This window comes from Hyaena hyaena, unplaced genomic scaffold (assembly GCF_003009895.1).
Source record: "Hyaena hyaena isolate Hyena2069 unplaced genomic scaffold, ASM300989v1 scaffold_667, whole genome shotgun sequence".
Classification (NCBI taxonomy): Eukaryota; Metazoa; Chordata; class Mammalia; order Carnivora; family Hyaenidae; genus Hyaena; species Hyaena hyaena.
The window spans coordinates 797,123-861,468 of NW_024081297.1; the positions used below are offsets into that span (position 1 = coordinate 797,123).

The 64,346-nt window shown below is 39.4% G+C and overlaps 1 protein-coding gene across 2 annotated transcripts; it reads right to left on the bottom strand.

Annotated features, from left to right (window-relative positions):
* Positions 1 to 41,221: 41,221 nt before the first annotated feature.
* Positions 41,222 to 41,566, bottom strand: LOC120220067 (60S acidic ribosomal protein P1-like). 2 transcript variants are annotated; one of them, XM_039217065.1, is made up of 2 exons: positions 41,496 to 41,566; positions 41,222 to 41,420 (listed from the first exon to the last, which is right to left on the bottom strand). In XM_039217065.1, exons 1-2 carry the CDS (start codon positions 41,564 to 41,566, stop codon positions 41,222 to 41,224), a joined length of 270 nt encoding a protein of 89 aa, XP_039072996.1. The 2 variants fall into 2 exon arrangements, with proteins under 2 accessions (XP_039072996.1, XP_039072995.1); XM_039217064.1 differs by having other exon boundaries at positions 41,222 to 41,566.
* Between the last annotated feature and the right edge of the window lie 22,780 nt (positions 41,567 to 64,346).

The following is a 64,346-nucleotide window of genomic DNA, read 5'->3' on the forward strand; positions in this document are numbered from 1 at the left end:
CTCTGTGTTTGTTTTCCTAGGGCTGCTCTAACAGATTACCACAAATCTTGTGGCTTAAAGCAAGAGTTTATTCTCTCACAGTTCTGGAGGCCTGAAGTCTGAAATCAAAGTGTTGATTTCCCTCCAAAGGCTCCAAAGGGAGAATCCTCCCTTGCATCTTTCAGCTTCTGGTAGCTCCAGGTGTCCCTTGCCTTGTGACCGCTTAACTCCATTCTCTGCCTCCATTTTCATATGACCTTCCGTTTTCCATGTGTCTCTCCTTTGTGTGTTTCTTACAAGGACACTTATCCTGGATTTAGAACCTACTCATATAGTTGAGGATGACCGCATGTCCAGATCTTTTAATATAATTACATCTGCAAAGAGCTTTTTTCCGAATAAGGTCACATTCACAGGTTCCAGGATATGAACATATCTCTTGGGGGATATGAACATATCTCTTGAATATATAATTTACTTAAGTCACCTGATGAAAGAGTCATGAAGCCAAAATAATGATAAGATGACAATAATAATGGGGCACATGGGTGGCTCAGTAGGTTAAGCATCTGACTTCAGTGCAGGTCATGATTTCTTGGTTCATGGGTTCGAGCCCCACATCCAGCTCTGCAGTGACAGCTCAGTCTGGAGCCTGCTTCGGATTCTGTGTCTCCCTCTCTCTGCCCATCCCCTGCTGGCACTGTCTCTCTCTCTCCCTCTCCCTCAAAAATAAATATAAAAAATAAATTAAAAATAAAAGATGATAGTAGTGATAGTAAAAGACCTGGTTAATTGAGTGCTCTAGTGGACAGGTTTGATTACTCAAAGCTGCAGCATATCATCTTTTTTATGAACAGGAATCAGGAGTCCTGGGATCTAGCCTCCACTGGCTGTATGGTCTTGCAAGAAACTTTACTTTTATGACCTTTTCTAGGATGAGGATCTTTCCCCTTAGCCTCTCTGTGCAGAGATATCCACTAGAGTAACACTTATGACCTCTCTTTGCTTCCTTACACATTCTCCGTAGTGACTTCAAGAAAAAGAAATGAATGTGCTTGGCCAGGGCCAGGACAGATGTGAGATCACCAGGACTAGGGGTGCACCAGGGGTACAAAACTTAAGACCCTAACTCTTGTTTTGCCTGGGTGATCCCATCAGTTAAGCATCCAACTTCGGCTCCAGTCACGATCTCAAGGTTTGTGAGTTTGAGCCCCACAATGGGCTGTCTGCTGTCAATGCAGAGCCCACTTCGGAACCTCTGTCTCCTTCTCTCTCTGCCCCTACCCCACCCCACAAATAATAAATAAACAAACAAAAAAGAAGACCCTCATTCTCAGGGTCATGAGGCAGACACATTCCAGGGATTACATTATGGGCTTCACTCCAGTGTCACTCTACGAAGCTCTCCCTGCCAAATGATTCAAGATCACATCAATCGTTCTCTACTTTCATGATCTATAGTAGTTGCTTGTACCTCACAGTTCATAGTTTTTATTATCTATTCTCTAATTGTTCTAGTATGCATCATTTAGATTGTAAACACCCTCCTTTCAACGTTGTCTAACCATGTTGGGGCACATGTGAACAATCACTACACATTTACTGATTGACCAAATTAATAGAAACACTTCTTCAAGAAAAACCTATTTAACATGTTTTTCCTCCTTAAAGATCATTTTGTCTCTCTCAGAAATCATTCTTTATTTTAGAACATAGTACATTTTCCATATGGACTATTTTCTTCACAGAAATTATATAGTTCTTAAAACATCAGAATCCATCATGCAATCTTCTGAAAGTTACTTATATTTTTAAAATGTATTCAATTTTTGGTATTAATTTGCTTTCTCAGTTTCTTAATTTGTGAGCCTATTTGTAAGGCTACTGATCTAATTGTGTTATTTTAGACAGGCTAAAATACCAGTTAGGCCAAAAAGACCTTACTTGGGCAACTCTGTATAAACTTTGCCTAAAAGTCCCGCCCCTAAAATTGTAGAGGTGGAATACACAGAGGTCTTGTATCATGTACCTACATATGTAAAAGTTACATATCAAGCTCTTAAACTTTTGGAGAAAAAGTATGTCCTATCTTTCTACTTTGACAGATTTTTTTTCTTTCCAGAATTACACTTTTATATTTTCCGTTTATATTTTGGCTTTAATATGTTCTCATTCTTAATGATCTAAAAGGTTAAAAAACAAATGTAATTACACTCAAAGTATTCAAATTGTGAGCATATTTTTCATTTTAAAAAATAAATATAAAAAACAGAAAAATTACAATTATTTTTGGGTGAAGGTGGTCAAAAGTACAAACTTCCAGTTATAAGATGTATAAGTTCTGGGGATATTAGGTACAGCATGGTGACTATAGTTAATAATACTGTATTGTATATTTTAAAGTTGCTAAGCGAGTACATCTTAAAAGTTCTCACCACAAGAAAAATAAATTTGTAACAATGTGAGGTAATGGATGTTAACGAAACTTATTGTAATAATTTCACTGTATATACATATATCAAATCATTATGTTGTGTATGTTAAACTTGCACAATGTTATATGTCAGTTATATCTCAAACTGGAATAAAATTATAATTATTTTACATGTTTTTTTTTAATGTTTTTATTTATTTCTAGGAGAGAGAGAGAGAGAGACAGTTGTGAGCAAGGGAGGGTCAGAGACAGAGGGAGTCACAGACTCAAACAGGCTCCAGGCTCTGAGCTGGCAGTCAGCACAGAGCCCGACGCGGGGCTCGAACCCATGAACCGCGAGATCGTGACCTAAGCGAAAGTCGGACGCTTAACCGACTAAGCCACCCAGGCGCCCCAATTATTTTACATGTTTAAAAATGACTTCTCTAAAGAATTCAAAGTTCTATCTCAAAATTGAAAAGGAAAAAATAAATTGTAATTATTGAATATCAATTTTTAAAATCAAAATCATAGAAAAAACTTAAAATTTATTTGCATCTATGTAAATATATTAAAAATAAAACTATTCTTTATTCTTTATTGACCATCTGGTAGTCAGAGGGAAGAATTGATATCATGCTTCATGCATGTTATGTCTAGCCTACATATACACACATTCATGAGTAATATGAATTGTTTTATATTGCATATGTTTCTCAGCAATCATGTTTAATTATTACAAATAATATACTAATTCATGAGTACTTCTGGAAACACAAAACGTAAAGAAAAACAAGAAGGGTGCCTGGGTGGTGTGGTGGTTAAGCATCTGACTCTTGATTTTGGCTCAGGTCATGATCTCATATTTTGTGGGTTTGAGCCCCACATTGGGCTCTGCAGTGCCACTGTGGAGCCTGCTTAGAATTCTTTCTCTCTCTCTCTCAAAATAAGTAAATAAACTTAATTTTTTTTTAAATAGATGCTGGATGCAATGGAAAATGATACTGCACTGTGCAAAAATCTTTTGCACTCATGCTGAGAGGAAGGAAATGAAAAGGTAGTCCTTTCTCCTCTCTAGGTACTCCTATTCAAATCCACCCATATCACTGGTGTTCATCTCCAGATTTGGTGGCAGTACAATCCACAAGACCTCACAGCATTTAGACGCAGTTGCCTTTTCACTCAAGGACATAGGACAAGAGAAGTAAAGAAGCATTTCCCTAGGACTGAATGCTGGTAAGCATGAAAGTGGATGCTTAAGGACACATGTGCCAGTGCTGAGCACCAGATCTCAAGTGCCAGAGGTACCCATGTGCTGTTAAATAGATTTATTTTTTGTGTTTGTGATATGTGGGGCCTTCTAAAACACAGAGACTAAGCCAGGGCCGCCTTGTTTGGGTGGCAGGGTTGATTGTATCACAGTGCCAAAAGTCAATCACTGAAGGTCAGAAAGTTCTTTCTAATCCCATATAGGATTCATGGGTTAAAGAATTAAGTTATTTGTAATGATATGGTATAATAGTGAGAACACAGTCTCTGGAGACATAGTGATTGGGTTCATATACCAACTTTGCTATTTAATTGTATAACCTTGGCAAGTTACTTAACCTTTCTATCTACAGTTTCCTCATCTGTAAAATAAGGATGATAATAATGATATTATTTTGAAGGATAATTGCAATGTTTAAAAAGCAGCCATCTCACTGAGTAAAGTGAGTAAATATGTGTGAGAGAAAATGTAGTGAATATATTTTCCATCAAAAATGTAAAATGGGGCATCTGGGTAGCTCAGTTGATTGAGCATCCAACTCGTGATTTAAGCTCAGGTCATTATCTCATGATTCATGAGATACAGCCCTGCTTTGGGCTCGACAGCATGGAGCCTGCTTTGGATTCTCTCTCTCCCTTTCTCCCCCTCCCCAACTTGTGCTCTTTCTTTCTTGCTCTCTCAAAAAAAATTTTTTTAATGTAAAGTAAACATAAAGATATTTTGCAATATAAAATACCTCATATTGGGGCGCCCGGGTGGCGTAGTTGGTTAAGCGTCCGACTTTCGCTCGGGTCATGATCTCGCGGTTCGTGGGTTCGAGCCCCGCGTCGGGCTCTGTGCTGACTGCCAGCTCAGAGCCTGGAGCCTGTTTCAGTCTGTGACTCCCTCTCTCTCTGACCCTCCCCTGCTCACGCTGTCTCTCTCTCTCTCCTAGAAATAAATAAAACATTTAAAAAAAAAAAATTCTAAAAAAAAAAAAAATTCTAAAATAAAATACCTCATATTAGTCTTAAATGTGTGCTATGTAGGCTAGCATATATAAGATAGACAAAGATATGTATCAGTTATGTGCAGGCTCCAAAGCATTGTATAGAACAAATTCACTCTTGGAAAAAGTATAATAGTAACAACAACAACAACCAGCTTTTGGTTGCCTTTTATGGCCAAACACAACATTTACATTCTATCATTTAATCCTCAGAACAATCCTCAGAGATAGGCATTATTTTTAGTTTCTTCTTCTTTAAAGGAAGAAGCTGAAATTAAGAAAGGTTAAGTAATCTGCTCAAGGAAACAAGTAATAAGTGAGGGGCTGAACTTCAAATGGATGTTTTCTGAGTATTAAACCTAAGTTCTTTTCAGTTTGTTCTTGGTGGACCAACCATGTCTCTTAATCACAAATTCTAAATTCTAAGATCATAGAGTACAGTGATAATGTTATTGGTAAGAATGGAAATTATAAATAACTTGCCACCACCAAACTTTGAGCTCTTTGAGGACACAGGTTGTTTTATTTAGCTCTTAGCACAATGCCTGAACACTGTAAATAAATGCTTGTCAAACCAGTAATGATTAATCTGGGGCCAAAAACAGGCTAGAGAAGTTAACATTATATTTTGTTAATTGACAGTGTAAAATAGACCCATTGAGACAACTACAGTACTCCCTCTAGTTCATATAACAAAATTTTATATGATTAATATATTTTTTTAAGTTTAGTCATTTCTGTACCCTTAGATCTTGTTTTGACATTTTTAACCATGGCATATAGAGCTTGACTTTGACTCTTCCATGAATCTTTTTGAAATGAGGACTCATTTTATTCAAATTTATATGGCTGGCACTATTACTCCCTTCATCCTCACTAGAAAATAAATTACAGAAAGTTTGAAGATGTTTTCCTTGTTTAGATTTGAACTGCATGAGGCTTTTTTTCTCCGAAAAGTCTCATGGGCCACACAGGGTTCATACTAGTCTGGAATATGGTCATTTGGCCCACCTACCATTTTCAATAACATTTAAACTTAGGTTTGTATATTTAGGGATACAATGATGATGCTATAGAGTTTTATCCTGAGTTTCAATTCTTTTGAAGTTCCACAAGGAGCAACCTACATCTAATACTGAACAACATCTTCAGATACATTCCACAGCAAATTGTAAGGGGAAAAAATGAACTCCCTCAAGTTTACTTCTCTTCTACTAGACCAGAAGCATCACCTGTTTACTTATGCTTTAGTCCAGATTGGGAAGTAAGAGGATTTCAAGCAAACTCATGCATCCTAAGCCCAAGTGGTTGGCAGTAGTGGTAGAAAGAGGAGACTTGTGTCAGACACAATGCCAAATATCCATTCCCTCATCCTTGCTTGGTGAAGGAAACTTGATCTTAGCTAGGTTTATAGCTACCCCCAAAGAAAACCAAAAACAAATAACCTTCTCTAGCAGTTGGGTATGTCCATGTGACTAAATTCTGACCAGTGAGATGTTAGCTGGATTGTCCTTCAATGTCTTCTTAAAGGGAAATCATGCAGCCTTCTTCATATCTATCTTCTTCATTTGGGCTGAAAAAAAAATGTGATAATTGAAGTTCCAGCAGTAATTTTGGGGCACTAGGGAAGCCAAATACTGAGGGTATGTGGTTAGAAGCCACATACTGAGGGTAACAGAGCAGCAGAGTAAAAGAGAGTCTGTGTCCTTGATGATTATAAATCTGCCCTACCAACCCTGGACTGTTTACTTCCAGACTTCACTTACATAGGAGAGAAATGAATTTATATTTCATTTAAGCCACTGTTATTTGCAGCTTTCTGTCTTTTTCACCTCTACCTAATCCCAACAGAGGCTCTATTAAAGTCCTCATATGTTGTTTTCTCATAGGCAAAGTAAAGAGAAAGATATGACTTCTTCTCCATGATCTTCTTTTTTTACTCCCAGTACCAGATATTATCCTATTTCCATTTGCCCCATAGAAGCCAGACACCTAAACAACTTCTATAAGAAGATGGAACTTGTTAATTAATACTAGCATACGAATAGATAGCAATTTCTCAAATAACATGCTTATATTCTCCAAGTTGGCCTAATACACTGGATTTTGTTCTATGAAATTGATTTAAATGAATCTCCAGCACTTTACAGTTTATTAATTATATACCTTTAAGGGCTCTAGAACCTTTTCCTAGAGTACCAAGAAAGGTAAACTAGCCAAATGTAACTTCTAAGCTCAAAGCTCAACCTGTTTTATATATTACATTGAAAAGTACTGCACAGCTATTTTCCCAGAAAGCCTAGTTTCATTTCAAATCTTCTTTCATTTTTATAATCTAATCTCTAAAATGTTTCAACCTATGATTATATATTGAGTCCTATATTGTAAGGCTTAAATTCATTTATTTTTAAGTTTTCTTTTTATCCTTGAAAAGTATTTTGCATTCTCAATAATGGATAATTACTGTGAAATAAAGAGTAGAAGATGGGAAGAGAAAAGAAATCGAAGATAAAATTAGACTTTAACACAAAAGAAAACTTACCTAGGTGCACATTAAACATTTGGCTAAGTAAATTCTCACAAGAATACCAAAAGATTTTTAGCCAGCAGGCACAAAAGCTTGACAAAACCAAAAGGCATATTTCCTTATGATCTAATAAGATAATTTTGTCTTCATAATTAGCAAATTGATGTTGCTAAAATAGCACATGGAAAAGTATGCTCAAATGTTCCCCCATTGGGAACAATGTGCATGATTCAGACTGTGAGCAAGGACAGCATAGGATGACTTTAGGGAAATGCACACAATTGCCAAATCATATCCTCAGGCACCAGAATGTGTGAGTCCTCTACCCACTACTGATTCCTGTCTCTAAGATAATGTTGACACATTTATTTGTCATGCGTCTTTCTTCAGTCTGTAGTGTGGTGTAATACAAAAAGTTTTGAGTTCAAGATCAGAAGACTTGAGTTCTGGGCCAGGCTCTCACACTTATGGCCCTGTGCATGCCACTTGACCTTCCCCAGTGTTGGTCTCCTCATCTGTAAATTAGGATTAATAATACCTGTAAAGCTTGCCTCACAAGTGTGTTGTGAAAATCAAATGACATGTATGTATTAGTACTTTGTAAACTATAAAAATTAAGCATTTTCTTCCTACAGATTTTTCCACCTATACCTTCTACTTATGATATTTCTTTTCCTGAATCTTTTTTGAAAATTAAGAGCCAGTCCACATCTTCTAGTGGCCTTTCTCAAGAACAAATCTTTTATCCTCTTGAGTCTCTTTCTTTATCTGTAAATAATGAGTCAGATTAGACTGATAGGTAAAAATTTTATTTAGCAGCAGAACATTTTTAAATAGGCTTAATCGGAAGATCAGCATAATGAACAAAAGCAGGGTTGCTCTTAGTTGAGATGGTTGAAGCTGGGATGAAGAGAACTCGGAGTCCTGCCTAATTAGACCTCCCTCCAAATATACATACTATACCCTACTCAGCCAGCCTCTAGGTTCCCTTACAACAAACCCTAGATCCTCCTACTTTAATCTTCTATAATGTTGATGCTACGATTCCAGCCCTTACATTTCTATGATTCTTCAAGCAGAATTCACTCTACTGTAAAAGAGCAGAGAAAAGCTGTAGTATGTTATGGATGGATAGATGTGACATTTGAACTCTTGCTAGCTGACCAACAAATCTGTTGAAATGTAGCCACATCAGTCTAATCATATAAGTACCAAACTACTTGAGATGGAAGATGTCTTTAAGAAGCTATATGAAATATCTCAACAGTCTTCATGGAGCAGAGCACTCTGCCGAACTCTAAAAGTAAATATTGAACGGGCAACTCTCCAATTTGTTCTTCACTAAATATACAGCAACACTGCAGTCTCTTTGAAACCATTTTCAGTAAGAGTGACTCAGAGATTAAGAAGCCACTTATAACAAAGCAAGTAATGCAGCGCCATTTCTCAATGCCCCCAGACAAGTGAGACTGTGTATCGAGGTTGGCTTCAGTGTACACAGATCATGTAATCACAGAATGTCCAACCTGGAAATCATGTTAGAGAACAAACGGTCTATTTTATAAATGACAGATCTGAAATCCAGAAAAACTGTGAGCTGCCCAAGTTTAGGAATTCATTCAAGCTTCATTAAGTAAACATTAGCTGAGCACTAACCATGTGCCAGGTGCTATGAATAGGAAGACAAATAAAACATGATCTTTGTCCAAGTAGTGGAAGAAGTCAGACAAATAAATCCATAATTACAGTTAGATTATTGCGGCACCAGGACTCAAAACTCTGTGTCCAAGTTCTTAACCCAGTGTCTTTCCTGCTAATTCACACTCTCTCAAAATAACATGGAAATTAGTAGAGAGGAACTATGGCCAAATTGACCCAAAGATATATTAATGGAAACTAAGTAAAGGTCTTTGGGGTGCACAAATACTTATTCACATTTCTTGAGGACCTAAGAGTAATAAGAGGGTCTATCCTTGTATGAAAGAAAATGCTTGCAAAAATCTTTCACTAATTCCTGTTAGGACTTCCTAGAACACTGAGGAAATCATGAATGGAAACATCCTACAAACTATGCATTCAGAGCATGGCCTTTGCTCCAACTTTTGAAGAAGTTGCCATCAAGGTCAGATTCATGAAAAAAATTCAGTTACCTACTGGCATACTTTTCAACCTATTTAAGCAAGAAAAGGAGATTTTAATTACCTGTTTTCCTGTCTTCATGTGCTTATTATTTTTATTTAGTATATAAAATATTGAAAAAAATACACAAGATTTCAAAGATCTATGCCACCATCCAGAATGAAAAACAAAACCAAACAAAAAACCATGGGCATACTTTATAAAATTTCATTTATTCATTACTAGTAAGATTCTAGGATGAATTTTTTCAGCCTTCCTGCTCACTATCTTCTCTGTAAACTGCTTTATGGTTTTCAACTACATCAAAGTAAAATCAGCACATATACCTAACAAGAAAACTTCAGGGAACAACACCAATCAACCTACATTTATTTGACCAAAGTTTAGCACTAGTAGACCTGAGGTCAGGCATCTTTACAAAGAATCCATCATCTATTAATCCATTTACCCATTTGTTCATCTAGGATGCATTTATTGACTACCTTCCACATGAATACCATGATACAAAGAGCTATGTAGAATACTAAAAAAATAGAACAGTGTTTCTCAAAGTGTATTTTGAGGACCCACCTCCATCAGAATTACCTGGAGAATTTGCTAAAAATGTAAGTTCCTGGACCCCAGTAGTATAGATTTTCTTTATTAGTTTAGTTCCCCACTGCAAGCAACAGAAACCAATTCTTGCTACTTTAGACAAAGAAGGGAACTTACTGAAAGGATATCAGGGATTCACAGAATTGACCAGAGAGAGATTGGAACTGAGAAAGCTTTAGAGGAACCACAACAGAAATAATAATACAGGAACAATGTGGTCGTCATGCTGACACTAACGATTTCCAGTTTTACTTTGGTGTTGTCTTACTGCTATAGACTGAAATTTCTGAAGTAGAGCCACCAAATAATGGAGTGTCACCAGGCCAGGTGACACTTCTTCAGACTAATCTTCCAAAGGGAGATTCCTCTAAAGGAGATTAAGATGAAAATGAGAAGTGGAGTTAAATTCTGGTTAAAACTGACAAATGCCTGGTTACCTATTAAATTAGAATCTCTGAGGGTGAGGCTGGGGAGGAGGAGAGGGTGTACATTTTTTTAAAAAGCTTTCAGATAATTATGAAGTATTCTAAAATCTGACCAACAATGATGTAAAGGATATGATCTATACCCTAAAACAGATTTAAAGCAAAGACATCTTATTTATGAAACTGAAGAATAATTCTAAGTTTCTAATTAAATGTTGTCTCTCTGTGGATGTTGCCCCCATCTCCATCCCTTGCCCTCATCAGTCATCTAATCAAAAATGAGCATCTTTATAAAAAAGGAATATTATGCTTATTATAATAAAAAATAAGCATACACATATTTTTATGGAAAAAATAGATGCATGAAAAGCAAGTTTGAAAGACTACATATCAAAATGTGAACAACAAAAAAGAAAGAATAATTCCAAAGACAATATAAACAAACTCATGACAGTTCTTATAGATGTACTTGATATACAAGATATAAAAATAAATGTAACTGAAATTCTTTATTTCAAACTCTTATGGATAGTTTCTTTATTTTCTAATTTTCTTGGAATGAGGAAAATAATATCCTAATCCAAATTATTGGGAGTATAATTGATCATTGTTAGTGACTTTCATATGGCTGGATTTCAGATTTTCCAAAAGCACTGCATGTCAGATTTTCTTAAATTATAGAAATTTTGGGGTTGCCTGGGTGGCTCAGTCGGTTAAGTCTCTGACTCTGACTCAGTCATGATCTCACAGTTCGTGGGTTCAAGCCCCACGTCAGGCTATGTGCTAACACGTCAGAGCCTGGAGCCTGCTTTGGATTCTGTGTCTCCTTCTCTCTCTCTGCTCTTCCCCTACTCACACTCTGTCTCTCTCTCTCAAAAATAAACAAACATTAAAAACATTAATTTTCGTCATTCTAGCTTACTGTATGTTAAATGCAATGGTCATCAACGAGCTCCTGTAGTACAGCTAATGAAACAGTATGTTTGTTTATATTTACTGAAGACCTTCCACATATATAGTTTTATCCTAAGAACTATGTTATAGGAAAGAAATGTAAAAAGGCACTAGCTAAAGAAAAAAGATAATTTTAATAGGAAACAACTAAAGAAGTATGTGAAAGCAGCTTATAAACAAATACATGATAGTATAATCTAGATTCTAGATAGTGTCATCTCAAACTAAACAGTAGATGAGACCAAGATAAACTGTCAACATTTTTTATGTTGCATTCATATGAGGTAGGCATAGACCCAAAAAAGAAGACTTATAGACAGTTCTGAAATAAAGTGTCAACCACTGGGGTTGCTGTGGCATAAAGTAACCAAGAACAGTCTGACTTATTTTAACAAGAAAGTGTCAACTGGTTACCAACAATTGCCATGCCTGTAGCTAATCACAGGGCTCAGAGGCAAAACTGAGAACAGGGAACCAACAGAGCAGTTAGTAGCTGTGTTAAGGAATTAGGGTGGTACCTGGCTCCTAGTAGGAGCTCAGTAAATGTTCCTTGTTGAATAGTCATTCATTTGGAAAGAGCCACTGCTGTCACATTGATTATCCAACCTTTCTCCCACCCTTTCCTCCTCATTTTCTCACTCCTCTGGGTCCCTGCCACATACAACACAGGGAGAGAATAATCACCATCCACAATGTCATCTTTGAATGAAGTATTGAATGTATGTCTGGATGCCAAATACTTAAAAATGCATTTCAAAACATAACCTAAAATGTGCATTTAGCTGAAGGCCCATCTAAAAAAAGAAAGAATAAAAAATAATTTAAGTTCAAGCAAGAAGGAATGTTTGTGCTGTCTTTATGCATAATATTTCAAGCTTTGCCTCTAAGAAGCTTAGATTTGCTAAAAGCATATTAAAATGCATCTAGTTGGTTAACCTCACAAGTCAAGTTTTATAAGTGTAGACCGTTATTATTATTATAATTATAACAGTTAATAATATTATAAATATTTATGTAGTGCTATACATTACCAAAGTTCTTAAAATTAGTTAAAGCCAAAAGCAGTATCATCTTTATTCACTAATGAGAATGAAGTTTGACTGTTTTGTGGAACCTACAGAGAAAAAGACAGATGGACTGGAAGTTTAAATATTTGATGTAAATTTCAGTTAAAATACTAAACTGTAATTTAACTAAAAACATAATGAAGCTCCACACATTAAAAAATTAAATTGCTAAAATAATGTTATTTTATTTCAAATTTTGCTTGTAATTACAGAACATGACACTGGTAGTCTATATCAGTGTTTCCATAACTTCTCTGACAATATGAATCACAAGGAATGTTTGTAAAAAATACAATTTCTTGATTCCCAAGACTTGGAGTTTCTGATTCATTGGGTCTGGAATGAGACTAGGGAAATTTTATTTTTAACCAATACCGTAAGAAATTCTTATTAACACAGAAAATTGGGAAACAGTAGTTTCTGTGAACTTGTACCCAACTCCAAGACCCCATGGGAACTTGGAACATAGAAACTTTATAATCAATCAAACTTTACTTGTGTAATCAGTCCATCAGGCACTGGGCTCAAGACTTTCCACATCTCTTTTGATCTTCATGGCATTCCATAAGATATCCATTTCCAGGATCAAACTCTGTAATGCTGAATAACTAGATCAGAAGAAAAAATTGAATACTTAGACCAAAATCACAAAGCCAGGTCTATCTGGCTCCCAAACCTATGCCAAATTAGTGTGTCTTTTCTTCTGCACATTGCCAAATCCTGCATCTTAGAAAAGACAAAAAAGGAGGAGGAGGAAAAAGGAAACAGAATTCCAGTGAGTGCCCATAAGCTTTTTGAGAGATTATTGAACACACAGTAAGTTAAAAAGTTAAATCCAATTAAGTTCCCCCATTGAAATGTAAAATTGTTAGAAATTGTTTAAAAATTGTTTTTAAATTATTTCATATTATTAAAAATCATATTCTCGGGGTGCTTGGGTGGCTCAGTTGATTAAGCATCCAGTTTGGTTTCGGCTCAGATCATGATCCCATGGTCGTGGAATTGGGTCCTGTGGCACACTCCATACTGAGCATGGAGCCTGTTTAGGATTCTCTCTCTCTCTCTCTCTCTCTCTCTCTCTCTCTCTCTCTCTCCCTCCCTCCCTCAAATAAAAATAAAAGTAAAAACAGGGCACCTGGATGGCTCGGTCAGTTGAGCATCTGACTCTTGATTTTGGTTCAGGTCATGATTGCAGACTCATGGGATTGAGCCATGCAGTGGGCTCCATGCTGAGCATGGAGCCTGCTTAAGATTCTCTCTGTCCCTCTGCCCCTCTCCCCACCTTGCACGCATGCACACACACACACTCACTCTCTCTCTCTCTCTCAAAACAAAGTCACTAAATAAATAAACATAAAAATAAAAATAATTTTAAAAATAAAATTACATTCTCCAGTGGAAATATAAAATTGTTAAGAAGAATCATGTCCCGGGGGAAGACCAAAGGGAGTAAATGGTCATAATAAATAAAAAAAAATTATAGTTGATTTCTATATTACTGTTAAGATAGATGTTATTTTGTTAGGAAGTGTAGAGCCCTTTTTGGTTGAGGAAGCAGAGGAAGGAGTAAATAGATCATGATATGTAAGGGGATCTGGTGTATTATTTCTTTGAAGTTGGCAAGTTAAACTATAAGGAGACCATTATTTTATGGTGGGTGAACACTTAATCTTGACTAAAGGACCTAAGGCAAAAGTTATACACAGTCTGTACTTCCAACCTTTATTTTGCATTAGTGCTGCTGAGAAGGGAGATTCTCCAAAGTCTCTCCATAAGCAAGCCTACTTATAAGAGTCAGGTTATCTTTTACAAGTGCAAGAAATAATTGACCCGAGTTGAGCTAACTTTTTCGGAGAACACAAGCTGAGTTGAGCTACTTTTTGTACAGAATACAGCTCTAATGTTACCTTAAAAGGCCCAGCAAACAAAACCCTTGGGCCTTTGATATAGAAATGGGACAGATAGTTCATGACCAGGAACCATAGACTCTGTCAGCAAACTGTTATTGAAATTAATGCCCCTCCCATTTTGGATTTGTGGTAGTGGTCTAAATGTAGACAATGGTGATTACTTTTCAGTTTTGTTATAAGATGTAGCTACTTCCTTGGCTTTCAAAATTCTATTTCCTTGGTTTGTCTCAATATGTCACAGTATTTCTGCTTTAAGTTAGAGGAAATTACCTTGAAAATAGACTTGGGAGGGAGGCATATATAGCTTAAGGAAGAACACAATATAGTAATAAACTTAGCTCAGGGGAGCTTTCATAATAGTAATAGACCCATCAACCAGTAAGAAGACATTTATGGAAAGGAGTCTGTATAATAGGATGGCCATTGTAAAAGAATCTGATAAGCTGAGAGGGCCTGGCATAAAGCAAAATTATAAACCATATTAAGTTCAATCCTTCTCACATAGATGGGACAGGCCAGAAATTAAGAACTTTGTGTTGGAAGAGCTAAATAATATCCCAGTGGAGATGTTTAGACACGAGGGCAAAGCTGGAGTGGGTGGGTGGGAGGTATGGGGAGGTGCCTGAGAGGATGTTTTTCAGTTTCAAAGCACATTTTACATATGAGGAAGCATCCTAGTGATATAAATTATTTTTATGTTTTGTCCATATTGAATTTATTTTATTTGCACTTAAATTTTTAGCTGAAAATAGGTTTTGAAGACTTGTATGTATAAAGTAAGAATGTTGAAGAAAAGGCCTATTTCTCAAAGGCAGTAAGCTCTCTTACAAAAATAGAGTAATGATTGGTGATCAAAAAGAATGAAATCTTACCATTTGCAACAATGTGGATGGAACTAGAGTGTATTATTCTAAGCGAAATGTGTCAGTCAGAGAAAGACAAATATCCTATGATTTCACTCATACGTGGAATTTAAGAAACCAAACAGATGAACATAGGGGAAGAGAAGTAAAAATAAGAAAAAAAACAGAGGGAGACAAACCATAGGAGACTCTCAAATACAGAGAACAAACTGAGGGTTGCAGGTGGGGTGTTGGGTGGGGAGTTGGACTAAATGGACGATGGACATTAACAAGGACATGTTGGGATGGGTACTGTGTGTTATATGTAAGTGATGAATCACTAAATTATATTCCTGAAATTATTATTACACTATATTTTAACTCACTTGGATCTAAATTTTTAAAAGTAGGGACACCAGACAGTTGGGCATCTGACTTCAGCTCAGGTCATGATCTCACAGTTTGTGAGTTTGACCCCAGAGTTGGGCTCTGTGCTGACAGCTCAGAGTCTGGAGCCTGCTTCGGATTCTGTGTCTCCCTCTCTGCCTGCCCCTCCTGCATTCATGCTCTGTCTCTCTTTGTCTCAGAAATAAACAAACATTAAAAAAAATCTTTTTAATAATGATTAGTAAATCACTACTGAATTAGTGATAATAATAAAGTGAGTAGTAGTGATTCTTCTGGGAATTGACTGCCTTGATACCTGTGTGCCTGAAATCAGGCACTAAATCCATTGTTCTTTGAGATTTTTCCAATTCTAAGAACTATAATTTTATGAACCAGAATCTGAGGGAGAAGAAAAATAAACCCTTTTCTCTTTAGTGTGTCAATGCATAAGAAACATTTTCAAACCAGATTGTATTATTTTTTCATGCCATGCCATATTCTATCTGTATGCCAAGTGGAAAATGTAGTTGGAAATGTTTTTTTGGCCAAATATAACTCTCTTCTGGGAAACTACTTCCTTTACCAACCACAGCTATTCAGACACATATTAGAATGTAGTATAGGTGTCCAAGTTATATCCACCATGGTCTCCTAAGCCCCTGAATTCACTCTTAGGGAAATTTGCAAGTTGATGACAGAGGTATCTGGGACTGGCATGGGTGTCTGGCCTCGTTCTTGCATATCTCTAACCTAGCCAACAAGTTGGCTGTGTGTTGTGAGAAGGGACAATGGAAGCATCTGGTAATAACCAAGGAAGTTGTCCTTTTAGACATTGGACTATCTCATAAGTCTATCATACTTAACTTTCCCAAATCAAAATCAATTCCCCAAAACATGTTCAACCTCCAATCTTTCCTATCTCAGTAAATTGTACCACTATATGCCCCAAAATTCAAGTCCAAACCTAGGACTTATTCTAGTTTCTGCTTTACCTCACTCCTCAAATCCAGTTTATCAACAAATTCTGGAAATTCTGAACAAATAATTCTGAAGGAAATCCTGAATTTCCCCATTGTTACTATTATTATCTTGCTCCAAGCCACCATCATCACTCATCTGGACTACTCTTAAAGCCTCCTGTTTTCACTGTTGTTCTTCTATACTCCATCCTCTAGCTAGAGGATGGAATCATCTTTTAGAAAAACAAATCAGTGCAGGGGTGCCTGGATGGCTCAGTGGGTTAAACTTCCAACTTCAGCTCAGGTCATGATCTCACGGTTCTTGAGTTTGAGCCTCATGTTGGGCTCGGTACTGACAGCTCAGAGCCTAGAGCCTGCTTTGGATTCTGTGTCTCCCTCTCTGTCTGCCCCTCCTCTGCTTCTACTCTCTCTTTCACTCTCTCGAAAATAAGTAAATGTTAAAAAAAAAACTTTTTTAAAACAAACCTGGCTTAATCCAGCCTTGTCTATAGCCTCCCACTGTAACTTGAACATAACCAGTAGTCTTGCCACACCCTATAAAATCCTATATGGTCTGGCCTCTGTCTTCATCTACAATCTCATCTCCTATGTCTCACTCCTTTGTTCAATTAGCCCCAACTATATAGTCATTTCCTCTGTCCCATGGACATGTACACCAAGCTCTTTTGCCCTTAATGCTCTTGGATTGCTGTTTCATTTTCCTGATATGCTTTTCACAGGCCTTCTTATTAGCTGTCTCCCCCTAATTCACATCTCTCCTCAGTTATCAGCTCCTCAGAAAAGCCTTCCCACCTTTATTCTCTCTGTTCATTAGATTTTGGGGGAAAGATTTGATTTTTTTTTATACTAGTGCATCTATTACTTTGTAAATTAAGGTAAAAATAAATGTATAAATAAATAAAATAGCCTCTTTAATCACTCTTATATCATTTTGTTTTGCTTTCTTCATTGCAATCATCATTTTCTCAAATTAATTTTCTTTATGTGTTTTCTTTTTTTAAAAATTTTTTTTAATGTTTTATTTATTTCTAGGAGACAGAGAGAGACAGCATGAGCAGGGGAGGGTCAGAGAGAGAGGGAATCACAGACTCTGAAACAGGCTCCAGGCTCTGAGCTGGCAGTCAGCACAGAGCCCGACGCGGGGCTCGAACCCACGAACCGCGAGATCATGACCTAAGCGAAAGTCGGATGCTTAACCAACTAAGCCACCCAGGCGCCCCTATTTATGTGTTTTCTTATTTATTGTGTTTCCCACTGCAGTATAAGATCCGTGAGAGAAGAATTGTTTCAATGACCCATGCCTGCCATGTCAACCAGTGTATCCCAACATTTATATGTTGTAGATACTCAATAAATATTTGTTAAATGAATAGATTTCAGTTGCCTAAGAGAGAGGTTGTTTCCTTTGGTTGAAACAGTCATGTGCATTCATTTGAAAAGAGTATTTAGTGAAATATTCTGTTTGCACATTAAGATACTACAGCCAAGAGGCACCTGGGTAGTTCAGTCAGTTAAGTGTTCAACTTGTACTCAGGTCATGATCTCATGGTTTGTGAGTTTGAGCCCTAAATTGAGCTCTCTGCTGTCAGCACAGAACCTGCTTCAGATCCACTATTCCCTCTCTCTCTCTCTGCCCCTGCCTTCCACTCAAAAATAAACATTTTTTTAAAAAGATGCTACTGTCAATACCCATGCACATAGAATGGTTCCTTATACAAATGAGAAATTGTCAACATACATGCAAAGTTTCTAACAGAGATGGTAAGTAGGTTGGTATATACCTATTTCAACATGTCAATGGTAAGGTTCACATCAATGTGAAAATTGAAGAGCAAACTTTATGTTCTTTTGGATCTGATAGCTAATATCTGAGTTCTGCTTTCTAGGCAGTGGAGAACTATGTGGAATTGCTGATGCTGGAGTTGAAACCAGAGTATGAATATACTCTAAAGTGATTTGCAGCACAGTAAAAATGGAAGAGTAAGAGGTAAGGATAGTTGCCTAGACACTCCAAATAGGACACAAAGTTATGAGAATGTGACTATAACAAGTTGTTTAGAATTAGGGCTTTGAAAAATAAGAGTTCTCATTGACTGAATACCTACTGTGTGCCAGGTCATTGTCTATAGTCTTTATAGAAACAATTTAGGTAGGTATTGTTTCCCTATAGCTATGTAAAAAGTAGAGCAATAACTTAAACTACATTTTTCAAATCCCAAAGTTAACATGCTGTCCACTGTAGCACACAGTCTTCTTCTTCTGATGCACTCCATTTATTTCTGTGATTCCTAGCACACGTTTAGAGCCTGGCATAGCATCCTAATGGAATCAGGCCTAGCTGGACAATAAATGCCTCTGCTGCCAGCGGAGGGGACACCTGAATGTCCAGGCTGAACTGGATCCAAGGTTTGCTGACTAAGCAGGTTTCAAGTCTTGTGCTCACTCCTCTTCCTCCTTTTTTCCCAACATCCCTTGCGGCTCACCTCTCCCTCCGTCTACTGGGGAAAGCATCTTCCAGGTGCTAATAAGAAAGATAATCTCAAAAAGGAAGGAAGGAAGGAAGGAAGGAAGGAAGGAAGGAAGGAAGGAGGAAGGAAAGAAGGAAAAGAAAGAAAGAAAGAAAGAAAGAAAGAAAGAAAGAAAGAAAGAAAGAAAGAAAGAAAGAAAGAAAGAAAGAAACTCTGGCCATAAGTGTGACAGAAAGAGGCAGCTCAGCAAAATCACTGCTGAGAACCTGGGCAGGCTTAGACAATGTGATCTGAAGTGTGCAGCCCACAGAGAGAAAGAATTGTGTAGAATGCAAAATTGAAGAGGATGAGCATAAGAGGAAAATCTTCCTGACAGAGATGAATTAGTTATGGGATCAACTCCCCAAGGAAAGAGATGTGGCTCCATTCCTTAAACTCCCAGGCAGAAAACATACTAGAGAGGACAAGCAGGAGACAAGGGGAGACATCAATGACTAATCGGTGCTTTTCACCTTTGAGTTTTATGAAGATGAATGGAGCACTTTTGAATGGAGGAATAAAAACAATAATAAAAATGAAGAGATGTTGCTGACTAAGGCACTGCAAAGATAAAGAGGAATAGAGGCTTTTGGCTCTTGTGCAGAGTGAGAAAAACCTTTTCTTCCAACAGAGAGATACAGAGGGGAGCAGTTCAGAGTTTTGAATTCAGTTCAGGCTCTGCCACTTACCATTTATATAAGCCTGAGTAAATTACTTAGCCTTTCTAAGCTACAAAATAGGAATACGATCCTATTTTGTTGGTTTTCTCTCACTGTAAAATAGGGATAACATCATTGCAGAGGGTTCTTGTGAAGATTGAAGGAGATAATTTGTGGCAAAAACAATGTCTAGCATGTAGTAAGCACTCATTGAATGAAAGCAATTATTAATGGGTTACAGCTCTGTGCAGAGGGGAATATAGCCAGGTCACTGTTAATCAAGGTCCGATTATGGGAACAGTTCTTCCCTTCAGACTTAAGTATAGTGTCTCCTTGGTTCAATTAATTGCAGTGTTGATGTCTTACGCCCTCTCTGTTGACTTGCCTTTCGGCTTACAGAGAAGATGAAGCCCAGATATGACAGACACCACCCCTACTCTCAGGCAAGCTTGCTGAAGAGCAGCTCAGCCCATGTTGGGACTCTGCAACCATCTCACCATGGAAGGTATTATGCAGAGAAGATAATAGTAACGACACTGGGAGCACCTGGATGGCTCAGCCAGTTAGGCTTATGACCTTGGCTCAGGTCATGATCCTGCAGTTTGTGGCTTTGAGCACCATGTCAGGCTCTGTGCTGACAGCTCAGAGGCTGGAGCCTGCTTCAGATTCTGTGTTTTCCTCTCTCTGCCCCTCCCCCATTTGTGCTGTCTCTCTCTCTCTCTGTCTCTCAAAAGTAAATAAATAAACATTGAAAAAATAATGATAAAATAGTTTAAAAAATTGTAACAACAGCATACATTTATTCAATCTTTTACAGTTTACAAAGCACTCTTACTTATGAAAGGTTACTATTTTAATGTCATAGATGAGCAGACAGAGGCTTACAGAGGTGAAACAACTTGATTAAAGGGACAGATAATTGGTGGGTTGAGCAGGGATCTACACCCAGCTCCTCTGACTTCAAGTCTGGGGTTCTTTTCTATCACAAGATGACATAGGGGATCAGAGCAGGTAGCAAATTAGAAAGTCATTTGCTTCCAATCATAAAAACATTGAATTTTATTAATTTTTAATTATTTTTTATAGAACATTTTTTTTAACTTTTTTTTTTTTAATTTATTTTTGAGACAGAGACAGAGCACAAGTGGGGGAGGGGTAGAGAGAGAGGGAGACACAGAATCTGAAACAGGCTCCAGGCTCTGAGCTGTCAGTCAGCACAGAGCCTGACACGGAGCTTGAACCCATGAACCATGAGATCATGACCTGAGCCTAAGTCAGACACTTAACCAACTGAGCCACCCAGGTGCCCAAATTTTTTATTATTTTTTAAAAAATTTTAATGTTTATTTATTTTTGAGAGAGACAGAATGTGGGTGGGGGAGGGGCAGAGACAAAGAGGGAGACAGAATCTGAAGCAAGTTCCAGGCTCTGAGCTGTCAGCACAGAGCCATATGCAGGGTTCAAACCCATGAATGAGAGATTACGATATGAGACGAAGTCAGATACTTAACCGACTGAGCCACCCAGGCACCCCACATTGAATTTTAGAACAGAAGGTAGCTTTCAGATTGCCTAATACTGTGGTTTTTAGACTGTATCCAAGGAATCCTGTAGGAGGTGGGGAAAACCAAGCAGGAGGTAGAACTGTATGCACCTCAGTTTTCATCAACTAAGTTTACAACATTACAATGTAGTTTGAATGAATGTTTAAATCATTAAGACTTTCCTTTAAAAAGAATGAAGTTGAAAAACTCCTAATCTAGTTCAACTGTTTTGCTTCTCCTAGGATGATACTGAGGGCTAGTGTGGTTAAGTAACTTGTCCAAATCTCATAACTAGTTAGAAGCAGGGTGAGGAATAGCACTGAGTCTTTGTTGTCTGCATATTTGATAAGCATGCCATAAATGTCCTCATTCTCCAAATATTTCCCTTTGATTACCTCAAGCAGTCATTTAAATCATCAAGAAGAAATAAGCCCTGGGGTTAGTCTCTCCTGATGAATCACTATGTGGCCTTGATCACTCCACTGATCTCTGAACCCTTGGCTTTTCCATAGGTAATAGGGAATGATAATGTCTGTCTAGGCAGCTCACAGTGGGGATGTTGTGATGACTATAAAAAAACAACATGTGAAGGTTCACAGGTTTCTTCCAGGGAAGGAGACTCAGCAAGTCAAGATCTTATTATTTACAAATGCCTACCAAGTATGTCATTGCTTCTAAGGTGTCCTTTGCAACTTACCATCGTTGTGTATTTATTGTTCCTCATTTGAGAAGACAATGTAGTTTATTTTTGTAACCATGTCAAGGTTTATGAAATAGCCTCAAAACTTATCACACTGGCTTTCTGGTAAGACTGTGATTTCTTACTACTTGCAGGTGGTAAGTAAATCTTTTAAGGTTAAACATTATAGACGTGTTATAAAGGAAGTGATCACTACTGGATTCTAGCAATCATGGGGAACCTGGAGCCAGACGAAATCAAAGCACTTGTGTACAGGTTACAGAGTTTGTAATCCTTCCACCTAACTAGCTGTTTTTCCTTCTTCAACAAAAAATACTAAGAAAATACTATCACAAACCTTCAGGCTAACCTTGAAAGCACCGTGAAGACTGTGTGTCATCTTGGCTGAGTTCTTTATTTTTCTGAGCTTGTTTTCTGACTTGTAAAAGGCAGATATTGAATTCTCTTTCCACCTCACAGGGCAAAAAGAGAGAACACAGGATGACATGTTTTTAAAACTGTGATGTGTATTGCTAACTGAAAGGATGGTCATTTTTCGGGGTGCTTGGGTGGCTCAGTTGGTTAAGCATCTGACTTCAGCTCAGGTCATGATCTCACTGTTCGGGTATTCAAGCCCCGCATTGGGTTCTGTGCTGGCAGCTCAGAGCCTGGAGCCTGTTTCAGATTCTGTGTCTCGCTCTCTCTCTCTGCCCCTTTCCTGCTCATGCTCTGTCTCTCTCTGTCTAAAAAAAAAAAAAAAAAAGATGGTCATTTTTAAGAATGTGTTAGGGGTACCTGAATGGCTCAGTTGATTGAGCGTCTAACTTCGGCTCAGGTCATGATCTCGTGGTTCATGAGTTCAAGCCCCACATCAGGCTTGCTGCTGTCAGTGCAGAGTCTGCTTCAGATCCTCTGTCCCCCTCTCTCTGCCCCTTCCCCACATGCACTGTCTCAAAAAAAAATTTTTTTTAAATTTTTTAAAGAGTGTGTTAAATACTATAATTATTTATAGTGTTCATTTCAACCAAATCCTCTAAATTTGTTAGAAATACCTACTTTGGATGAAGAAAAGTATTTCAAATTATGCTGGTTTCTGTAAAGAAAGTAAAGTGGCAATACTGAGCAAGATAAAGACAAAGTTAGAACTAAGGAATTCCCTCCTTAACTGGCATTACCACAAAACAAGAAATATTTTTCTGTTTTCAATTAAGAATACTTTAGATTTAGGGGCACCTGGGTGGTTCAGTCAGTTAAGCATCCAACTTCAGCTCAGATCATGATCTCATGATTCATGGGTTCAAGCCTTGTGTCGGACTCTGTGCTGACAGCTCAGAGCCTGGCGCTTACTTGATATTCTGCCCCTACCCTGCTCATGTTCTGTCTCTCTCCCTCTAAAAAAATAAATAAACATTTAAAAATTTTATTAAAAAATAAAACATTTTAAATTTAAAAAGTAAGAAATTAAACAGATGTTTACCAGAAATCTACTCTGGATGCCCCAAATTTCTAACTACATCGCTTCGAGAGTAGCATTTCTACACTTATTCATGTTGGTACTTTAAAAAATCTGGACCTAGTTTCCATTATGCAGACAAGCCATAGAAGTGGACCAATATTTTAAGACTGCAATGTTTACTAATGGATGTCTGGCTGGAAACAGTGTTGGCAGAATTCTGGCGGAGGCATTTACTCTCACTAATGATGTGGAACAGGGCTGCATAATCATGTCCGCTTGTATAATGTCTACCCAATACTTCATATTTTGAAATAGAGCCAGAAACAAGCACCCACAAAAGTCCTGGGATTTTCCTGGAAGAAGCATTACATCAGAACTGGTTTAGACCTTCCCAAAGTCATTGCCCCATGACTTCACAGGTAGAGTGGATATCAGACGCTTTTGCAGAATATTTAGAAACAAAAAGATAGTATATCCTATGTATGGGCCATCCCAGGCCAGGAAAAATCTTTCATACATTTCCTTAGAAAATACATTGACTGTTTTTCCTGCATATAAATTAACAGATCTTTAAAGTAAAAGGACACTCAATCCACACTGCCGCCCCTTACCTCCATGCCCCAGGAAAGCTTTTCCCAATTATGCAGTATCAATTTCTTTCTTAGCTGTACTTGGGGGACGAAGAGCATTAGCAATTATTCATCAATAAGGACGAAGGACAATGGCATTCATTTTGACTGTCTGGACATTGTTACTATATCACTTTTCTGGGGGAAAGTAATTTTTGTCTATTAAGAGAGACAGATTCCAAACTAAGATACATGGGAAATCATTTGGTATTTAATAGAATTCAAGTAATGCACATGGCCCTTAAAAAATTGTATTTAATAAGGAGCTAGGCAAGGAAAATTAATAATAGCAAACCTTTAAAATGGAAATCCTTAGAATGAAGGAATAGCTGTTGTTATCATATTAGTATTACTCTGTATTAAAGATGTCAAGATATTGTCATTGGATTTCTTTCCCTTCTACCTAGTTCTAGACCAACAAGGAATCTTCATTATATTTTCTGAAATTAGATGCTGCTTCAAAGATTTTAGAAGTAAACAATGAAATGAGTACACTGAGGAAGCATTAGTTTTTGCAGATTACTGCTAAATAACATTTTTATCCCACATTAAAATTTAATCACAATGTTTGTTAAATACCCCAAAGATCTGCTTTAGGCAAATACTTATTATTATCTGAAACCAAATATGATTGTTTCAAATGGATAGGAACTAGGCTGTGGGGTAGGAAAAAGTCCTATATCTCTCACCTCCTCTCTTCCTTCCTCCCTTCCTCCCTCCCTGCCTCCCTTCTTCCCTGCCTTCCTTCCTTCCTTCCATTCATCTTTCCTTTTTCCACTAATATGGCCTTATGTTGCTCCTTATGTATATCAAGGCAACATTTCAGTGGAAGGTATACCTCAGGAAACAATGTGCCAAATGCTTATTTGGTAATTCAGATGAGGAGACACATTTGCAATGCATGCTGCTGTCATCACTGCAGCTCCCATATGTCCTCTCCCAAGATGTCTGTGCCTCAGTCGTTGCAGATGTCATCAAAGATTATCCGTTTAATTTTTAACATTATCAAAGTTAATGTATACCCTTTACTTTTCAACAGTGTCAATGCTAATTAAGCCTTTTAATTTTTAACATTTTAAAGTTAATATAAACTCTATTAATGCTTCTTAGCTGATCAAACACAGGAATGATCACTATGAACTAATCGTATAGTAGTTTTTCCATTAAGTAGCCAGTAGATTTTTTTGGTGATGCTATTGTCAACAGTTATAATAGCTACCCTTCCTTATCATATTATTTTGTATGCAAAGTATATGATCCTAAACACCTGAGTTGAGACTGCTCACTGCTCACCACTCCAGGCTTCTTCCCTAATTGCCTGTGCCATCTCATAACTTTTCCTCCATGCTGCCGCCCCCACCCCTGGAGCTTTATTCTCTACATGTGCATCAATGCCTGTCTCCATTCTTTCAAGTATTGTTAACACAAGTCATTATTTGCAGTAGACTTTGCTAAGTTTATTGGTTTCCTAGGGCTGGCATAGCAAAGGACCACAACCTGAGTGGCTTAATCAGCAAAAGTTTATTGTCTCAAGGTTCTGGAAACTAGAAATCTGAAATCAAGATGTTTAAAGAGTTGTTCTTTCTGAGAGCAGTGAGGGAAGTATCTGTTGCAGATCCTTGACTTGTTGATGGCTGTGTTCTTCCTGTGTCTCTTAACGTTGTCTTCTTTTTATGCATATCTCTGGTCCAAATTGCCCCTCTTATAAGGACACCAATCATGTTGGATTTGAGCTCACCCTCACGATGTCGTTTTAACTTGATTGCCTCTATAATGATCCTGTCTCCAAATAAGGTGACATCCTGAGGTACTAGATGTTAAGACTCCTACATATCTGTTTTAGGACACAATTCGTCCCATAACACTAAGGCTTAAAGATAACACATGGGAGGGGCACCTGAGTGGCTCAGTCAGTTAAGCGTCCAACTTCAGCTCAGGTCATGATCTCACTGTTTGTGGGTTCGAGCCCCATGTTGGGCTCTGTGCTGACAGCTCAGAGCCTGGAGCCTGCCTTGGATTCTGTGTGTCCCTCTCTCTCTGCCTCTCCCCCACTTGCACTCTATCTCACTCTTAAAAGTAAATGTTAAAAAAAAAACTTTAAAAAACAAAAAAAGATACCACCTGGGAAATACAGCACAGAAAAAAAAAATTTAAGCTAAATCTTAAGTGTCATTTTCTTAGAAGCTATTGGCTATGCCTGGTACAGAGTCTGATTCTCTCTGTTCTTCTGTCCAAACTACTCCCACATTAATGGGCCAGTTCACTATACTGGATGGAAATCTGATTGTGCACTCTCATTCCCTGTGATGGTTAATTTTATGTGTCAACTTGATTAGGCCGCAGGGTACTCATATATTTAGTTAAACATGCTGAGTGTTTTTGTGAGGGTGGTTTTTTTTTAATATAATTTATTGTCAAATTGGCTTACATAGAACAGCCAGTGCTCATCCCAACAAGTGCCTTCCTAATGCCCATCACCCATTTTCCCATCTCCCTTACCCCACCATCCACCTATGAGTGTATTTTTGGATAAGATAAACATTTAAATCAGTAGACAGAGTAAAGCATCTTGCTACCTATAATGTGAGTGAGCCTAGCCCAATCAGTTGAAGGCCTGAATAGAACACAAGGCTAACCCTTCCCTGAATAAGAAAAAATTCTCCTACCTAACAACCTGCAAACTGGGACATCAACTCTTCCTAGTTCTATAGCAGCTTCCAGCATAAGACTCAAACTAGGACACTGGCTGTACAGAATCTGCATCCCTCCTCCCTCTACCCCCCCTCATGTACATTATTTGTTCTGTTTCTCTGGAGAACCCTAACCAATACAGCCCCTAAGACCAGGTCCCTAATAAATAACAACCACAAATAATGTAAGTATACCTTCAGGATTGCAGTCTATCTGCTATAGAACCAGCCCTTTATCTTACTCAGCACAGTACCCAACTCCTCCAAACTTAAACCTTTATATATGGGTTATTCCCACAGGTTTCACTCATCTTTATGACTAAAAAATGTTCCCCCATTGATCTCTCCAAGAACCTGCCCCCAAAGACAAAATCCACCTCTCAACCTTGGTGAGACTAAGAAATACTGAAGTCCAAGCTCAGAGCACTCTGCTATGTGCACAGAACTTCTCATATATTCTTTGCATACATCTCAAACCACTGAGGACTTCTCAAGTTCTCCTCATCTAATTCCATCTAAGGCTTTTCATGCAACTAGACAATTCCTTCCATAGTTTAATATTACATTTGTGTGGCTTTGTAAAGAATTAGCCTTGTCTAATTAGGACTCAACACAAACCCTCCAAAGTTTAAACATATCAGAGCTCAAACAAATCAGACTCTTCAAAGAGTGTTTCTCGGTTGAAAAGGGCCACACTACTCCCCCTCAGTCTGTGCTTGACTTTCATCTTTTTTTAATTTTTTTTTTTTCTGAGAGAGAGAGAGACAGCATGAACAGGGGAGGGTCAGAGAGAGAGGGAGACACAGAATCTGAAACAGGCTCCAGGCTCTGAGCTAGCTGTCAGCACAGAGCCCGATGCGGGACTTGAACCCACAAACTGTGAGATCATGACCTGAGCCAATGTCAGACGCTTAACTGACTAAGCCACCCAGGCACCCCACTGACTTTCATCTTTACTTTGGGCTTCTGTTTTCCAGATTCTCTATGTCACCACATTACCTGGTCATGCCTCACCCAAAGTGGTGTGGTTCCCCTTTAAATTTTTCAATGTGGACAAAAATGTTTTCCCTTGGCATAACTAAAACAGGCTGGTACTTTCAAGAACAGCTTTACTAAACATGAGGGAAACAGAAAACAAATAATTACATAAAACATACACCATATAAAAATAGCCAAGTTTCCAACTGCAGGTTTCCGTTTCTAAAAATTCCATTAGAAGTAGGAAAGTTTTACTGGGCCTCAATCTCATTTACCCCTTTGTCAACCACATCCCTTATTTTGGTATATCCTGTCTGGACTCCTCTCTCCTACCTCTCCTACCTTCAACACTTCATCTATCCCTGAACCCTATAATAATCTTGAGCTGCTAGCTTGTTTTCTTAAGCCATATCTCAAAGAAAAAAAATACCCAATAACTTAGTTTTAAAACTATCATTCTCCTAATTAAAATATCCTGGACTGCCAACAAAATGCCTGCTTACAAGAGATTTTCAAGTGTTGATGCTGATGATTCACAGAGTTCAAACATTAACTCTTCTCAATATTGAAATTAAATCAGCATTTTTTTTTTAAAAAAAAGTATATTCTAAGAAATGATTCCTGGAAAAATGAATATTTTTTACAGTAGCAGATAGGGTTCTGAGCTCAAATAAATTTGAAAAATGTTGAGTTAAACTAAGTTTCACAGTTTTCTCCAATACATATCTTCTCAAATCATTCCATGCAGTCAGCCAGTTCTTAATGAGCACCTATTATGTGCCAGGCAGTGCTCCAGGCTCTGACAAAATCCTGATGAAGAATGAACAGGACATATAAATCCTGGTCCTCCCTTCATAGAATTTACTTTCTAGGTAGGCTTCACCAAGAAAAGTTAATGAACAGGCAAGCAAATAAGATTTCAAATAATGGTAAGGACTCCAAAGACATTAAGGGGTGATGTAGGGAAGAGCTGGAAGTGGGAAAACCCATCAGGCTGGAAGTGGGAAAACCCATCAGGCAGATGGAACAATGAGTCCACAGACCAAGCAAGAGAAAGCTGGCATACTGGAAGAAGAAAAAGAGCCTCTGTGGCTGAAGCTGAGAACTTGAATGGGAAAATGCATGTGAGGAGGTATGATCTTAGAGGCCATGATAGGAAGGAAGATTTGATCCTTGCTGCTAGGAAAGCAAGATGAAGGGTTTTAAGCCTTAGCACAATCTTATAATACAATTTGAAAAGAGAAATCAGGGCGCCTGGGTGGCTTAGTCGGTTAAGCGTCCGACTTTCGCTTAGGTCATGATCTCGCGGTTCGTGGGTTCGAGCCCCACTTCGGGTTCTGTGCTGACTGCCAGCTCAGAGCCTGGAGCCTGTTTCAGTCTGTGACTTCCTCTCTCTCTGACCCTCCCCTGCTCACGCTGTCTCTCTCTCTCTCCTAGAAATAAATAAAACATTTAAAAAAAAAAAAAAAAGGAAAGGAAAGAAAAGAGAAATCTCCCTGGCCTATTGTGTAGCGAATGGAATTTAAAGACCAAGATTACAAGTGGAGACCAGTTAGGAGCCTCTTACAGTGGTTCACCTTGGAGACAATGATAGGGTTGTCAGAGCAGATAGATGTGGATGGCTTCAGCATGTTTTTCAGCAGTGGAGACAACAGGGCTTTTGGATGGGTTAATGTGGCAAATTGGGGACCAGAGAGAAGAGAGTGATGACTTCTAGTTTGGGGGCTTGAGCAGTTAACTACATGTGGTATTATTGACCAAGCAGGGAAAGACTAGGGAAGCAAAGGTTTACAGGGGTGAAGGAAATCAAGAGATTGTTTTATCTACATTAAGTTCAAGATACCTATTACACATATAAGTGGTGCTATCAAGTAGACATATCTTACATATCTCTAAGTCTGGAGCTTAGGAGAAAGGTTCCTGACATATATTGGGAAATCATTGGCATAGAGATGATATTTAGAGTCATGGAACTTGACAAGACCACCTAGGGAGAATGTAGGGAGGAGTTAAGGCCCAAAGCCAACCCCTGAGGCACTTTGAATTGAGAAATCTGGTATAGAGGAAGAGCCACAGAGAAGACTTTTAGCAGAGAAGACTTTTAACATGTTTATGTGCATTAATGACCCTTTAAGAGGCAACACAGAAGGCAGCATTTCCCAAACTTATTTGACCTTGGAAACTTCTGTCACATAGCATCTCACAGGGAAAAGGTCCCAAGGAAAATATTCTGGGAAATATTGTTCATACCCTTCTAGCTGCTAATATATTAACTTCTAAGGTGACACAGGCAAGTATTCTCCCTCTAAACAGAGAGGCATTTCAATGAAAGCCCATCAGGGGAGCATAACACTCCCCTGACGATGTAGGCCAAAAAATGTACCTGCAGGAAGCACACATGAGCCAAATGCAGTAAGGAGGAAGGAAGGCTGTTGCACCATTGCTTTACTGAGCCAAACCTCACATGCTGGCTGTTTTTGCCTTCTTACATTAATAATAGTTATTTTGGTGGAGGAGTGAGATTGAAGGTCTAAGAAGAGGTCCAGAATTAAATGCTCTTTGTTTGGTGAACTATGTAACTTTTTTCTGAATGCTAGCATTTGGGTGTTTATGCCTATATACACTATACCAGAGTATCTTTTGATGCCCTGGAAAGAGTTAATTTAGATAAAGATTTTTCTCTATTTTCTAGTTAGGTTTTTTGTTTTTGTTATAAACAACAGAAACTCACTCATGCATATTATTGGGATCTAAGGCAGCCCTAAGGACAGGCTTCCCTCTAGGACCCATTTTCCCTCCTCTTCCCTCTTTTTCTCAGCTCCCACCCCCCACGTCTTGCCCCCCACACACACACATACCATAGGCCAGAGGTTGTATGGTCTTTCTTTCATGGTACCTTTGAGACTTCTCACTTTATAGGTATGCACTATGAAATCATAATGAAATCCTCTACATTTGTATAGCACAGTCTAAATAGCCACACATGTTATGGACTCAATGTTTGTGTCCCTGTAAAATTCATATGTTGAAATCCTTAACCTTCAATGTGATGGTATTAGGAGGTGGGGCAGTAATTTAGAGGTAATTAAGTCTTGAGCATGAAGTCCTTATGAATGGGATTAGTACCCTTACAAGAAGAAACCTAAGAACAAATTGATGGTCATCGGAGGGGAACAGCATGGGAGAAATTAACAAAATGGATGAAAAGAAGTGGGAGGTACAGACTTCCAGTTATGGAATGAGTTAGTCATGGAGGTACAGCATAGGGAATGTAGTCAATGGTATTGTAATTTCATTGTATGGTGACAGATTGTAGCTACAGTTGCAGTGAGCATAGCATAATGTGTAAACTTCTTAAATCACTATTTTGTATACCTGAAACTAATGTAACATTATATGTCAACTATACTCAAATTTTAAAAAATTAAAAAACATGAAGGATAAAACAAGAAAAATGATCTCTCTCTCTCTCTCTCTCAGCTCTGTGAGGATACAAAAAGAAAACAGTCAGTTGCAAACAGGAACAGTTCCCTCACCAGACACTAGATCTGGTGGGGCCTTGATCTTGGATTTCTAGTATCCCAGACTGTGAGAAATAAATGCTTGTTGTTTAAGCCAACCATTCGGTCTATAACAGCCCAAACTAAGAGAACACAGGCTTGGAGGTTTGCTTTAAAAACGAGGAAACCAAGACCTAGGGAGGAGAGACAAAATACAATGTGGAAGGACCCCTAGATTGGTTTGATAACCCTAATTTGTACTCTTGTGTGACTGTAGGCAAATTTGTGACTGGGCCTCAAATTCCTCTTCTGCAAAGGGAGATGACTGAGAAGGGATAAGTGATTTTCAACATGTACTTTGAGGCATTTACAGTCTGCTTTTATGATTTTGAGATGGAGTGTCTTGGCTGAGGTCATACAGTTAGGTGGTTCGTGGCAGAGTGAGATCTACATGTTCTCTCACCTGGCCCAATGTTTTGTTTTGTGACACCACACTGCATTTCCATTAAGATTTTTTTTATTTCAACTAATTTTTCTTGTCTATTTGTAGTGCTATGAAAATACTACCAGAAGGCAACATTGTGCAGTGCAAAAGCATAAACTTGGAAACTAGGTTTGGATATAGGTCTACATTTAGCTCTTGTGACATTGGAGCAGCTACTTAACCACTTCTCGGCCTCATTTTCTCATCTTTAAGACAACTGTATATAATATATATACCTGCCTTATAGGGTTGCTGATCATATTAAGATTGTGTCTATAACCATCATGGTCATAGTAGGTACAAACATTCTTAGTCCATTTAGGCTGCTAACAGAAATTCATTTCTCATAGTTTTGGAGGTTGAAAAGTCCAAAATCAAGGCTCTGGCAGAGCTGGTGTGTGGTGAGAACCCACATCCTGGTTTTCAAATGACAGTAAAAGGGCTAACTGGTTCTTGGCCTTTTCTTATAAGGGCACTAATCCTATTCATGAGGGTTCTGCCTTCATTACCTAATCATTTCCCAAATCATGCTCTACCTCCTAATACTATCACACTGGGGATTAGGATTTCAACAAATGAATTTGAGGAAGATACAAACATTTAGTCTGTAGCACATTCCATCTCACGTTTCACATCTTCCTCCTTACTGATTTGGGGAGATAAGGAATTATGGCAAAGAGTTCATGTACCAGGATGGAGATGGGGCATGCATTTTCCGTATAAGTAATGTTTATTCAAGACAGCATTTTAGTTCAATCAGTCTCGTTGAAAGCCTTTTCAAAATATTAGTCTGTGCTCCTCCTTTAGAAACCACGCACTCTGAATATAATTGAATCTTTCTTGATGATTGAAGACCTTGCCATGCCTCAGGCTTATTATTCAGCTGCTTGGATAAATACGCAGAAGGTGCAAAACTTAGTTGGACTGTGTTGAACTCAGGAAATCTTCTAGAAGTTTGTTGTTTATTTTGAATTGAATTATTTGTTAACAATTTTATTGTGGGTCAGATTTCTAAATAGTGCAAACATTCCATTTGTAGATGTGTAGATATTGGATATTGTGTTCTGGTTAAACAAATGATCAACAGATTTTTTTTTTCTTTTAATGACTACTGTGTTAATGGACCTGAACCAGGCATCATTTTTAAAATGAGGAGATATGAAGGTTTTTGAGGCCTTAAGGAATGGATGCCCTAATGGGGAAAGGGGCAAAATATAAAGTCATAAAAAAATAACTGTAAAACAAGAACCAAATGAAAAAGAGATGTTTTTATAAAGAAATCAGTACTTGAAATGGGACTTGAACCACATAGGCTTGGGACCAGCTGTACTCAGTGGTAAGAAGAATGTTTGATAGGGAAGGATCTTTAAAGTAGAGGAAATAGTTTGAATAAATGCCCAGGGAAGGGGATTCTTGGGGTATATCCATAGGACCATAAGTTGTTCATTCAGAGATAATTAAGGTTAACAAAAGATATTTAGTTGGGATATTCCTGGTTTTTGATAACATGTGTTGAATATCCAGATGTCTTGGAAAGTGTTTCTGAAAGTTCCTATATAGTTGTGGGAAACTCTGATCTACCATGTATTCTTTTGTAAATTATTTTCTCTCTGTGGGCCTATAATATATAGGTCACAAAAGAATTCATAGGACATGCAATTTGCCTGCTGTTAGAGGCCTAGAATCATTTCATGGACACCACAGATGTCTAGTACACAGAGGTCTAGAGCAGAATGCCCTACCAAAATCCATCTGCCTTTGTGGAAGACAACCTTTAGAGCTACAGGATAGGTCCTGGATTTGGATCTTCATTGACCCTCCTTAAACACCTCTAGCCAGGAGCATGGAGGAAGGAGAGAAACAGGTTTCTTTAATCTCCCCGCTTGCCTCACCTGCCCCTCATTTGCCAGCCCAGCCCCCTCCCATCCCACACTGGCTCCTAAAAAACAAGGTCACTTTCCTCAGAGGGAAAGTCATCCTTTCATCTACTATCCAATGGACTTATATACTCCTTTATGAAAGTGGAAAATGAGAGAAAGAAGGGAAAAACCTGTGCAGAACCCTGGTATTATGGGACATGGTCTGCTTTGTGGAAGCCATCATTCCCAGCAGAGGTAAAAAAAAAAAAAAAGCATGACATAGCAATGTGCATATTCCACATTAAACTATCCGGGCAGCGAGCCTCTTGTTAAAAATTGCTGGATAGAGGAGCGCCTGGGTGGCTTAGTCGGTTAGGCGTCTGACTTTCACTTAGGTCATGATCTCGCGGTTTGTGGGTTCGAGCCCCACGTCGGGCTCTGTGCTGACTGCCAGCTCAGAGCCTGCAGCCTATTTCAGAGTCTGTATCTCCCTCTCTCTCTCTGACCCTCCCTGCTCACTCTCTCTCTCTCTCTCTTCTAGAAATAAATAAAAATTTTAAAAAAATTGCTGGATAGATAATCTCATTAACATTTCCAAATATCGATTGACTCTGATAAGGAGAGAAAAGAAAGATTGATGAGATTCTCAATGTCAAACTCAGCATTCCATGTATAAAGCAAAGCTAGACTATGCCAACGAACATGACCTTTTTGCTTTTTTTTTTTTTAATGTTTTATTTATTTCTGAGAGAGAGGGAGAGACAGCGTAAGCAGGGGAGGGTCAAAGAGAGAGAGATACGGAATCCCAAGTAGGCTCCAGGCTCTGAGCTAGCTGTCAGCACAGAGCCCAGCAGGGTTCAAACCCGTGAACCATGAGATCATGACCTGAGCCAAAGTCGGACCCAACCGACTGAGCCACCCAGGCGCCCCGCCTTTTTGCTTTCTACATTCAATCCTGGCTACCAAATGAGGAGGGCAGTTAGCATTACTCCCTGTATAGAGCGAAGGCTCCCTTCTAGCCTTCTCCTTTTTGTTGTTGTTTTTCCATATCTGACCTCTTTATTCCTGCCCTTCACTTTCAATCATAAATGTAAGACTGCTCACCTAATAATGAAAAACTCCTTTCCTAACAAGGCACAAGACCAGAGTGATAGAATTGGAAGGAAACTCAGAAGCATTGAATTCACCCTTCTGGCTTTTAAGGTCAGGAAAATGAGGCCCAGAAAGATAAAGTGGCCTTACTGAGTACAGAGATGGTAGGGATGAAAGCAAGTGGTTGTTCATGTTAGTCCGTTTACAGGAAAATGAGGCCCAGAAAGATAAAGTGGCCTTACTGAGTACAGAGATGGTAGGGATGGAAGCAAGTGGTTGTTCATGTTAGTCCGTTTACAGGGTGTTATCACATATGTGATCTCATAAAAACCTGTGATGTAGGTGATATTATTATTATGATTTTTTTTACAGGCCAGGAAACTAAGACATAGAAAATTCTCCCATAAGGGGAAAGCTCACATACCTTTTCATCAGGGAAACTGCCACGACAAAGTCTAGTAATTCTGAAAAGCCAAACTCTGCTCTGAAGAGCAAGACAGTCCAAGATTGAGAAGATGCCGCCTGTGTGCTTACATCTGTTAGGGGAAGGTTGTCAATCTTCCCACAAGGCTGCACACAGGACACTCTAATGCTATCAAAACCATCACCTGACCCCTGCAAGGACTGAGTTTCATATAGCCATTTGATGCCTTCTAAACATGGTTATGTGGAAACCCTAGAAAGGGCCAGCTCTTCTGCAGAGGAATCTACATTTTACTCTGCAATATGAAAAGTAAATGAATTAAAGTTGTCTCAAGATTTTGAAGGCATTCAGACTTTAATTGGGAACAGAGAGAGGAACTCTTCTCATCCCATCTTTTACTGTTCTTTGTGACTAGCACCCACCTCTATGACCCTGCCTTTTCAGAGTGGCACTGATAAACACAAACTCTCTTTTCCCCCTTTTTAGTCTTAGAGAAAGAATCTGATCACCAACTAGATCATATTTTCAGGGATGGTGAAAAATCATTTGGAACTTCTGTTCATCTCAGACCAGGGTCAACAAACCACTGTCCATACACAAACTCCAGCCTGCCGCCTATTTTTGTAGCCTCATTAGTTAAGAATAGTTTTTACATTTTTAAATGGTTGAAAAAAATTAAGAGAAGAGTAATATCTCATGACATGAATCTAATATTAAATTTAAATTCAATGGCAAAATTTTACTGGAACACAGTTTTATCATTTGCATCTTGTTTATGGATGCTTTTGTGCTAAAACAATGGGGTTTGGTAGTCACAACAGAGATTATATGACCTGTACAGCTTAAATTATTTACTGTTCAGCCCTTAACAGAAAATCTTTGCCAGCCCCTGTCTTAGAGCACTAATCACACTGTATGAGAACTGGTTCTATTCATATTCATCTCCTAAACTAGACTTTTAAGCTTATGAAAGGCTCCACTGTGCTTAGAATGAAACTCTACTTTTGGTTGGCATTCTGTACATGTTTGTAGGATAAAAGGAAAAATGAATAAATGATGTGGGCTTGGGCAATTCAGTTCCCATTTCTGGGCCTTAGTTTCCCCTTTTGTGAAATGAAAGGGTTGGTTAAGATGATGTTGGTTCCTTCTAGCTCCAATATTCTGTTTTAAGGTTACTGCAACCAAAAATAAGTATCATGCTCAGTTAATTGAACCTTCTGTTTTATAACTTCGGGTTTTCCCTTAGTGACTTTCTGAATATTGGCTGGTTTCACAGGTCTGTCAGTACCATGAAGGCAGTACCCTTACTAGCTAACTTTACTGGAGCATTTGATGTGAGTGCGGTGTACATTGCCTACTCTGTGAAAATTCCTTATAAATCAGTAACTTCCTTTTCCTCATGGCTGCTGTCTTATGTGAGTATAGCAACATGAACAAAGTTCTCAGAGCCTGGTCACTATTAAGAATCTGAACATGTGGAACCCAGAGAACACACCCTGGATTTGTGGCCACCCCCCTCTCCACCTCCATCCAGATGCGTCCACATGGCCTAGAAAACAGCCATCTGCCATCACTTAGAAAAATCTCACTACTTAGAAAAATTTAGTACTTGGAGGGGCGCCTGGGTGGCTTAGTCGGTTAAGCGTCCGACTTTCCGACTTTCGCTTAGGTCATGATCTCGCGGTTTGTGGGTTCAAGCCCCGCGTCGGGCTCTGTGCTGACTGCCAGCTCGGAGCCTGGAGCCTGTTTCAGTCTGTGACTCCCTCTCTCTCTGTCCCTCCCCTGCTCACGCTGTCTCTCTCTCCTAGAAATAAATAAAACATTAAAAAAAAAATTTAGTACTTGGAAAATAGTGGCATTTTCAAACCAAATGGATATAAAAGTTCTCCTCCAAACCTCATAACTGCACAGGGCCATGCTCTCAGGTAGTATTTGGTGGACAATGTCATGGCATAAGGCTATGGCCTGCTATGTTCTCAGCGGGATTTGGGCATAAGGCTATGGCCTGATATGTTATCAGCGGGGTTTGATTTGATTGAACAATTATCCTGCACTGTTACCTCCTAGAAGGGTCATTATCTCTCCCCAACCCCATCACTGTTAAGGAGACAGAAAAACTTAGAATCCAGGCATATATGACATAAGGAAACATGCTTGTAGTAAATATGGCCCAATGAAGTCTTCCTGTGCAGTAGCCATGATCAATCCTTATGCACCAGGTGAAATGTTTTTCTGGACTTTTCTGTTCCCTTTTCTACTTCTTCCCCCAAGTTGTTAACACTGTCCAGTGTCTCAGGCCTCTGCTATGATGTACCACGCATGGGAAACACTCAAGCTTTTAGTTCAGTATCTTCTTTCCTTTTCTCTTTTAAATGAAGGGTAGGGAGGTATAGTGGGAAAGTGTAAAGCACTTAGAATTATATTGGTCTGAGACCCAATTCCTCCACTCATTGGTGAACTCTCAGTTCTTATTTGCTTTATGAAGATAATACTTATTACCTACCTCTACTTATCACCCAGAATCCCTTACAGGCAAGGGCCATGCATTATTTATTCTTCTTTTTATCTTGCACTATGCAGTACATAGCATGCAGTAGACACTTGACAAGTGTCTGAACAAAATTGAACTGACTTTATACATAATTTTACATGTATCATGACATGTGGAGTGTTTGAGCTAAAAGGAACTCAGAGACCTCTTCAGTTCACACGCAGCAAATAGGCACTTCTCACTTCTGTGCCAAATGGTCCAAAACCGTCACCATTTTCTTTCCAGCTGAGTGTCTTTTTTTTTTTTTTTACCTGAGCTTCACAATCTTCAAAGTTTTCTGGAAAGCCACTACCATTTGACTGAAATTATCACTGGAGGGAAAAAAAGTTTGATACAATTCTGGATTGAGTTAAACTTCTACTTTATAAATGAAGAAACCTAGACCTAGGGTGATGACATAAGCTGGCAAAGGTCACAGAACTAATTGCAGAGTGAGCTGGAACTAGAATATAGATCTCTAGATTCTTTATCCAGTGCTCTATCTACTACATAACATTTGTGTTCTGATTCAAGTCTCAGTGCCTTCCAGCTAGCATTGGAGGAAATTTCTAGCAAGGACAAATGAATGTGGGAGAGGGGGTATAAAGGAGGGCCTTAGAGTAATGTAGCTGTCTCCCTGTCAATTCAGAAGGTAAGTAAGTTATTCAGCAACTTTCACTGAAGGCCTCTTTCAGGCAAAGGTGCAAGGCCCCAGAGACCTAGATAAATGAAATGAGGACTCTGCCCCATGACTTATAGACCCATAAACAAGCAGTGAAAAACAAAACAGGATGATAAGTAAGCTAACAGAGATATGCCTAGAGACCTCCAAGGGACAGAAGGCATGAGCCAGCAAAGTCAAGGATGGCTTAACTGAGGAAGTAACTTCTGAGCTGATTCTTCCAAAAAGAGTTATAGTTCTCCAAAGCAAAGAAAGGAAAGGGTGTTCCATCAGAAGGAATGGTCTAGAAAGAGCTTGGCACATGTAGAGACTAGCAAAGAGTTCTTCATGGAAGGAACATCAATATGTGGTAAATGAGGAAGAAGAAGGGAGGAAATTAAGGGCACTGTCAGGCAAGGGACCTGGAGAGATAAGCAAAAGCAGCCTACTTTGAAGGAGTCTACAAAGGCTGACAAGACATATACATAAATAATTACAACATAGGATAGAATGATCTGGTACTTTTCAAACCACCAAAGGGCGTGCAGGGGAGTCAGAAAAGGGAGTCATGATTTCTCACTAGGGGTTACAGAGACTATATCACTGATTAGTCAAGCAGAGTTAAAAGTTAAAATCCTTTTCAATTTTTTGGGATTCAAGTAGAAGTTAAAGATCTGCAATATAATTACATACCTAGATGTGTCCTTTTTGACTATCTAACTTAATGATCCACATTCTAAATCCCGAAACATTGCCCAGTGGCTTCCCCACTCCCATTATATAACATGTTGCATATTTTGTTCACCATTCTATAGCCAGCACCTAGAACCATGCCTGGCACCTAAGAAGTATCAAATAAATATTTGTAGAACCAGTCTTTCAGTTGATGTGTTTTTACCATGGCAACCACATACACTAGATTTTTCAGTGTCTTTAAAATACCCTGTCCTTGGAGCACCTGACTGGCTCACTCCAAAAAGCATGTGACTCTTGATTTCAGGGTTGTGAGTTCGAGCCCCATGTTGGGTGTAGAGATTACTTAAAAAATAAAATCTTAAAAAACAATCCTGTCCTTTAGTTGCCATTAGTACAACTGTATTTGTCATGCATTTAGAATTCTGTCTTAGAAAATACGGTAACAAAACTCAGATACAACATAGGAAAGCTTCATTCTTGTTGTCAAAAACACCCAATGCCAGCCAGAGTATTTGGGAGAGAGGTGGGAAGAGAATGTGGTTTTGTGTAGAGCACATCATTTCTGGGCTGGAGGCCTCAGCCACTCCCTTCTGCGTGGTTGGCTAGTAGTCTCAGACCAAGGCTGCCCCTCCATCTTGTTCTTTGCCCATTGAACACATAGGTTTGGGAGTCTTGGATGAAAGTAGAAAGCATTAGCGTCTTGGAAAGGATGTAGCTTGGGTGCTTGTGGCCTTGTTTGGGTCTTTCTAAACAAGTTTCTGGCTACTCTACTGAGAAAGGAAACCTTCCACATCTGCAGAGATGAAAGAGTGGGTTGTTACAAGCTTAGCATTTTCCCAACACTCCTTGAAATATAACATTTAATATGTTTATCACTGTCAAATGGATTATCAGTGAAAACCGTTATCAACCCTGTAATGTCCTTTTCTTTTCTCCTTCTTCTCTCCTTCCTCTCTCCCTCTCCCATTTCTTCTTCTCCTTATTCTTCTCCTCTTTCTCCTCCTCCTTCTTCTTGACAGTGCTTTACCAGCCAAACTTTGGAAATGAAAAATCAGTAACAGAAAAATAAATTTGTAAAATAAACTGGATATTCTTATCATAAGAAATGTCCAAAAATCCACTGCAAAAAGAAATGTGTGTATACATGTAAATAGATAGGTACTTATACATACACACGCTGTGTTGTAAATGGTTATTAAGGTTTCCAGGCAAGCCCACAAAAGTCTATTCAATATATAATTGTAGGCAAACTACTGTGTATGTGCAAGTTTTTTTAAATTACTCAACAATGCCAATAAATACAATAGGAAAACCACTAAAATTTTAAATTATTTTTAAGAAATAGATCTTGACTACTGGTCCTTGGGATGACAAGATGGACAGACAACTCTGTCTTAATAAGTAACATTAACTACATGCTTACAATAAGCCTGTGTGGTAAGACCTTTACAAGCATTAGCATTACAAGTATTTGATCTCATAACAACCTTATAAAATAGGTATCATTATTTTCCACACTTAACAAGGAAAATGAGTCACTGGGAAGTTAAATAACTTCCCAAGGTCACACAGGGAGTTGTAAGGGAGGAATTTGAACTGAGGCAGCTTGGTTCCAAAGCTCTCAATCTGAATGACAACCCTAGATTAAGAACCGCTGGAGAGTCCTCTGGAAGAGGCAGGTCCAGTTAATAGTGGGGGGTACACAGGAAGTGTCTAAAGCTGACAGCAAGTGACTGACTAGGGACAAAGCTGGGTAGTCAGGCTTAGGTACTGGGTATATGACATTTTGGTAAGGTCATTTTGATACTAGTGCTATTTTGACATTCACAATTCATTCCTATGAATAATAAAGCATTAAACTTTTAAAAAATCAAGTACTCTGTGCAGTAGAAACGCATCCTAATGTCAAGATGAACTCAGAGTCTCATAAGTGATTCATGGCCAGGGCTGGAGTCAGAGATGTGGTGGGAGATCATGAAGCCTAAAACTGTGGTAGGGTTGTCACATACATTTGTTCATTTTCTTTTTAAGTGACTGGCTTGATATTTAGGATTACAGAATGTCTATGGTGTCAAAGTGGTCTCAAAAAAAAAAAAAAAAAGGCTCTACTTCAAAAAAGGACTTGCAGGAGGAAGAGGTTAAGCAGTGAGTGCTAACCACAGCCTGACCTGGGCAGAAGCAGAAGGAAGCCTCAGGCCAAGTAATGGAAGGAGAGTTGCTTTCTGTTCTGGTTGTCAGAAAGGGCAAAGAATCAAAACATCACTTTTGCAATGGATTTACAAAATTTCAGGAAGTGTGACAAGACACATTTTTTTTTTTAAGAGTTCAGCTTTTTACTGAGCAGGTTACAGAAGAGGTTTAGTCAAAAAAACCAAAGCCCATGTCATCATCAGGCTCCTCTGATTCTTCTTTTTTTGCTTCCACCTCCTTCTGCCCAGCTGGGGCAGCAGTGGTGGAGGGGGTGGGACATTCCAGCCACACTGCGCCAGCTGCTGGGACAGGTCCACCACCCCCTACATTGCAGATGGGGCTCCTGATGTTGACATTGGCCAGGGACTTTGCAAACAAGCCTGCCCAGAAAGGTTCAACGTTTACACCTGCTGCTTCAATGAGGGCATTGTTCTTATCCTGTGTGACTGTCACCTCATCATGGTGCAGGTTGAGGGCTGAGTAGATGCAGGCGAGCTCTGAGGAGGCAGCCATGGGCAGGTGAGGGCTGAGTGGGCACTGCTGGGCATAGTGCTAGTCACCGGATGAAGTGAGGGCCTCACACCAATGCAGCCTTAGCTTTCTCAAAAAGACCAAGCACATTAGTAGCAGCTGAGGAAAGGGAAAACACATTTGTTAAACATCTTTGTGCAGTGTCTTTTTGCTGTGAACGATTTCCCATCTGAAAATTGGGATTATTTGACAAAGTGGCATCACCTCTGGTATTATCCATGGATCAAGATGAAGTATTGTGAGAAAACTAAGGTACAGGGCCAGGTTGAAATCTAGGACCTACCACTTGCCTATCGAGTGTCTTCAGGTAAATCTCAGCCTCTCTGAGCCTCAGTTCTTTCATTGATTAAAAGAGAGTGATAACCTTACTTAAGTCTCGAAGTTGTTGTGGGTCTTAAATTGTGCCTCAGCTTGTCAGCATTCAGTAAATATTTATCAAATGGCTAGAGTGGTTAGTAGCATTACAGCTGAGTATTTAATTTTACTTTTCTCTATTTCTTAAATTTTCTACCATAAACATATATTGCTTTTGTAATTAGAAACAAAAACATAAAACTTATTTATTTTTTTATTTATTTGTTTATTTATTTGAGAGAGAGAGAGAGAGAGAGAATTCCCAAGCAGGCTCTGTGTAGAGAGCGATGCAGGGCTTGAACTCACAACCCTGGGATCATGACCTGAGTCAAAACCAAGAGTCGGTCGTTCAACTGACTGAGCCACCCAGGTGCCCCCAAATTTATTCTTTTTAAATGACAGATGTAATTTCTCACAATTTCACGTTTGCTCACCCACCTTTGTCTCCTTCATATCCCTTCCTGCTATACATAAAAATGGGTCCTCTCTACACAGCAAGATGTTGTGGGATGTCAGTTATTCTCTACACTCCATCATGGCCTCAAGGGGTCAGCTCAGTGTACCCAGACCTACAGTACTTAGATGAGGCTGAGATCAGTGGTAGCTCAGTGCCATGGTTGCTCTATTCTCTCCATGACACATTGATCCCCGTCCTGCCATTCCCTCAGTCTCTCAGTCTGCTGGATGCTCCTTTTTTTTTTTCTTTAATTCTACTGGTTTCATTTTTTCAGTACCAAGGCCTAGAGACAATGACATAGGCTGTAGGAGTCAAGCTTGCATTTGGTCTTTGGAAACCAGAGAGAGTGTGGGTGACTGTATTAAATAAAGCAAAGTTCTGGCAGAAAACCAGCTTCTAATCTTGAAGTATCCCCTGGTTCTTTTCTTTATAATTTTAGGTTTGTGGGTCCCAGATCTCCATATTTGCCTTCTGGAACTGCCTTAACAATAAGAAAAGATGAATGTAGGGATTCAAGGCTGAATTACACCAGCTCCTGAAACATTCTAGCATCAGGAAGCATAACCAGGGGGCTCTGTCACATTTGAAGCTACCTGGTCTGCCCAGCTCTTGTGCAGTGGGCTTATTCTCACACAAGGAGGTAGAGGAAGAGCCTAAGAGCCAAGATCTTTCTAAGTGTGTGGCCTTCTGGGAGTACAAGATATGGTTCATCAGCTTCTTCTCAAACTGATCCCTGCTTGCTTGTTGCTATTTCAGCAAACATCACTGCCATCCACACAGCTACCTAGGTTAAAAATCTAGAAGTTGTTCTTCACCATCCCCCCTCCCGCCCCCACCATTCACACCCCACATCCAATTATACATGCAGCCCTACTGACTCTACTGGTTTAAGTGGCCCTTGAAGTCATTTGCTTCTCTCCATTTCTGCTGCTACCAACTAGTCAAGACAACCATGCCCCTCCTGCCTCTGTAACTGGTATCCCCCAAATAGGATAGTTGTTTGAATGCCTGATAGCCCCAGATGACACCTAGAGAGGATAATGTACATGTAAGGATCACACAGGCAGTCAGTGACAGCAGATCCAGAGGAGAATTCAGACTTTCTGGTCCCAAGTTCAACACTGCTGCTGGAAACTGTTTGTTCACTATACAGTTGACCTTTGAACAATGAAAGGGTTAGGGCCAACCTCCCATACAATTGAAAGTCTGCATATAACTTTTGACTTAAAAATTAACTACTAGTAGCCTAGAAGCCTTGTTGATAGGATTAACAATCATTTTGTATGTTATAGTATTATAACTGTATTCTTACAATAAAGTGAACTAGAGAAACAAAAATGTTATTAAAATCACAAGGAAGAGAAAATACATGTATGGTACTATAATAATCTATTAATTGAAAAAAAACTGCATTTAAGTGAGCCCACACAGCTCAATCTGTGTTGTTCAAGGGCTAATTGTATTGTTTTGTTATTAGATTTATTTATTTATTCTGAGAGAGAGAGAGAGAAAGAGAGAGAATACCAAGCTGGCTCTGTGCTTGTCAGGGCACAGACGGATGTGGGCCTTGAACCCACGAATTGAGATCATGACATGAGCTGAAATCAAGAGCCAGATGCTTTACCAACTAAGCCACTCAGACACCCCAAGGGTCAACTGTATTGTTTTGAGAACTTGATTGGTGCCAGACAGTTGAAATCATTGTCTCCCTCTAGGGTTTCTCCAGTGTCACCTCCAGAGTCACCTCTGGGGGTGGCTCCCCATGATGGATTATGGTTTTCAGCCTATTTATTTATTTATGTCCACATCACTCCTGCATATTCTCAACTGCAGATAGAATAGGGCATCTCTTAGAGCCCTGCCATCCCTCTCGTTCCAGCATTCTACAAGTTGGCTTCTGCATGGTCTACTCAAGTAGCTTGTGAGCTAGTTAGGCCAAGAGAAAATACACACATTGAAGCACTTCTTCCAAGGAAAAGATTCTATGTGAGTACAACATTAAAACAAAAAGAAGTGGAAGGGTGTCAGGGTGGCTCAGTCAGTTAAGCCTCCAACTTTGGCTCAGGTCATGATCTCACTGTTCATGAGATGAGCCACACATTGGGCTCTGTGATAACAGCTCAGGAACCTGCTTCAGATTCTGTGCCTCCCTCTCTCTCTGCCCTTTCTCTGCTCACATGCTCATGCTCTCTCTCTCTCTCAAAAATAAATAAATAAATAAATAAATAAACAAACATTAAAAAAAAAAAAACAACCCAGACAAGTAAGTGGAAATGCTTCCCTCTAGCATTTCTATATAGGAAAGGGGAACAGGAAAGTCGATCTGGTTCAGCTTTCATTCCTAGCACACTCCATAATTTCTTGGGAAGTCAATGCTCAGAGCACGATAGTTTCCCCAGTGTACCCAGGATTACAACTGATTCATTTAACACATGTCACTAAAGGTATACTATGTGCCAGACACAGTGCTAGATTCAGGGAACACAGTGCTGTATCACATAGACAAATATCCTGTTTTAGGAGACCTTATACGCTAATGGAATCTGACCTAAGCTATTACCTAGTTTCTTTTAAATATATTCTTACCTGGATATCATCTTTACAAATTTCAAATGCTTGATCATAGAATCATAAGATTCTAAGAGATAAAAATGAGATATTCATTTAGCCTAGTGCCTTTCTCCCCTTGGCCAATGTTTAAATCTCTTTTACAATATCCCTGTCAAGTGATCATGTGGTTCTACTTTGGACATTGCCAATAATGGGATTCACTACCTCCAAGGTGATCTATTCTATTCGTAAACAGTACAAGTAGTTACTTGTTCTCCCTATATCAAACCAAAATTGGTTTCCCTAAAGTTTGCAATACATTCTGGCCTTTCAGCCTGCACACTCAAGACAGTCTCTTCTGCTCTGAGTCGGCCTTAGGTATGAAAGCATGGTTACTCTGTCCCTGAGGCATTCTCTTCTCCAGACCAAACATCTCCACTTATTTCCACCATCCCCATAAATATGGTTTCAAACTTCTTCTCTACTCAGATAGCCAACAGAGCTACTTTTTCCCACTCTGTGAAGGCATGGATAGCATCTTACATAAGCAATATTATTCTCCTTGATTCTCCCATGTTAAGCTCAGAGATCATATAAGCATAGAACAAATTTCTTCCACCCCTGGAACACCCCATCTTGTCCATAATTCTGTAGATAGCTTTGAAACAAGCAGGCCAATTTTATTATTCACAAACTAGAGCTAATACTATTGATCTGTCAGGGTTGTTGTCTTAAAAGAGATAATGAATGTTAAATATTTCAACAAATATTGATGTAGTACCCATCGTGTATTGGTTACTGTCCTAGCTGAGTATAATACAGTCCTGAAGATGATAGGAAAGACCTTTACCTTTTCCTCTTACCCAGCACGTTATGGATGACGGGGTATGCTTCCAATATCAAAGAGGCTTTCAGGTTTTCCAAAAACTGTGTCTTGGTTTCATTATCATTTTATATCATAATTTGTTCAGCCTTTGGTCAAGCAGCTGATAGAAATGGAAGAGTTATTTATTGTAAAATGTGTAGTCCCTGCACATTTAAAACCACCGATCTTCCTGTTTCTCGGTTACTGTCAGATAATCCACCATTTTGGGTGGGGTGAATATGAAACCACCACGCAATATCTCACTAGGGGAAGGGAGTGACCACAGGATGTCATCATCTGTGTCAGAAGACTGGCAAATATTTAGCAAATATTCATATTTGCATGTCTAAAAAGTGCTCCACATCTACACCATACTGCTGAAATAAGAGTTAAATCTTTTTCATTAAGCTTCCCTCACTGACCCTATGTACTGACACGATTTCTTTAGTTCTATTTATGTTTTGATATATTAATCTACTAATATCTATAGTGACTAATATTTGCTATTTACAATTAGCCCAGCATCATGCTTGGCATGTACTTTATCTTGGTTAATCCTTACAGCAATCTTTTGAGGTAAGAATCTCCTCTTAATCACGTGAAAACCTGGTTCAGAGAGGGTAGGTGGCTTGCTCAGGCTAATTTAACTAAGAAGTACAAGTGCCAGGAATTGGGCCCAGTAGAGTGCTCATTTCTTTTTACTCCCTTAACCTACCGTCCCAAACACCTGAATCCCAATCCAGGATAGAGGGGGCCACACACAGAGCATCCTTCCTTGCCTACTTGTTCTCTCCCTCCCATTGTTTGTGTCCTTTTCTATCTCCTACAATAGGATTTCATTTCCTGTGAGGGAAAGAGAGCTTATTCATCTTTTTGTTCCTCTCCAGAGACCACAACATAGTAGCTCTCAATAAGTACATTTTAAGTGAAAACACACACAATGCTATCACTAGAACTTCTGACTCCTACTTCAAAATTACAGAAAAGCTTCCATTTTAAAATTAATAATGGGGGCGCCTGGGTGGCTTAGTCGGTTAAGCGTCCGACTTTCGCTTAGGTGCTGATCTCGCGGTTCGTGGGTTCGAGCCCCGTGTCGGGCTCTGTGCTGACTGCCAGCTCAGAGCCTGGAGCCTATTTCGGAGTCTGTATCTCCCTCTCTCTCTGACCCTCCCCTGCTCACGCTGTCTCTCTCTCTCTCTCTCCTAGAAATAAATAAAAAATATTAAAAAAATAAATTAATTAAATTAAATTAATAATGAATCAAAGCATCTTATTGAGCCTGTAATAGTAGCCATAGAGTCACAAAACAATCAAACTGCCTTTTTTATTGTAGCTCCAAACTGCACACCCTTTGTCTGTCTGAAGCCAGAGATGATAAAATCCTCCCATCCTTAGTGTGACCCTCAAAACTGGTTGAGCAGAGACATGCAGTTGTTGGAACATGGATGGAAGAATTTGCTGCTGTGCGCAAATAGAGAAGTGTCCCCAGCCGTACAAGAAACTGGTGGGACTCATTGTGCAGAACACATGGGAAGAAAAGCTCTCCCCTTTATCCAAGGTTGGCCTCACTTGAAGCAGTTGCAGATTGAGAGACAGAGTTCTTGGCATTGGTATTTAAGACTCTGACACCTGAAAGTCATCATTCCAGTTGGAATGGGAGCAACATGGAATAAATAGGTGTACAGGGATCAGCAAGCCAGGAAAGAAAGACTGACATGGCAATAACAACTCTCCACATTTATAGATCATTTCCTGTGTCCCAGGCACGCACTTACGTTATTTGTTTTAATCCTTACCACAGTCTGAGGGGTAGGTACAGTTTAAAGTTATAGAAATAAAGCTTAGAGGAGTTAAGTAACTTGCTAAGGCCTCCTTGTAGGTAAGTGTAGAGCTGAAAGAATTGAACTCAAGTCTCTCTGACTCCAAAGTCTAAACTGTTAACCACTCATGCTAATCATTAACTTCACTTGCCTAACCGTTGAGCCATGCTCTGAGCTGTTCTTGGTAATCAATAATAGAGGCTAAATACTAGACACGCACTGCATTTTATTTATTGCTTTATTTAAAGCTAAATGTATAGTTCTCGATCTGTAAAATGAATGCTATCATCCTCAGTCTTCTAGTTGTCAACATAATCCCAGGCTACCAACCTTCTCTAGATAATATACAGAGACACCTGGACTCAGCGTCTTCAAACTGACAATTTTACTGAAGAAACTGATGCTCAAGTGGGCAGACCAGATAAGCAGCAGCTGTTACAGACTTGAGTCTGATGAAAAATACTACTTATTTCACTTACATTTGTAGACTCTATTATGGCTACCAGGCATGTCATATATATTATTTGATTTGATCCTATGGAATATTATGAGGTAACTAAGGTAAGTAATTTTATCTCTATTATACAGGTGAGGAGGCATGCCTGGAATTATTATCCTGTTAAGTTCTGGCCTTGAGATTCCAAATCCCCGATAAATGAACTACCTCTTTTAACCCTTCAGTAATACAGTTGGAACTGTGCTCAAATCTTGACTCTATCACACATCCCTCTGAGCTTTCAGTTTTCTCCTCTGCCAAGGGATGAGAATATCTACCTCACAGGATTGTGAAACTAGATGAAGTAATGTATGCAAAGCCATTTCAATAAAGCAGTGAACAAAACAGATGTAGATCCTGTTTTCATGGACCTTATAATCTGGAGTTAGGAGGCAGGGAGTGAAAAACAAACATTCAGTGATTATACACTTAACGGTCAAGTTACAATAATCTTTAGTGTTATAAACGGAAAAGACAGGGGCGCCTGGGTGGCTTAGTCGGTTAAGCTTCCGACTTTTGCTTAGGTCATGATCTCACGGTTCATGGGTTCGAGCCCCGCATCGGGCTCTGTGCTGACTGCCAGCTCAGAGCCTGGAGCCTGTTTCAGTCTGTGACTCCCTCTCTCTCTGACCGTCCCCTGCTCACGCTGTCTCTCTCTCTCTCCTAGAAATAAATAAAAATAAAACATTAAAAAAAAAAAAAAGAATAAACGGAAAAGACAGAATGTCATGCAAGCATACCATAGGGTGAGCCAGCCCTGTCTCCGGTTGAGTGAAGGCTTCCCTGGACAGTGACAGTTAAGCTGAGACCTGAAGGATGAGTGGCAGTTAGTGAGGCCGTGGGGGATGGAGGGGAAGGGGGTTGAAGCAGAAGGTGTACCAGGCATAAGGAGATGATCACTGAGAAAAAGCTTGGTGACCTTGGTAATCAAAGAAATGACTTCCATAGCTGGAGTGTAAGGAGTCCCAGAAAGAATGATGCAAAGGGTGCTGGAAAAACAGGCAAACTCCAGGCCATGTGGAGCCTTGCAAGACAAGTTAAAATTTTTGAACTTTAACTTAAGAGTAATGAGAAATGATCAAAGGGCTTTAGGCAAAAAGCAACATTAGATTTGTTCTTTAACAAGTCCAGTTTTGGGGCTCCTGGATGGCTCAGTCAATTGAGAGTGGACTCTTGATTTCAGCTCAGGTCATGATCCCAGGGTTGTGAGATCTAGCCTCACATCTAGTTCTGTGCTGAGTGTGGGGCCTGCTTTAGATTCTCTCTCCCTCTCTCTTTCTCATTCTGCTCCTCTACCCCACTCTCTCTTTCTCTAAAATTTTTTTTAAAAAATGGTTTTAAGTCCAGTTCCAAACTAGGGGAAGTTGGGATCTTTTTAAAAACTTTTCCTTTCTTTTTTTATTTTTGTTTATTTTTAAACAATTTTTTTAATGTTTATTTTTGAGAGAGACACACACAGAGTGCAAGCAGGGGAGGGGCAGAGAGAGAAGGAGACACAGAATCTGAAGTAGGATCCAGGCTCTGAGCTGTTAGCACAGAGCCCCATGTGGGGCTCGAAGCCATAAATGGTGAGATCATGACCTGAGCTGAAGTCAGAAGCTTAAATGACAGAGCCACCCTAGCACTCCTACTATCTTCTTTTAAATAAATGGTTCTTTAGCACCCCTTATACTGCAACCGTGATATAGGCTGTGTGTTTGAAATATAAACTGAAAAGACTTAGACCGGGGCAAGTACCAGCTCCTCCCTTTACTACTTTCAGGATCTAGGACAAGTCACCTCAAAGACTATCTCTGCTCTTGCCTCCTAACATGGTTTCTTCTCTTTCTAAGCAAAAGTTAACCTTCAAATCTTAAAAGTACGTTGAGAACCAGTGTACACATTTCTGGGAAGCTCATTTGTTCATTGTTTTTAATGAACATTAAATGTTTTAATGTTAAACATTTATTAAGCATGTGCCCAGCATCATACTGGGTACTGGGGGTACAGAGGTGGATAAGATAGAGACTTTGTATTTTAAGAACTCATGGTTTGGGGAAAGGTAGGCCAGAAAAATAAGTAAGTAATCACTATGTTGTACACCTGAAACTAGTGTAACATTGTATGTCAACTACACACCAATTTAAATTTTTTTTAATTTTTTTAAGTTTATTTTTTTATTTATTTTGAGAAAGACAGAGAGAGAATGAGCAGGGGAGGGCCAGAGAGAGAGGGAGGCATAATCCCAAGCAGCATAGAGCCCGATAAGCAGCTCAAACTCAGGAATGGTGAGATCATGACCTGAGCTGAAGTCAAGAGTTGGACACTGAACTGACTAAACCACTCAAGCTCCCCAAATTTAAAATATTTTAATGAACTAAAGAGGAATGGAAGAAAAGATATACATACATATGTAGAAAGGAATGACAATAAAGTAGGATCTACTACAAAAAAGCAAGGAGGGAGTTACTCACAGAGCCTAGAGTCAGGGGAAATTTTTAGTAGAGGTGATATACACATAGTATGTGCTTAATATATGTGGAGTAATAATACATGTTGAATGAAAAGTTTGAGTCGAGTCTTTTTTCCCCAACTTTATTGACATATAATTGACATATAACATTGTGTGAGCTTAAGATGTACCACGTGTTGATTCGATGCACTAATATAGTACAAATAATTACCATCATAACATTATTGATCTGAGTCTTAAAAGATGAGGGGAAGCTTACCAGGCACAGTAAGAGGAGTAGTGAATGAACAAGATCACAGATACCATGAAAGTGCAGATTTCTTTATCAGCGGTCAACTGGATAGATTGAAAGGGAGAGATTGTAGGTAGAAGACCAAGTGAAAACCCAGGGCAGTAATCCAGGCAAAAGGTGCAGAGGACTTGGTGTTCACTCAGCAGTAATGGTGGCTCTTTTCTTGGCACTAAGTTTTACTCGGTAGTGCAGAGTATGGCTTGTAAGTATTGATGCATCTCCCCATGAATGCATGTCTGTTCCCCTTCACAAGGGTAGAGACCATGTCATCTATTGAAATCCTTGTAGCACCTAATGCTGTACTCTCTACCCCATGTGCACCCATCAAAAGTTAAGTTGATGGGGCACCTGGGTGGCTCAGTCAGTTAAATGCTAGACTCTTGATTTTGGCTCAGGCTATGATCTCATGGTTTGTGATATCAAGCCGTGTATCAGGCTCTGTGCTGACAGCATGGAGCCTGCTTGGGATTCTCTCTCCCTCTCTCTCTCTGCCCCTTTCTCCCCAACCTTCAAAATAAATAAATAAACTTAAAAAAAAAAAAAAAGGTGGGTTGACAGTTGGATTCACAGAGTTGTGGTGGGAGTGAAGCAGCTGGAACAAGAGAAGTGGGGGAGAACTCCCCATCTGCCCTGCATCATAAGCATTCTTCCCTCATGTAAGAGGCAGTGTCTTAAACTCACAGCCTACTTATTATTTTCCCCCCAAAGCCTGGTAGGTCCTTTCTCTTGTTCAGTTGCATCCATCCACTCTAGCTAGAAACCTCAAGATAATATTGGAAACCAAGATCAAAGCTGGAGGGGGGGCGGGAATCATTTTTCAGGCTTTTAAGAACTATACTTTGAGGCACCTGGGTGGCTCTGTCAACTGAGTGTCCAAATCTTGATTTCAGCTCAGGTGATGATTCCAGGGTTGTAGAATCGAGCCACATGTCAGGCTCCACACTGAGCTTGGAGCCTGCTTGGGATTCTGTCTCTCTCTGCCCCTCTTCCCCACTTGTGCACTCTCTCTAAAATTTAAAAAAAAAAATTTTTTTTTAACGAACTATACTTTTTCCTTCAGGATCTTCAAAGATCTCATTCATACATAGAAAGAAGTCAGTGATCCTAAGATTCAATAATGCCACCTCTCTGAATCTACCTAAAGACACACTCAAACATGTACACAAAGAAGCACATATAAGCATATTCTCTATAAGAGACAAAAAGTGGAAGTTCCCTAAAAGTCAATTGATACAACACATGTGAAATAAACCACATTCTATTCATGACACAAAACACTATACAACACCTAAAATAAGCAAAGTAGATCTATAAGCATTAATACAGAAAGCACTCCAAAGTTGATTAAGTAGAAAGACAATTTGAAGAATGATAGGTCTTATATTATACCATTGGTGTGAAAAATAACCAATGAACCAACAACCTGGAATAGTAATTTATTTTTTATGGCTATATATATATGTACTAAATGCATAAAAAATGATCTGGCAGAATATATACAAAATTGGTAACAGTGATTACCTCTGGGAAGGTGGGATGAGAACCAGGACTGGGAATGATGGTCAAAAAATTTAATGTTTTCTGTATTTAAATATTTTTCACAAGTATGATAGTGCATTTATGATTTAATGAAAGAATTTCTTTAAGGTAAGAAAATCATTAAGGGTATGCAGTACTATTTTTAATAGCGAAAAGTTTGGACTACCTAAATATCCAGCAGTGGAAATATTATTAAATCAGTCGTAGTACAATCCATACGGCAGAATTTAATAAAAACGTTCATTTTATATTCACAGATGTAAAGAAGTTAGTCATTATAGTTCCATTTAAAAGAAACTAAACACTGGGGCACCTGAGTGGCTCAGTCAGTTAAGGATCTGACTTTTGATACCAGCTCAGGTCTCCATGTCAGGGTCATGAGTTCAAGGCCTGTGCTGGGTTTCCACACGTGTTGGGTGTGAAGCCTACCAAGAAAGAAAGAGAGAAAGAGAGAAAGAGAGAAGGAGAGAAGGAGAGAAGGAAGGAAGGAAGGAAGGAAGGAAGGAAGGAAGGAAGGAAGGAAGGAAGGAAGGAAAGGAGAGGGAGGGAGGAAGGGAGGGAGGGAGGGAGGGAGGGAAAGAAAGAAAGAAAGAAAGAAAGAAAGAAAGAAAGAAAGAAAGAAAGAAAGAAAGAAAGAAAGAAAGAAAGAAAGAAAAGAGAGGGTGGAAGGAGGGAGGAAGAGAAAGAGAGAAAGAAAGAAAGAACGAACGAATGAAAGAAAGAAAAGAGGGAGGAAGAGAGAGAAAGAGAGAGAAAGAACAAGAAGGAAGGAAGGAAGGAAGGAAGAGAAAGAAAGAAAGAAAAAAGAGGGAGAGAGGGAGGAAGAGAGAGAGAGAAAGAAAGAAGAAACAAGCGTGAAGAAATGGAACTAGATACTAATTATTACATTCTGCAGTATCCCATTTTTGTTAACAAATGCATATACAAAAGGGTTTGAGATAATTTTTTATAAGAGGTTTATAGTAGTTTCTATGTCAATGGGTCTGGTCATGTTTTCTTTTGCTTCTTTATATCCTAATTTTTCTATAAGGAAAAATTCTATTTTAAAAAATGTAAATGAAATGAGGAAATTAAACTGGGCAAAAGGAGAGAGGAAGAAATGCATAATGATGAATGGGGATAAGAAAGTAGGGAAAAGATGTTTGAGGATTTTTTTTAAAGAGATTTTTATTTTCCATAGTTAAGGGGAAAAATGTTTTTGTTCTCAGAATTTTTCAGTATACTTTCCAAGCCATCAAGTTCCTAAATATAACCAAAGATGATGATTTTACAAGCAAGCCAATATAAACATAGTAGATGTTTATATTTCTACATTAACAACATGGCATTGGAGCTGCAAAAGTTCTTTTGAATTCTTATATTTTATTTTTCTAAAAAAATAAGTCTCCTTTTAAAATATAACACACCCCCACCCCATTGTAGCTTTAAATTTCAAGAAAAGACAGAGCAAGGTAGTATTTAGGACTGAGGACAAAGAGGAGTGGAAGAGCAAGAAAGAGGTGGGAGGTTAGCATTTGGGCAGAAAGAGGAGGAGGACTTTCGCAGAACCTTACCTAAAAGTAGTTTTACCCAGACTTTAATGTGTATTTGGATCATCTAGGGATCTGGTGAAAGTGCAGGTCTGAGATGACTCCCAGGTGAGGTCCATGCTGCTGGCCCATGGACAACTTTGAGCAGCAAGGCCTGAGCGTCATTGAATTTGCTCTTCCACCCCTGTTGATCTGCACTTCACATTGGAAACCTCTGGCCATGATGGCTTCTTTCTTTCTAACCTAACATTATTTTTGTCAGCATGCCAAACAGCAGAAAACTTTCAGAAAGTCATCTTACTGTATACAAGGTACAGGTTAAGGTCTTGTGCATGGAAGTGAGTAAAATGGGAAACAGAAGGGTTGGAATGGGGAGGAGTCCCTGATACACAAATGTTATTTGTTATAAAGGGTGTGGTATTATGGAAAAAGCCCTGCACTGGTTGTCAGAAGAAGTGGTTTCATTAACCAACTGTGTGTCTTTGTGCCAGTCATTTCTCTCTAGTTCTCTGTTCCCTTTTCTGTCAAAAGAATTTATTTACATGGCTTCTAAAATCTTTTGAGCTCTGACAGTTGAGGAGTCAGTCTAGAAAGGAGAGCCTATATCAACAGGAGGGAAGAAAAGAAAGATGTACCTCCATGCACATCGCTGCCAAGGATCCTGTGCATGTGGTATTATAATGGAAGAATTTTCCCCTTGTCTGCCCAGATGTAGAAATGTTGGAGTGAGAGACTGGGAAACTTGCCTAGTATGAAATCCTAGTACCCTGACTTCCTGGTTTTGGCAATTTAGTCTTGGGAATCTGTCCCATGCTCTGTAAAGTAAGACAGACCATGAAAACAGGCCCTCTAAGAACTTCAATGTGGCTCTGGCAGCTTTTAGAGTCGAAGGTCCTGAATCCTTGGGGCACCCTCAGGTGCCTCATTCCCCTACACTGATCAGCAGCCAAATTCTGAAGCCACTTGAGCTCAAAGGCCCAGCCAAATGGCCCTACTGCCTTCCTGTCTGTGAAAGCTTCCAATTCACAGCCTGTAGCCAAATCCAATTTTCATAGCAACTCAACCCCTCCCCCAAGATCACTCTCCAGAACCAATTCTCCCAGTTGCTGTGGACTCTATCTGGGCCTGTAGCAGGGAATGGTGCAGGCCAGATGGTAACACTTCATTCTCTACATTTAAGATAGTCCTACCCTCGAAGTGGGGACCAGCCCCGAGCTTGATAAGCACAGGGAGGGAAAGGGGCCTGCTGTGGTGAGATTAGCCAGACTCTGGAGAAATCTCCCACAGCTCCGCCTCACATCTCAGCAGACCTGCACTCCTCACTTTGTTACTTTCTCACAGGCCTATGGCTATTCTAGCAAAGACTCCTAAGCCATTGATAAACATGCCAGCTTCAGCCAGTTTCCTGCGGCTTCTGGGCAGTCAGCCTCCATCCATGTTCCTGAGACCCCATCCCCAGGAGACCCCCACTCAGGGCATGGCCTCCTGAGGCACCCATTTGGATGCAAGGACCCTGCGGGCTGCAGAAGGAGTTATTTTTCCCTGTAGCCCCAGCCTAGGCTGAATGATGGGGCTGGCTAGTACAAAGACTGCTTTTTATAACATTGGTCCTTGGTATTTTTGGTGTCTGGAGAGAGCTTCCTTTCCTCCCACAGGTAATTAGCAGCATAGGAGCATTTCCATTTCCTCAACAGAAAGTCCATTCCCACCCCTGGGGCCAGGCAGAAGGGGCAGCAGGTGTGGCTAAGTGCTCCCTGAGGTTAACCTCACACTTAAACTCAGAGCCATTCTTGATTAGAAGCAAAGTGAAATGCAGGGTTAGCTTCCATTGGGGCAGGGTCAGCAAGTGGACACAGGTCCCTGGCAAGCCAGGAGATTGTTTTCTAGCCTCTCAGTCAGGTGAGAAAACAGGAGAAGGGGGTGGGGAACCAATGTGTGTTTGACACGTTTGTGAATTGTTCCTATAACAAAGGCTTTTTTTTAAAAAAACAACAGAGTGGAGCTTTATATATTTGAATGAGAAGCACACAGAGGGACCTATTGTCAGAAGGAAAAATTGCATGAGTAATTGTGCATGACTTCAGTCTTCCCAGTTAAACGTTAGGCATGTTAAAGATGATTGTGGACATTCCAGTGTTTTCAGTGTGGGGAAGAGGGAAGGAGGAACTCCTGGGAGGTGAGGAGGCAGGTTGTCTAGCAAGACAGGGGCAACAGGAACCTAAAAAGCTCTTCCTCCACTTTTTCTTACTGGTTCCCATTCTTCCTTTACTTAATTAAGGTACCACCTCCTACAGGAAGCCTTTCTGCACCTACCTCCTACTCTCACCTCCCAATTTGGGTGCTCTTGATATCTACTCTCCTATCATTATTTATGAGACTATGATACTATTGATAGTTTATAGAGCAGTGAACATGGACTGCAAGATCGGATTCCACCACTTCCTAAATGTATAACTTTGGCCAAATACTTCATCTTTCTCTGTCTCAGTTTCCTTGTCTATAAATGGGAGTAATACCTAACTTCTAGGATTGTTATGAGGATTAAACATGTTAATACATATAAGACACATAGAACCGTGCCTGACATATACTATGCACTCAATAAATATTAGCAATTATTATTTTTATTTGTAGCCTCACAGTTTGTAATATATTGTAACACAATTTGTAATATATCATGGAGCAGTGGTTTTTCAACCTTCATATGCATCATAATTGCTTGAGGAACTTAAAAAGTATATGAATGTGGGTTCCATTGGTCTAGGAGTGAAAACTGGTCATGATATTTGGGAAATGTTCCCAAGTAATTTTATTATGCAGCCAAAGTCATAGGTGCTCAATGAATATTTGTCGAATAGATGAAGTAAATGGGATCAGAACAAACCAGTCCAAGTGACTCCCTCCTTAGGAATGTCAAGGCACGATTCTGTCTCCTTCAGAAAGTTTGCTATTCCCGAGGCAGGCTTCCAGAGAATAATATGACAATGAATGAAATGGAATACATGAAAGTACATACTTCTAGTCATCTCAGCATATCATTCTAATAAAGAAATAGAAAACTGATAAGCTAAAGCTAATATTAGAGATCAATAGGTATTTCCTATTTTGCTGTCTTCTGTTTATGCAGACCTACTGCTCAGAGAGTTGCCATAACAACTCCAGCCAGAGATGAACTTTGACCTTTCCTTTTACTCCAGCTTTACTTTTGACTTGCAACCAAGTCTTTAATTCAGTGGACATAATAAAAAATTCAAAGACCTCAAATAAAGCATTTCTACCACTATAATGCACAGCTGCAATATGTTGCTATCATGATATATTGTAATTAGTTGCTTTATCTAGTTGGTTTACAAATTTAAACTGACTGCTGCTTGTAAAACATGAGGTCAGACACCTTCACAATAGCCAATAGAAAACTTATAAGCTAATGCTGATATTAGAGATCGATAGGTATTTCCTATTATGCTGTAGGGCCCTTCCTGTCAAGACATGTATATATTAATGGGGGAGAATAAAGATAAACATACTGAAAACTAGAGACAAAAAAATCTAACAAACATTTAGATAGTATGTAGCAGTATAAACTGGCCTTGGAGTCAGATTTAGGTCTACTTCTTATCAGCTGTCTGACTTCAATTAATTTAGTTAATCTTCCTGAATTTCACCTTCCTCCTTGATCAAATGTGGATTCTGATGCCTACATCCAAGGATTGTTGTGAGGCTTCAGAGCGATAAGATACATAAGTATCTGGCACTTTCATTAAATGAAATTATTTTAATGAACAAAGAGCTGTGTTTCAACACCTTTGTTGTTAGCAATTTCATTATCAGGAGGAGAGATCATGTGGAACAGTAAGAGGCAAATCAAAATGGAGAATAAAGAACTAAGTATGAACATATACCCACCCTCCCACCATGAATCAAAAGATAGCTTTTAAAATCAGTAAGTCGCCACCAGCACCAGCAAATAAAAGAGGAGGCAAAAACTATGATAAAAATCTGGCTAGAAAGCAGTTAGGATCAGTCTGATAGAGAACTCGGGACAAAGTGTTAACATAGTCCAAAACTCTCTTAAGGTAAATTTCTTTGAAGGTAGGGACAAGAGAATCTCTCAGCTCATAGAAAGCAAATAGAAAGAATAGGGGTGTTGTGAAGCACTAGTTGGGGTTATTCATCTTTAAACTGGCCTGTGAATAACAGACCTCTCTCCTCTTCCCTCAACTTCAGGGAGCTGTAGGTAAGGGATAGGGGTCAGGAGGGTAAGATAAAACACAAAGCTTCACTCTAAGAAAGGAAGTCCCCTGTCTGGGGAGGGCATCGGCTGGTGTATAAAGTGTCTGTGAGAAAAGCAGGGCTTGAAGTGACCCTTTCCAATTTCCACAGACATAGAGAGAGGAAAAAGGCAAAGCTGTTTCTGCCTAGCCTGTCAACTGGGGCTTCATCTGAGTAAAGGCCTCTTTATTTTGGCATCTGAAGATGGGTAAAGGACCAAGTGGGGAGGAGGGTTGTCCCCAAGCCTGCCTCTCTGCCTGCTTTGAGCACCTTTACTGGGAAGTCTGCAGTCAAAATGTCCTGCTCACAGGGTCCCAAGTAACCCTCCACTCACCAAAGGGGAGTGGGTGAGTGGAGGGCAAATGAACAGCTCAAAACCGGAGTGAAAACTTAAACAAAATGCCTGCTAATTAACTAATCCTTCAAACATAAATATGACAAAAAACCAAGGATCACCAGATATTTGAGGAAATTCAACAGCTCTAAAAGAAAGGATTAAGATAAATGAACTGAAAATCGACCCCAGAGAAAAGACAGATAAAGGAACAGAAAAGAGCATTTGAAAAATTCTAAATAGTGTCATCCTTCAAAAAAATCCCTGCAGATATTGCGGCAGGGTCTATGCAAAAGGAACAGACAACAAACAAACAGGAAATGAAGAATTATGATAGTAAAATTTTAAAAGCAATAGATGAGACGAATAATAAAATGGATATGGCAAAAACTGGGGTTGTTATCGAGAAGTTAAGTGTGAGGAGACCTCCCTGAATATGCAGAAACTATCAAGAATGGAAAATTTGAGAGAAAAAATAAGAGACTTTACTATGGGCTGAATTGTGTTCCCCTCAAATTCATATGTTGAAACCCCAAACTCAGTGTGACTGTATCTGGAGATAGTCCCTGTGAGGAGGCGATAAAGGTTAAATGAGGTCAATTCAATAATTCAATAGGGATGGTGACCTTATACAAAGAGAAGGAGACACCAGAGCTATCTCTCTGCCATGTGAGGACACAGCAAGGACACAGCCAGAAGGCAGCTGTCTGCAAGCCAGGAAGAAAGCCCTCACTGGAAACCGAATTGGCCAGCACCTTAATCTTAGCCTCCAAAGCTGTGAGAAAATAAATTTCTGTTGTGTAAGCCAATATAAGGTATGTGGTTATGACAGCCCAAGCAGAGTAATCCAGAGACAAAGCACTGATTCAGAAGTGCCTCCTTTCATTCAGGAGAAGTGCCAGGAAGGAACCAAGAATTGGTGGGGAAGAGATCCACAAAGAAATAATAAAAGAAAATTTCCCCAATCCAAAGAAAGGCTCAAGACTTCATAGGGCCTCCTAAGTGTCAGACAAGGAACATTTTAAAAGATGCTTGCTTAAATAAATACTAGGGATGTTTCAGAGCCAAAAGAACAAAGAGAAAACTAAAAGTTTTCAGAGAAGAAAAACAGGTTACCTACAAGGGACAAAAATAAATTGGCTTTCAGACCTCTGAAAGGTCACTCTGAATGCTGGGCAGCAATAAAGTAGTAACTTCAAACTCTGAAAGAAAATAATTTTGACCCAGAATTAGGTACCATGCTTAGCTGGCCAAACTAGCTTTCAAATAAGGGAGCAAAATAAGACCTTTTTTTTTTTTTTACCTTCCAGGTTGTCAAAAATGAGTAAACTTAATGAAATCCAGCACTAGCAAAGTTTTAGGGAAAATGGCCCTCTCACACTCCACGGGTGTGTCAACTGATACAGCTACTTTTGACAGAGTAACTTGGAAATACATATCAAAACTTTTCTTTTCCAGCTATGTAACCTGGAGAAAAGCTTGTACAAATGGACAACAGGCTTGTACGCACCATGAGGTCATTAGTACAGATTCTGGAGTGGGAGTGCTATGGTTCAAATCCCGCTCAGCCACTTATTAGTTATAGGACTTTGGGTGAGATTATTTTAGTGCCTCTCCAGTGAAATGGGGATGATAATATGTAGTTCCTACTTCATAGGGTTTGTTCTGAGAATTGAGTTACTTACATGCAGTGCCTAGAACAGATCTTTGTACAGACTAAGTGTTTGATAAATGAGTATTACTATTAAGTATCATATATATAGATATTAGTGTCATCTAAGGACATTAGACAGTAGATTGGTTCCAATTTCATACCACTGGAAATTAAGTGATGCTATGGTGTTTGATGTGGCACAATATTGAAGGACCTAATATCTATCAAGAGGAGGATAGTACAACCATACTATGGGATACTATGCAATTGTGAATAAAAATGTGGCAGAATTATACTAATTCTATGTGCTTTCATGGAAAGATCCCGAAGACATATTGCTAAATGAAGGTGAGGGAGAAAATGGAAACTGTAGAATAATATACATAGATTATCGAATTTAAAAATACATGAACGAACATAGAGCGCCTGGGTGACTCAGTCAGTTGAGTGTCCAACTCTTGGTTTTGGCTCAGGTCATGATCCCAGAGTCAGGAGATTGAATCCTGCATTGGGCTGTGCACTGAGCACGGAACCTGCTTGGGATTCGCTCTCTCTCTTCCTCTGCCTCTCTCCCCTACTCTCTCTCTCTCTAACAAACAAACAGATAAATAAATAAAACACATGAATATACATATGGACATAGAAACAGTGGCCCACCACAGTGGGGCAAAGAAGGGGGAGCTGCCTGTTCTGAGTGTAGGCAATAAAGAGATAGATCAGCTGAGGATAATATTTTTGTTATTTTTTTTTGTTTTATTTATTTTTGAGAGAGAGAGAGAGAGATAGAGACAGCATGAGCAGGGGAGGGTCAGAGAGAGAGGGAGACACAGAATCCGAAGCAAGCTCCAGGCTCTGAGCTAGCTGTCAGCACAGAGCCCAATGCGGGGCTCAGACCCACGGACTGTGAGATCATGACCTGAGCCCAAGTCAGACGCTTAACCAACTGAGCCACCCAGGTGCCTCAAGGATAATTTAAAACAATAATTTTAAGCAATGACTTGAAAACAATAATAAATGATAAAATCTACTTGATCTACTTTTTTAAAACAAATTTTTAATGTTTATTTTTGAGAGAGAGACAAAGTGTGTGGGGGAGGGGCAGAGAGAGAGGGAGACACAGAATCTGAAGCAGGCTCCAAGCACTGAGCTATTAGCACAGAGCCTGATGTGGAGCTAGAACTCACCAACTGCAAAATCATGACCTGAGCCAAAGTTGGACGCTTAACCAACTGAGCCACCCAGGTGCCCCTACTTGGTCTGTTTCTAATTAGTACCATAAATGGTGAAAACAAACAATGTCAGTGATAAAATAATACTTCTGCCAGGGCAATCTGCTCCTCCTGGCCCCCAGCCCCTAATTCTGGATACATCTGCATCTTCCTAAGTGCATAGAAAAACTTATAGGGGCGCCTGGGTGGCTTAGTCAGTTAAGCGTCTGACTTTCGCTTAGGTCATGATCTCGGGATTCATGGATTCGATCCCCACGTCGGGCTCTGTGCTGACTGCCAGCTCAGAGCCTGGAGCCTATTTCAGAGTCTGTGTCTCCCTCTCTCTCTGACCCTCCCCTGCTCACGCTGTGTCTCTCTCTCTCTCTCCTAGAAATAAATAAAAATATTTAAAAAAAAAGAAAAAGAAAAACTTATAGCAGAAACTTAAGAGTACTGACTAAATAGGGGAATAATTTACAGAAGGAAGTTGGGTTAAGGGAGGTTGTATGAGCAGGATTTTTACTCTTCATTCACTACTCATTTAATTTTTTTTTGCAAAGAATGTATTTATTTATTTGTCTACACTTGTATAGTTAACGTTTTTTTAATTTGAAAAAATAATGTGGTAGGCAAAAGATTTATTACAGGATGTCAGGAAAATGGAGTCCAATGATAGCCTATAATCATTCCTCCGAATATTTTAGATTATGGACTATGGGTTAGGTATGGTGACTGCATTTTCAGAACTAAAAGTTAGAAGCCAGTGTCTGCCAAAGAATTTTTGGTACAACTTCTGAGTAGGAGAGTCAGCCTGGGACATCCAATCTGGATGCCAATATAATGGAATTTCTGGGACCATCTGATGGTTTATTATTACAAATAGACTGTCTAAAACCAGGCCTGTCCGTAAATCCCTAATCCTGCTCCAGTTTTGGATCCTTTTGGAACTGAACTCCTGATATGGTATCAGCTTAAAGCCTACCATTCAGCCTCCTTTACCCTGACTCCCCCAAGTTCAAGACCTTGAAGACTTTGCTCCCCCTGAGATCTGCCATAGCACAGACAGAGCACTCCTAACTTCTCAGTTGCTGCAACAGTTCCACAGGCCCACTGTTTGCCCTCATCTGAGCAGGCAGGTGTTTTCCTGACTCCGTCAGTCTCCCCTGGTTCCCTGCTAGTCTCCCCACCCCCAGCCTAGTCACCTTCTGCACCCCTTACACTCCCCACTATTCTTCCCATTCTCCTCACCCCACCCCTTGTATGTAGCTGAGCCAATCTGGCCTGGGCTACTGATCCCAATCCTACTGATGCTACCACAGACAGTTCCAGGCACAGGGTAAGCTGAAGGTATGGAAGTGAAATGGCTGCGTACAGAAAGGAGGAGAGTGATAGACCTAGAGAAACAGGAAAGAGTTTACCAGGAAACCAGACTGACATGCACTGAGTAGAAAAGAGAAGTTAGAGCAGGACTCACAGAACATCTTGGGGCCAGTTAAGGAAGTGGAAGAGGAATAAGAACTAAATGTACACAGCAATTCTAGTTCTAAGTATGGAGAAAGATGTCAAGGTAACTACATGGATATTCACCACTGACAAGGACCAGATGAAAAGCCCCAGTGGGCCCCTGAGCATTCTGGGGAAAGGGCAACAGAGAAAGAGCATGCGTCAGGAAGATATACTCCCCACCCTGGCTGTGTGACGTCAAGAAAGTTCCTTAATCCCCTGAGCTTTATCTGTAAGTTGGGGTCCTTCTATACATTAAATGGATTCAAGTAAGTAAAGCTCTTAGGCCAGTATTTAGTAAATCTGAATTTCTTTCTCTGTCCATCAAAATGTTGATGGTAACAATGAAAACTTACTTGCAGCTTCTCACTACCCACTCTATCCTCAGTGTACACAGTAGACACACTAAATATTAGTGAATCATGATTGCTGCATTGGCAGAGGGTGTATTATTTGCAAGCTTTATTCTAAACTCTTTGCAGCATTACCTCAATCCCCACAGCCCTGTGAGGTAGATAATATTATTATTCCTAGCTCACAAATGAGAGAGTTAAAGCTTGAAGAAATAATTCACCCAACATACATAGCTAAAAAGAAGCAGGGCCAGGACAAAAATCCATCTCTAAGTGTAAGACTCGTGCTCTTTACCACTGTGCTATATTTCTTACTAATAGTAAGGCTGAAAATAGAGGAAAGCTTAAACTAGTAAGGGTCCTATCAAAGGCATTGATGAAGATCAGTAGGAGGTTCCTGTTATCCTGTTTCCCTGTGTGGAAGCAAGTGCTGTAGGAAGTTTCCCAGACGGCTCCCATTGGACCATGGGGCCCAGGAGAAATCCTACTGCTGAAATGAAGTCATAACCCCCTCCCCAACTGCCAGAGATGGGTGATGGCATCCAAGCGTATCACATATGCAACCAGAACAAATAAAGCTGTAGGCAAGGGCATTGCCTCACGTTCTAGAAGGATCTTGCAATAAAGAATGTGGTAATGACTCCAAACAGAAGGATGATGAGTTGGCAGTCAGTCGGGAACAAGCCAAGTTAAAGTTTGCCTATGTGTCTACAGTTCTGTCCACTCTGATTGTAAATGTTCCATACTGGTTCTGTAGGCAGAAAGCCCTGGGATGACAAGAGTCTAAAGGAGAAGCTCCCTGGGGAAGACCAAAGCACCAAACATGTAAAAGAAGTTACTACTGTTGATTTAATAATGTCAGTCATATTAGAGGGTTTCATTAATGCTGCAGTTATTACCACCACTTCATTTATTCACTCACTCATATATTTATCCAGAAAACATTTATAGAGAGCCCACTGTGTTCTAGGCCCTGTGCTAGGTGCTGGGACATTATAAGGAGTACCCAGGACCTTACAGTGTAGTCAGGAGATGGTAGAAAACAGGCTTTTCCAACACAATCAGTAAAAGCTCTGCTGTCAGT

What these genes read in the sequence shown, in the direction of transcription:
- LOC120220067 (XM_039217064.1), bottom strand. Translation starts at nt 41,566, where the DNA reads ATGGCTGCCTCCTCAGAGCTCGCCTGCATCTACTCAGCCCTCAACCTG.